The sequence below is a fragment of the Numenius arquata genome, chromosome 15, assembly GCF_964106895.1.
Source record: "Numenius arquata chromosome 15, bNumArq3.hap1.1, whole genome shotgun sequence".
Classification (NCBI taxonomy): domain Eukaryota; kingdom Metazoa; phylum Chordata; class Aves; order Charadriiformes; family Scolopacidae; genus Numenius; species Numenius arquata.
The window spans coordinates 2,849,692-2,919,278 of NC_133590.1; the positions used below are offsets into that span (position 1 = coordinate 2,849,692).

The 69,587-nt window shown below is 56.2% G+C and overlaps 2 protein-coding genes across 2 annotated transcripts; both read right to left on the reverse strand.

The window, feature by feature from the left end:
* Window positions 1-15,561: 15,561 nt before the first annotated feature.
* On the reverse strand, window positions 15,562-21,951 carry TLX1 (T cell leukemia homeobox 1). The gene is made up of 3 exons (XM_074159089.1): window positions 21,483-21,951; window positions 19,563-19,764; window positions 15,562-15,784 (listed from the first exon to the last, which is right to left on the reverse strand). Exons 1-3 carry the CDS (start codon window positions 21,949-21,951, stop codon window positions 15,562-15,564), a joined length of 894 nt encoding a protein of 297 aa, XP_074015190.1.
* Window positions 21,952-60,639: 38,688 nt separating this feature from the next.
* On the reverse strand, window positions 60,640-64,981 carry KAZALD1 (Kazal type serine peptidase inhibitor domain 1). The gene is made up of 4 exons (XM_074159094.1): window positions 64,381-64,981; window positions 63,010-63,170; window positions 61,516-61,663; window positions 60,640-61,302 (listed from the first exon to the last, which is right to left on the reverse strand). The coding sequence occupies exons 1-4, from the start codon at window positions 64,880-64,882 to the stop codon at window positions 61,217-61,219; spliced, it is 897 nt and encodes a 298-aa protein (XP_074015195.1). The 5' UTR covers window positions 64,883-64,981; the 3' UTR covers window positions 60,640-61,216.
* Between the last annotated feature and the right edge of the window lie 4,606 nt (window positions 64,982-69,587).

The window sequence follows — 69,587 nt, forward strand, 5'->3', positions numbered from 1 at the left end:
CACCCCGAGCTTGTGCTTGTGTGCCCTGCTGAGTCAGGGCCAGCGGTGGGGGGGGGGGGTTAGCTCGGCTTTCCCAAGGGAAGCGCTCACGCCGACACATCATCCACGGAAAATAAAGTGAGTACTAAGCTTCAAACCATGCTCATTGGGCTGGTGGGAAGGAGAGCGAGCGGTGGGCACCTGGGGTTCAAATGCCTCAGAGAGGCACAAGAAGCTGCAGGACGAGAGGAGGGCAGGAAGGGCTCGGCCACATGTCCATGGATGCTGGATGTGAGCACGAGCCTAATCCCGGCAAACCCAGCAAATCCCCAGCGCCCGGCAAAAAAAAGAGATGGGTTTTGCACATTCTGGAGTCTGGGACACATCTTGAGGAACATGAGGCTGACTGGATTTGGGGTGTTTCTTTCTAAATAGAAAATCCGGACCGTCTGGATTTCTGGATTTCTTCCCATGTTTTTTTTTTTCTTTTATTTCCACTGAAGTTTTCTTTCTTTCACTAAGGAGATGTGAGTTGCACCCAGACTGCACCTCTCCATTTTCCTCCTCAAAATAATAATAGCCTCATTTGCTAAAGGCACTATTAGGGTATTAAGTGAAAATGAATTAAGTTTAATTCAATTGTTATTTTAGGAGCTGTGCCTCGTCAGGGTTTTGCAAAGCTTCATTCTTCCACTCGCTGGAGACCGGCTTTAACACGCCCCTGCTGAGTTGTTGCTGCAAGCCACAAACCCATCACGCTGGGAGTGTTACTTAATGCTAAGGGTTGGATTTTATTTTGCTTAATGTCAGAGTCTGCCTGCCATGCTGCTGGGGGAGAGGGGAGAGACAGAGACTGGTTAGCTCAAGTCCATCATACTCGGCTTAGAAATACAAGTGACTGTCTGGCTGGTGATTTCTTAGGCAAAAACCCAGCCCTTTTTTGTCCAGAAAGCACCATGTCCCCGCTCCTCTGCTTCAACGAAGCTTCGCCTGCTCATTGCATTGGGTCTCAGTGTCTTGGACCTTCTCTATTCGCTGTGGTACACTTTGGACCACCAGCGCATGAAGAGTGGGGGCTGCCAGGGGTGGGAAGGGCTGGGGAGGGATTAGTCTTCATCTGCAGAGCACTCATCTTACCTGTGCTTTGCTCTTTGGATTGACTTTAAATGCAATAGAATAGACCTGGAGAGCATCAGGGTCTGCCCTGGTCGGGTACCGTTCCCCATCCCCAGGGAGGCATCAGCCCCACACAAGCCAAGGAGAAACTTTGGAAATCAGGAAACAAGGAGAGAAGAAGGAGAGAAAGCAATGACAGAGGGACCTGGACTGTCTTGGGACCGATGCCTGGGTAGGCAGGCTACTGGGTGCTCTTAACCACATGGGGTTTGATACGGCATTCGGAGAAAACTCACATTCCCGCACAGGGCAGCGGGATGAAGGAGAGCACGACCCAGAGGGGTGAGAAGAAGAGGGGCTCAGACTCTCCCAAAAGCCCAGTGAAAGGACATTTCAGATGAGCTGTCAGCTGCCACAGCTTGTAGAGTTGAGCTGTGAGATCCATCACATCCCTCCTCCTTTCCCCCTCCGGTTCCTATAGCAGAGAGGGAGAAGGGAGGACAAGACCCCGAAGATAAATGTCCACACACGGTGCCGGGACAGCTCGGTGTTGGCGGCAGCAAGCAGGAGGAAGGAGCACTCAGAGCAGGGCTCTCCCAGCCCCTAACCTTGCTGAGAGCCAGCACCCGGGATTTATGGAAGAAAAGCTTGGCAGTGACCTCTGATCCACTCCAGCACCGAGCGTGGACTCGGATGGCATTACAGCATGATGTACGGCCAGCGGGTCTGCCGGGCAGTCTCTTGTGAGCGATGGCTTGCGATATTTCTGGAGTTTATACCTAGCTCTCCAGCTCGACGGGCTTTCTGGGTATGATTTGTGCCGTATGTAGCTCTATAAATATTGAGCTCAGAGCATTATATATGGCGACAGCCCTCCAGCACTCCCGGTGATATATCCCTGCATTTGCGGTTGTAGGCGAATAATTTTAGTTTGAGCGGTGTGGCAATGAGAACAAGGAGGAAGTGAAATAAAAGGGTAATTCAAGCCCAAGCCAACAGCAGGGAGCGTGTACGAGGCTTGGCTGATCGTTCAAAGCCTCTCCCACCGAATCGCTCCACGATGCGATGGCCGGAGGCATTTCCCAAATTAGTCACCTTATCCCCGTGTGCTGCTGTCTGCAAAATAAAGAGATGTCACCAAGCCTTCTCCCCACCCCCTCGGGGTTTTGCTGAGAGGAGGTGCTGTAACATGGCAGGGAAGGAGCAGAGGACAAGGCTGGCATTCCGAGGACAGGGTCAGACCCTCCCTGCTAGGACATCCCTCAGGTTGGAGCATGGGAAAACCGAGGTTGCTACCACCAGCTTCTCACCGCCCGATCTCCTGGAAAGCTGCGGCAGCATTGCCCTGGGAACCTGGGATGACAAACCACTCACAGACCACGATGGAATTGTGGGGAAAAGGGCATTTTCCTGCTATAAATAGGCATGTTGCTTAGCCCACCCAAGATTGCTGCAGCCCAGGTGTCGCTTCCCCACCCGTAAATCCCATAGCATTCCCTGCCTCCATCCAGGAGATGAGCAAAGGGGGTTCAGATCCACATGGCCACTTGTCCTGTTCAGGCAGACACCGATGAAGCCTCGGGACAAACTCCTGAGCAGGATGCTGTAATGTAAAAAAAGCCCATCTCTAGTGGAAAAGAGAGGCCAGGTTTCATGCCATGTCCAATTCGCTGCAATACTTCAGGGCGTTCAGGTACTTGTGTCCACGCAGGGCTGGCCCAGGCTGACAGGTTCAGAGAACCCACCTTAGACCATTAAAATGATTCATTTCCAACTCAGCGTCAGAGCTCAGTGCTTCCATGGGACAGCGGGATGTCCCTTGGTGAGAAGTCTGAGGCGGAGCTGGGAATTCATCTTTAATTGTGAAGTAGGTGAGTGAACGAGAGCCCAAGCAATGGGATCATGAGGGAGGGAAAAGGACTGGATGGACCCAGGCTGGTAACACACTTTCCAACAGCAACCAGTCTGCGCTGATGCGTGTCAAGGGTGCCTCTTTCCAATACAAATGCTACGATGGGCCCGTTACACTTAACATTTCTGTCACTGTGCTGCCACAGATCTGAAGCCATGGTGCTGTCACTGGCAGGTCCCAAAAAGCTCCACGCTGTTCCCAGTTTCAGCATTGGTGTGTTTTCTTGAGATCCTTGGGTTCCTTCCCCCTGGGAAACCCACATCTTCCAGCTTACTTATAACCACCCAAGGGCACCAGGCAAGGACACGGTCCCATCAGAGCAACAGGCTAAGAGCAGAAGAGACCATTTACAAGGATCTGGAGCGGTTTGCTCTGATTTTGAAAAGAGATGGAAGGTCAACAGAGAGCAACAGCCCTTGTCGGTGGCTTTATGTCAGCACAGAGACTGCAGATGTTTGCAATCACAGCTACTACAGACACAAAGGATGTGAGAATTGATCTGATTTCTTCCTCCAGAAAAGATTTAAGCTACATGGGAACAAAACCGACGTCCACTGGAAGCTGCTATTTTAATCTTGAAGAGACACAAAAGGCTCACTGAGTTCAGGATTCGACACAAAGCAATTTGGGGTTAAAGGTGCAACTTTTAACATGGGAGAAGCCTTGTAGGACTGGGATGGGAGGGCAGGTTCTCCATCACAGGGGCCCTTTAATCTAACGCAGATGTGTCTCTAGGAGATTTGCTATAAGTCAAGAGAAAGGAGTGGCCTGAAGCACAAAGTCAGGGGCAAAACCATCATGCCTGGGAGATCCAGTAGAATCGTTAGAAGGATCCATTCTGATCACAATGCGCATTAATCTCTAACCCAAATGAGTCACTGAAACATTTCAGATTCCTACCCCCGTTTCTGGATTACTACCCTCCCTGGAGAGACCCAGCAATGCCAGGCCTGAATCTGTGTGGTCGCAGGAGGGAAGATCTGCAAACCAAAGCCAGTGGCCTGGCGCGGCTGAGTAGCCCAGACTTTCTCGATTGCAGCCCTGGATATTTCTTTGTAATGTGGGTGCCTGCTGGGGTGGAGTGACTCGGTCCTTCTGCCAGGGTAGCGTTCCCTGGGCTCCTTTTGCAAGTGAGGATTCTCTCATGAGCTGCAACTGCAGCCAGTGGAGCACCAGACGCGGCCAGTGGCCTTTATGCCAGCGTCCCATGGAGGACTTTGTCCTGCCGCTGCTGCTGGAGCCAGCTCAGCTCTGTCACCCTGTGGCCTGATGAAGGCTGTGGCTGCGTGAAGGTATGCTGTGGACACACTCGCTCATCCTCCTGCTTCCCAACTTGATGGTACCCACCTCTTCCCTCCTACCAGCAGCTGAGATTGGAGACATCCTGCTGAGACCATCTCTGTAGCCTGTTAATCAGATTTATGCCATGAACAGCCTGATTCTTTAACTGCTGAGCCCTTTTTCTCGCACCTCTCGTTGTCTGTGCTGGTGTTTTTTCTCTCCAAGAAATACAGACTGGTTGTGGCTGAGCTGTCACTATCCCGCTTGGTCCCCAGATCACTGTGATGACTTGTGTGTGACACTTCATTTTACCCTTACCTGAAGCAGCCAAATACACCTGTGAGGAGAAATTAGCTGCTTCAGTGACAGAGCTCAGCTGCTTGGGAGATTCCCAGTGCCTCCAGCACAACGGGTAAATGAAGCAGCTCACCCAGAAAGCGGCTTCCCAGAGGAGCGTGGCTTGGGGCAGATGTGCCCACAGCTCAGTGCTCTGCCTCCCCAGCCATCACCCCCCCCCCACAACTGAGGACTGCACCAAACAGGGCTTACCTGGAATTAATCCAACAGATTTCCCCTCCCTGCAGGAAATCCTGTGCTCCAGCGGGTTTGCTGAGCATCCCCCTGCCCTCCTTTCTGCCAAACCCAAACAGTTTCTGACTCTTCCCGTTGTGTACATTAGCAGGCAGCCTCAGCGTCACCCTGCACACTCAGCATCACCCTGCACACCCAGCATCACCCTGCACACCCTGCACCCACCACTCCTTGGCTGGCCCAGCTATGGCTAGGGGTGGGTAGAAATGCAGCCTGGATCCTGCTGCCCCCCTGCACGCTCACCTAGCCCCCCCCAAACAGCCCTTTCCTCCCCAACGCTGACCCCCAAGTTCTTTGTGGGACAAGGACAGCTCTCACATGGTGGAAAGCACGCAACCCACTCTCAGGTCCCCATCCCAGGCTGGCAAGGACTGCTGCCAGCGGTGCTCTGCCCCAGGGAAATCCCATGTTGAGCTGGGCAGTGGGGAGGACACAGGCGGGGAGGGCAGAACTTGGCCTGGGCTTTAGGGGAGCCCAGGGAGCAGCTCTAAGATCACCAAAATTTGGCCAAAACTGGGCCAGAGACAAGAATTATTAGATAAAGGTGGTAGTTACACACATCCACGGACTCATCTAAATGCACCCACACATACAAGCACACTCAAAAGTTTGGCTTTTATTTGGAAACCCAGTGAAAAAGAGGAAACAATATTTCAGCACATCCTTTCAGATCACATTTTGGCCTCTGTCCTCTGGGCACCATTTCATTACTGAATGCACCCTGGAATAAATGTCAAGTGATGGTGGAACACAAATAATCCCTTCTCAGAGAGGATTACTTTTCTAGCAAATAAATGCAGCTTTAAAAAGCAGTAACTTGTTAAACAGACGCAAACATGCACAAGCACACCCCAATAAACTCATTTGATGTGAGCCAGGGAAAAGTGTCTCTAAATCACATAATTATTTTAAGAGACAAAGACACATTTGCTTAAACCGGTTCAAATCACCTTTGGGAAGGGAGGAGAGAGGATTTGTGTCTGTACCATTAAATGCTTTGATTTCCTGCAGCTCACCCCAGACTCTTGTTTTAATAGCATTAAACATATGAATACGTGATAATAAAATACAGGTGGTTTCCTTGAGCTTTATTGACTTCCTATGCCACAAAGAGAAAATCATTACTTCCTTGTCTATCTGTTTAAGCATTTCTTGGGTTTCTATTTTTTCTCTCCTGGGAGAGCTGATTAATGCAATCAGCTTCTTGGCCATCCAGGAGAGCTGCTGCCGTTGCCTGCTTTGACCAACGATCAGCCTGGGGGTGTTGGTTGATTGTTGGCTGAACACGAGCCAGCAGTGTGCCCAGGTGGCCAAGAAGGCCAACAGCATCCTGGCCTGGATCAGGAGCAGCGTGGTGAGTAGGACTCGGGAGGTGATGGTCCCCCTGTAGTGGGCACTGGTGAGGCCCCACCTCGAGGGCTGGGTCCAGTTTTGGGCCCCTCACCACAAAAAAGACATTGAGGGGATGGAGCGGGTCCAGAGAAGGGCAACGGAGCTGGTGAGGGCTCTGGAGAATAAGTCTGATGAGGAGAGGCTGAGGGAGCTGGGGGGGTTCAGCCTGGAGAAAAGGAGGCTGAGGGGAGACCTTCTCGCTCTCTACAACTCCCTGAAAGGAGGCTGTAGCCAGGGGGGGTCGGTCTCTGCTCCCAAGTCACAGGCAATGGGACAAGAGGAAATGGCCTCAAGTGGTGCCACGGGAGGTTCAGATTGGAGATTAGGAACAATTTTTCCACAGAAAGGGTTCTTAAGCCTTGGAATGGGCTGCCCAGGGAAGTGGTTGAGGCACCATCCCTGGAGGTGTTTAAAAGACGGGTTGCCATAGTGCTTAGAGACATGGTTTAGTGATGGTTTTTATCAGAGTGAGGTTGATGGTTGGACTAGATGATCTGAAAGGTCCCTTCCAACCCAGACGATTCTATGATTCTATGATTCTGTGATCCTTATGTGCTTAAAAAATCTCAGCTGCTTGACCCCAGTACTTACTGCACTCTGCCAGCCAGGAGGTAGGTGTGCATGGCCAGAAGAAGGATGGAGCCAGACCCCTTTCTTGATACCTTGCTGGAGCTCAGGGAGTCGGGGGCTCACAGGGGTCTCAGCTTGGTGTCCTCTGTGTGGCTGCAGTCCCCGCTGTGTGGTCCTGCACACATTCACATACACCATCCTGACACTGCCCAGCTCACCCCAACATCCTTCACACCTACCCATCATATGAAGCACCAGAAGATGGGACATCCCATGGGAAGTCTCACTGCTAAATCCTGGTGGGGAACGCTGAATTCAGGAGAATCCATCCCCCTGAATTTCTCAGTGCTGCTTTTACCGGCCATCCCGAGGGCCACACTCGGGGCTGGGCTGCGCTTCTTCCTCAGCGGCCTCCCCAGTGCTCCCAGTCTGAGCCGCCCTCCGGTTAGCCCGGGCTCGGCTGCCCCTGAGCATCCCCATCCCCGTAGACGGGACGGGAAGGACCGCCGTGTCGCCAGTGCCGGGGTGGGACCTGTTGATGGGGCGGCACCAGGCGCTCTCTGGCCCCTAGATGGAGCTCGGCACCCACCGTTTGCTCCTGGGTGCCCCCGAAGAGCCGGCAGCCGGGCAGGCAGGGATGCTCGCCGGCAGCTCCCCCCCCCCGGCCCCAGCACAGGGGCGAACAGAGGGGCAGGGTGTCCCCCCCCTGGTCCTGAGTGTCTAACTCGCCCATGGGTGCTCACAGCTGGCCGGAGAGGTGGCCACCAGGACACTTTTTCACTCCAGCTAGTGGGCACCACCCTGCAGCTCTGGCCAGCCCACCACCATGTTCACCTGCGAAGGGGTGGTGCCATGCATTTTGGGGGGGGGGGGGAACACCGTCAGCTTTGGCCCCTATTTATCTCAAGGCACTTGTGTGAGGGGTTGTCTTGCCCTAGACCCCATCCTTTGGGGGAAATCAGACAGCCAAGCGCCCCTCTTTCCACCCACTGCAGAGAGGCCTGAGGTCCCCTGGCTCCCACCCTGAGAATGTCCACAGGCCCTTAAAAAAAAGGCAAATAAAGGGGGGGGGGGAGCTTGCTAAGACTGAAATGGGGGACGGGGGCACAAGGAAAGAAAGAAGGACCGTGGGGTCAGAGCCATGCAAGGCATCATCTGTAGCACTGCCAGGCAACACTCACCCAGTCCCCACCACCCCCTCTCTTGCATAGGGGGGGGTCTCCACTCCCCCCATCCCACCAAGGCCAGTTTGGGCTGAGCTATCAGCTGCAGACAGGGTTTCCCTCTGGGAAGGGGAGCGGAGGGGCTGGACTCAGGACCTACCTCCTGCAATCCCTCTTGCCGGCAGCAAAGGGAGAGAAACCAGCTCCTGAGACACAGGAGATGTCCAGCAACAGGAGACTGTTCCACGCTCCCCGCCTTTTCTGGCAGCGTCTGTGGCTACAAGCTCTCTCGGGAAACCCTTTCTGCCAGATAACCTTACAGGTGTGTCCCTGCCTGTCCCTGGGCTCCCTCTGCCTCGGCTGTGGGGTGTTTCCCCAGGGGCTGGCACACACGTGTGCATCCTGGGGGTCCCAGCGTGGGCTCTGTGCTCCCTCGCCCGACCGCTACGAGTCTTGCTTCCCCCCACGGTGTGTGGCAGAGCTCCGCTTGGGGCTATACGGTCCCTCAGACACTCAAAGGGCCAAGCCTGGAGGGAAACTGCATGGGAACTGTTGTGGGTCCGCCAACAGATCCCTCTCGCCTCGCTGCCCTGGAGAGCACACTCCGCTCTGCATCCCAGCTCCTGCCTCTGGATGTGGTGGCATGAGCCACGGCCGAGGTGGGTTTCAGACCTGTCACAACAACCGATAACGTTTCAAACGTTTGTTTTCACTCCATCCCAAAACGAAAGTCAGATCTCTTCAAGCATTTCCACGAGGATGGGGGGCAGTGGGGAATGCTCCCTTCGCAGATCCCTCATTTTCCTCTGCGAGCAGCAGTCTCGGTGGGCAGGGCACCTGGGACACGTCCCACCACGGGTGGTCGCAGGCGTCCCTCCAACGTCAGGAGAGCGCAGCCTGGCAGTGGCAGAGACCCAACAGTGTGGTGAATGTGAACAAAACTTCCCGGAGCTTAATCCTGGAAGGAGGGAGTGCCCTGGGTACGGCCCAGCAGCTAATGCCGTGCTCCACTCGTATGTCACCAGGGGATGCCGTAGCCAGGACCTGCGTTTCAGCAGCAGCCTCGTGATGTGACAACCCCAGCCCTCGCGAGCTCCTCCAGCACGTGCCACCTGCGGCGGTGCCAGGAGGGCTGGGTATAGTCCCTGCTGGGGGACAGCCTTCCTCTGCCCACCCCAGGCTCCCGCTGGACCAGGACCCCAAGTCCCAGGTGCCCCCCACCATTTGCCCCCACACCGCATGGGCCTGCAGAGATTTGGTGCCTTTTTTTTCTTTTTTTTTTTTCCTGCAGCTTTCAAAAGAGCATCTTTCCACTACATCATGGATCCCAGGGACCTGCTGGCATTTTTCCTCTTCTCCCCCAGCCTGGCCTGGGAGGACCCCCATCTTCTCCCCGAGGCTTTCAGGGCTCTCCTGTGAAAAGAGTCACATCAGCTGGGGACCCCTGGAGAGGGCGATCTGTGCAGAGGCCTGGCCACAACTCAGTGCACTTGTGCTCACCTCCTCACGGTGACCCCGAGCAAACCCCTCCTCTGCCTGTAATTCTTTTTTCCCCCCTTTCCTGCTTTACCTGGGGAGATCTTGGGGTCAAGCCCTGCCTCTCAGCACATTTACGTCCAAACTGATAGCCCAGGCTCAGTCTTGTTCCTGCTGACCACCAGCATCGCAGAACAAATGCTTTCTAGACGAAAACCCAGAAAAGAAGAGTCTGACCAGCCCTGACAGGTGCCCAAAAAGCCCAATATCAGCAACAGCAGGTACCAATCGCTGAACAAAGCGACTTTCAAAAAAATTCCTCTTGCTGAGGTAGGAAAGTCTCCGGGAAAAGGAGCTTTTCTCCATGTTTTCATCTATCCCTGTCTTTGTACTGCTTCCCAACTGTAGGTAAAAAAAAAAAAAAAATAAAAAAAAAAATTATGTATTGATTGATATTTTTTAATCACTTCTTTGTTGTTTTTAGGTGGCTGCAGTCTAGGAAAGACAGACAGTTAACCGCAGCGCTCAGACCAGCGGGTTTACATTCTTTGCAGGCAATGAGAAAACGAGTTTCCTCAAGTCTCGCTCCTTCCTGCTCGGGGATTAGAGCGGGGACTCCCCCATCTCTTTTCTGCTCCTTTTATTTTTGCTCCAGAAGCATAAAGGCAAAGGGCGGCTGAGCTGAGGGTAAGTACTGGATTTCCAGCCCCAAGGAAGCACAGGGCAGGGGTTTGCAGCTCTCTGCAGCAGGGGGTTCGCACACCTTCGGCACTCAGGGTTTCAGCTGGAGATTTTTGCTGTATAATTAGAATTTACACAGCTAAGAGCTGCCGGAGCCAGCCCCAGGTTTACCCAAACTAGCTGGGGGAAAAAAAAAAAAAAAGGAAACCAAAAATTAATTTCTAGACTTGGAAAAATCAAGATTTTTTCAGTGCCTTTAGAAATTTTTTTTTTTAATATAGTTTTAAATTTAACATGAATAAATGCAGAGAATCCATTTAAAACTACCAAGATAAACAGGAGTTTCTGATCTATGGAAAGGAATAGGGCAAAGAACCTCTGCCCTAATCTTGGGCAAGCACCAACGCATCAAACAGAAATTTCCTACTGTAACAAAGGCAAAAATAATACTAATTGAAATAAAAAAAAAAAATCAAAATCCCAGCTCGCTTCACAAACAAAAGATCTGCAAAAATGGGAACAATCTGGTTTGACTCCAGCAGAAGCTTGTTGTGATAATCTATAGCTTTGTGTGTTTTTCTTCTTCCCTTAATATTTGTTAAAAAAAAAAAAAAAATTTCTTCACGAATTAAGACCTTTTCGTTTAGAAAATTTCCACTTGGGATATTTTGATAATTCCAAATCTCATTTCACAAACGTTTTTTAAAACAAGCGGCCGCCAAAGCTCACTGTTGCACAAAGAAATCAGTGTCACTCAGCCAGTCAGGAAGAAAAAAAAAAAAAAAAGATTAATTCAAAAAGTTCCAGCTGTCCCAGAACCCCCAGACAGGGCTGGCTTTTTTACTGTAACCCAAACAGTTTTCAGCAAAGCCGTTTTCGGTTTTGTCAGTAAAACAGCTTGTGTTTTATACTCTCTTTAGCCCGTGGTTGCATGGAAGCTGTCCTGGGCGGCGAGGAGGGGGCTGCCTCCCGTGGGGGTGGGCTCTCGCTGATGCCGTGCCGGGTCAGCAGACCTGGTTTTAAGTCTTTTTTTTTTTTTTTTTTTTTTTTTCCGTGGGCTGGTTAATTAGGAGCACGTCCTATATACGGGTGTTCATGGGGTCAGAGCCTCTCTTTGTTTTCAATTATACAAACCCTATCAGAGGATACATACACCCGCCCGGGTCTTCCTCCAGCAAACGCCACGTACAGGTGACTCCCACAGATGCTACTACGGGAAAAATAACATTGAATGTACAACAAATGACCCGTAGATGGGACGATGCGGCCCGAGAAAACCTGCATGTGGTCTTTACAAGTACTCACACGGAAACTGGGGCACCCACCTACCCCCTCCGTGCCCAGGAGAAAGCTCAACAACAGGCTCCATTGGAGGCAGGAGGCTCCAGCAAAGACCCTTCAGCATTTCTCTGGGCCCATCCTTCCACAGAGATCAACCAACTGATACTCCTTTGGATGACTCATGTGCTTAACTAATTGGCTAAATGGGGGCCAGACCTCTGGCTCCCTCCTGCCCACATAGTTTGCTGAGCTGGGACCAAACCCAGACAACCGCAGCCCGTACAGCTGGCCTTTGTCTCTTCCAGCTCCGCACAGATGTTTCATACTCCCCTTCCTCATGCAAAAGACGGTGCTTTGTCCCCCCCTGCAACCCCCCTCAAATTTTGCCTTTAAAAACTCAGCACATCTATGGTCAACCCAACGCGATCGATAGCTCTTGGTCCCTGGCAGCGTTGCGGGCGATGGAAGCGTGTGGCCACCTTCTCCTGAGATGCCCCATGCCCTCGGCTGTGGGTTCCCCTCCTCCGGCCCAAGTTCTTCTTCTGCCTTGGTCTGCATTTCCTAGATACAGGCAAACAGTGAAAAAACATTGCTTCCCAACTCCCGTTTCACATTTGGGATCGGCTATATTTTGAGATGGAGGGAAGGGAGAAACGACTTTCAAGGGGTCTTAATGCAATTTTGTTCCTCTCCCCAAACAGGTATGATGGGGAAATTTAAATTAGCCTTCAACGTGGTATGGATGGCCCCAGGATATGGCTGCGGTGATGTCAGTCTACAAAACATATCATTACGTGTCATCGTTTCGTGTCATTGCTTATTGATTTAATTCCACCATATTTCAGGCAACTTTTATTGTCTAGGTACAGATCATCCTATCCATAACAGGAAGCACGTATGCAGGTATCAAAACCACCTCCTGTCACTAAATGAATTTTTAAAATTAATCCAGGAGAAATATTTTAAGAGAAACCCCTTCTAGAAGCAATTGTTCCAGGGACAAGAAAGATCAGACGACTATTTTTTCTGGTTCCAACATTCCATGTATTGTAATTTCATATCAAGATTTCTTTTTTTTTTTTTTTTCCCTTTGGTCTTTTTTTTTTTTAACAGGGAGATTGATAAGAAAAGGAGGAAGTCAACAGTTTTGAGAACAAGGTGTAGTTAAATATTCTATCTAAACACGTGCCCTGGAATGTGCATTATCATACACTCAACTTCGCTGGGGAACGTTTTGGAATATGAACTGAATAATGTGGATATTATAAAATGGCTGTCTTGGAATTAAATTTTAAGATATTGATGTGTCATAATAATAAAATAGAAAACACTTTAATATCAACAGTGAGCTCCGTCATCCTTTTTTTTTTTATTATTATTATTATTTTGTGGTTGGTGCTTTTTCCTACACAGAAACCTTGAACCTTGAAAACAAAAATGTACACTGCAACAAACTGCAAACCATTAAAGATTTGTAAACAGCGATGTCTCCTGAAGGAGTAAGCCCTGACCCCAGTATTATCTTTGTAGCCAAAGTTGGGCAGCTATTAAATAATTAGCTTAATCAACTCCTAAAAATCTGCCAGGGGTATGAAACAGAATTCAAACAAAAGACTTCTGTGAAATTTATCTGGAGAAAAAAATACAAGGTATTTTATTTTAGCAGTTTTGGGGGATATCTTTTAAGCATATCTCAAAAAACGTGTGCTTTCTGTATTTACTTATTTTCCTGTCGGGTTTTGGTTGGGGTTTTTTTTGGTGGGTTTTTTTTTTTTTTTTGGTGGGGGGGGAAGGGTTATCAGGTGTTTTTTTTTCTTTTCTGGCTTCTCTATCGCTGCAGTTGTTTCTCTGTGTCCCCTCGAGTGTCGGACTGCAGGACGGGAAAATCCTGCAGCACCATAAATTTCCATAAAAATCCTGCAATAATAGATTTAGGATAAAGCGGGCTATTCATACGCTCTCCTAACAAGCTCCCAGCATCGCTGCACCCAGAGGACCCAGCTTCCAGGAGCACTATCAGCCACCGGCTATCAAAATCTCAGGGTATTTTGTCACACGCATCCCATGGGCAGCCTGGCTCCCAGGGCCACGTCTGGGGGTCCCTGCCAGCAGCTCGGGGCTGCCCACCCATTTCAATTCTCTCCTCCAACATCTTTTACCAGGCAATTCCCAGTGCTGGAAGGAAATGCCAGGCTGAAGCCAACGCAGCTTCCCTGGCCGTAAGGCTGGGAATCTCCCCCAAGGAAGCCGATGGGTGTTTTCCCACCGGTTTGATTTTCCTCGGAGAAAGGCTTGCCTGGCTGGGGACAATGTCCCCGAGCAAGGCTGAGCATGAACGGAAAACGGGATCCCTGGAATAATTCCCTGTAAGGTTGTCTCTAAAAATGTCCTCTTGTAGATTTCTTTATACCCAAACGCTGCTTCTGTATAAAGTTTCAGATGCAAATATCTCAAGACTCCCCCAGCCCAGGGGAGACCTCGCTCCACGGTCTTAATTCAAGAAATTATTCAACATGTGATTAAGGCGAAGCCCCTGCGCAATTCCTGCCACCCCCGGAACGCCCCCAGAAGGGCTTCGATGGAAGCAGATGCCAAATACACTGCTGGGTCGAAGCCTGAAAATGTTTACAAGGATTAAAATACAGCAAATTAACCTCTGGATCTTCCAAAGCAAAGTGGACCTGAGCAAAGTCAAGCGGAAACACTAACTCTATTTTCATTTTAAAAAAATGGGGGGGGGGGGGGAGGCTTCAGCATTAGCCGTGATATGCTGTCTCCTCTCGGGGAACTAATAGACGGGGAAGAGCAAGGCTTTAAATGATTTATTCAGTACCCTGGAGATTTTTCTTTTTATTTTCTTTTTCGTTTCCACATAAATTACACAAGCACTTTATAAAATGAATACACATAAAACACCTTATAAGTGCATAACTTAAAAAAAAAAAAAAAAAAAAAGAAACCAAACGAACGAATGCCTTTAAAAATCTCACTGAAAATAGGTTTTCTGATTGCTTGTTTGTACTAGCTGCTTAAATTGGCAGTGCTGTTTTAGATTATAAGTAACTGAAAAATATATACTGTATATATATAATATCTATATATTCCTGGCATTTGCTATAAGAAGTGCTTCGTTTAGTTGTGTCTCATTCCCTCAGTACAATTAAAGAAACAACTAAGTTAAATGGTTGAGAGTGAAATCGGTATTTTGCCATCAGGAATTGCCTTCTAAAGGGAAACAGATAAAATAAAACATTGGACAACATTTTGCAAATGATATGGAAATAATCCACAGAAAGAAACTGCATTACCCCCGCAAACTGCCACCAAGGTCTTCTCGTTATTAAAATACACGCTGATGGGCACGGAGTCCGTGGCAGCCGGGGACAGTTTGGGCTCTTCATACAATTGAGATATCATATTTACCGTCCTCAGGAGTCTGTCAGATCCTTCTCTTATTCCCCCCTCGCAAGAAAAAATTAATGAAAAAGGGGAGGAGAGATGGCGAGGTGAGATCCGAAGGGTTCCCATCTGGCGCAAGCAGAAATTGCTGCTGTTTCCTCCATTTGTTGCATCCCCGAACGTCTCCGGCGCAGACGACCCGAGGAGGCTCACGGCAGAGACGCGCTTTCCAGGGAACCTCCTCCTTTTGTTTCAAGCCGTCAGTCCAAAGTATACACATATATATATATGCACACATTTTTTTATATATATATATATATGGATATATATATATAGGGGTGACCCCATGCTTTCCACTGCCACCAGCGGGATCTGAAGGAAGTTTTCTCTCCCCTGGCTGGGTGAACGCCGGCGGCCGTGTCTGTCGGGGCTGGGCTTTTTGTCTGGCAGCACGTCAGCAAGTTCACGGGCTGCACCGGAGACTTTCAAGAGAACAAAAGGGCTGGGGCAGGGCGGGGGGGGGGGTGAGACACCACCGCTGCTCCAGCAACCCCACGGGCGGGGAGAGTTTTTGGGGTGGTTTCCCTTCCTTTTGATCCTCGTGGAGGGTTTCCCCGGTTGGACGTGTGGCCGGAGGACCGTGGGGTGCCAGCCTTCCCCAGGGACAAACAGGGATGCCACGTGTTCCACCAGGGACAGCCCCACCAGCGGGTGCCAGCCTTATTCACAAGCGGAGGCGACGGTGGTGACGCTGGTGATCTTAGTGGAGTCGTCAGACCAAGGCTGGAGGTTCTGGAGGGCGAAGAGAGAGGAGTTGTGGACACAGATGGGGTCGGCTTGGATGGGCTGGTTGATGGTTTTTTGGAAGGCCTCCTGCTGCAGCTGCATGAGGATGCGGTTCGCTTGCTGCCGCTCGGCCTCCCGCTCCTCCGCCGTCTGCCTCCTAGGAGAGAGGGAGCCGTTAGGGGGGTCTGGGGGAGCAAAGGAGGGGCATCTCTGGAGAGAAAAATGAGGTACTGGGTGCTTAGGGTCGGGTGGGATAGGAAAAGAGGGAGCCCAGCCACTGCGTGGTCCCATATTCCCTGCCCAAACTGCCATGAAGTTCCATAAACCGGGAGCTGGGGCTGTCTATCTTACTGGCCCCAGTGAAAATGGCTCCAATCAAAGAGAGCTGGGAGCAGCCCACAGCTCTGGGTTTTTTTTTTCCGACCATGGGAGAAATCCAAGCAGAGCCAGGACGCCCAAAGGGGCGCACGGCAGGGCTGCAAAAGGTGTGATTCCCTGCAGCCATGCCCCAGGGAGAACCAAGCACACAATGTCCCAGCGAGGAGCACGGAGCAGGAGCAGAGCAAGACATCATCGACTGGCAGTGCCACCGGCTGGGAGACGGGCAACGTCCCAGCAGGGATGCCACGTCACCCCAGGCATCCCCTTCCCTGCACCCAGGCATGCCATCCCCCTCCACCGGGCTGCGGTGGCCAGCTGACGAGAGTCTGGATGAAGGTGACAACATGCCCAGGGCAGGCAGGCCAAAAAAAAAAAAAAAAAAAAAAAAATCAGCAAAATAATCAGCTAAACACTAGAAACACATTTTTAGCAGTGAGACGAATCAAAGCCCAAAATAAACTGTCTGGGCAGGGTGGAGGAGGACATTTTTAAGAACAGGTTGGACACGTGTCTGTCTGGAATGACACCGGCAGAGCTGATCCTGCCAAGGGGGAGATTAGGGGGCCTGCAGGGGTCCTCTCCAGCACTGGTAGGGTTCCAGCTCTGGGCTGTCTGGGAGGAGGGGATGGCAGATGTAGCAATGTCCTGAACACACTTAAATTCGCAATGAAAATCCCCTTCTCCACACCTTGCTCGGAGGGTGGGTCAGTCTGGAGGCTGCAGCCTGCGGTCACCACTGCTTTTACTGGTGACCATCATCTGGCACCTTCAGCGATGCTGCTGGGAAAGCCTGGGGGCAGCTGACAGTGCCCATCCCAGGATGATCCCCAAAGCACCCCCTCTCCCTCGCTCACAGGGATGCTCCCCCGGCAGCTTCAGTGGATCGGTGACGGGAAACGGCAGCTTTTTAATTTAGCAACTCAGGGGGACGTGAGATGTCTCATCTCCTTTGGCTGCAGTGGGATTGGAAGTGGCAGCTCCGAGCTCCGCAGTGACATCTTGGAGCACAGGGCAGGGGGTCCCCGGCTCCCCATCGCGGAAGCGGGAGAGGGCTGGATGCAGGCAATGGGCCTCCAGGGCACCCGAGCCTCCCGGCACGCGGGTAGGACTCCCGCCCGGGAGCAGGTAGCTTGGGGCTCGGTCCCTGCTCTAATCACTGTGTCAACATCTCACGTCAGACATCCCGGGGACAGGGGGTTCGGAGCAGCACCAGCCCCCCCCAGGCAGCCCGGGAGCGGCTCCGACTCTGCTTCGATGAATATTTAATGACTCCCTGCACAATGAAGAGATGCTCCGGGAGGAGGGAGGGAGCCCCGCATCCCCAGCGGTCAGGAGCGCAGTGGCTCTGAGCACCCGGCTCCCAAATATCTCACTGGCCCGTTCATGCGTTCACGTCAGGCTGGGATTTGCAGGTTTAAATCTGCCTGAAAGGACCTAAACCTCGATGTCCGTGTCTCAAGCGAGAGTCCAAATCCGGGAAGGGGATCACACGGCCACTTCAACTCCAGCAGAGAGACACTCCATCGAGGGGTAGCAGCCAGACTCTCCCCCCAGCCTGCCTTTATTTAAGCAGTTAAATCCCTCAAAGGGCTTAAAGTAACTCTCTTCTTGGATATTCCCTGCTGCCTGGCTCACGCCGCGCCTGGGATCAGCTCCTTCCAACGCCCAGTGCTCCCAGTTCGCAGCCCACCACCGCTGCACCGGGACCTGGGGCACCCAACCACCTCCGCAACGCCCAACGTGCACAGATGCTACCAAGCAGTGTTTCCAAGCCCGAGTCCTTCTGTCTCAGGCTGGTGGGGATTCTCCCATGTCTAATACTACGGCTGAGGGCAGGCTGCAGCCTTTCCCTTAGACAGAAGCCGGATTTTGTTTCTCTTTACCCAGCCATTTTTTTGTGAAACACATGAATAGGTTTGTATCCTCTGCTCCTCTGCCAGAGGGGGCTGAACTTCGCCAACAGACGCAAAGAGTATTGACAGACACATGGAGAGCTAGCCAAGCCGCATTTGCCTCACTTCCTTAGGAAACCAGGTTAGAAGACATCGCTGACCCCGTTTCGCAGGCCACGCAGGACTGTCCCTCCTCCAGGACTCTGCTCCTGGCTAACTCCAGCTGGAGACTTCCTGACGCTTGGGGAGCTGCTCTTCCATGGGCTCTTTAGCAAAGGACTTGCTGTGGGGGGACTCACCCACACCCTTAGAGTTCCTTGTCCCCTACTTCTTATCCATCTTCTGCATGCCCAGGCAATCACTGTCCCGTTCAGCCTTGGGGAGACACCAGGGAAGCCCCTGAAGAAGCTACTGCCAGCGCTCAGCACCCAGCAACACCCTCAGTCTCTGACCTGCCAGGGGAGCTGCTCCTCGCCCAGGTCCCACCTTGCCGGGTGCCCATCCCCAGCCCGGGACAGAGCAGGGGATACTTCCAGGACAGCCAGGAAGCTGCAAGCCTGGGAGAAGCAAGGTCACCCTCCGTGTGAGCTCAGTCTCCTGTTCCTCTCCTGCCCGGCTTTACCGGCACGCCCGGCAGGAGGAGAAGAGAAGGTTAAAGAAAAAAAAAAAAGAAAAAAGAAAAAAAAAGAAAAAAGGCATCTAGGCATTTTGGCAAGGAGGTGCCGTCAACCCTGCGGGGGTGAAAATTTGCGCGTTTTTCCAGGCCCAATATCCCGGCAGCCCCGGTTGCAGGATCCGGCCCGGGCCGTGCACCCACGGGTCCGGCCCCGGCTCCTGCCCGCTCCCGCAACAATGCGGCTCCCGACGGGGCTCGCTGCCGCCCCAGGCGTACCCTCGGGCCGGGCTGGGGGCTCCCGCACACTGCTGCTGGGGAAAGAGCCCCCGGTGACACTGACTGCACCCATCGCCCCCGCACAGCGCACAGCACACACACCTCACACACGTGTGTGTACACACGCGTGCCTCCACGTTACGTACGTACACACCGACTCACACGCGGATGCAGTGTGCTCATACAGCGTACACACACGGAACGCACACTGCCTCCCTGCACACGCATCCACACACAGACACCTGGCTTGCACGCACACCCCCATGCACGCTCACACACGCATACACCCACTGCATACGGGCACACGGCCTTCACACAAAAGCGTTCACGTGCACTCGGCATGTGCACACGCACGCCCCGCTTGCACATCCACCCACAAGCGTGCACAAACTCACACACGCCGCAGACATGCACGTGTGCAGGCATGTGTGCACGTGGCCTACACACACAAAACACAGGCACATTCGTATCTACAGGCATTGCATACACACACATTCACACACGTGTACACACATTCACACACGCGTGTACACACACACATTCCCACGCGTGTGTACACACACGTACACATTCCCACGCGTGTGTACACACTCCCACGCGTGTGTACACACACATTCACACACACACATGTGACCCCCCCTCACACATGCAGGCATGCACTCGCAGGGCTCACACCCCCACGCGCAGCCACCCATGTCCCCCGGGCCTGCTCCCCCAGGGCTGCCCCAGCTCCTGTCCCCCCGAGTGTGCCGAGCCCCCCAGCCCCTCACCTCCACTTGGTGCGCCGGTTCTGGAACCAGGTCTTCACCTGGGCGTCCGTCATCTTGAGAGCCTTGGCCAGGGCAGCGCGCTCAGCCGAGGCCAGGTACTTCTGCCGGTGGAAGCGCTTCTCCAGCTCGCAGATCTGCAGGCGGGTGAAAGAGGTGCGCGGCTTCTTCTTCTTGGGGGGCGTGCGGTTCTGGTAGGGGTGACCTATACGGCGTGTTACAGTGAAGGGTGAGAGGGCCACTGGGGGGGACACGGGAGGACGGGGGGGGGGAAAGGGGGATGAGAGGCAAAGAAGCAAGCAGCGACACATCAGCAGAGGGGCTCCGGCTCCCCGAGGGGCGCTGGGCTGGGGACACCCCCCTCACCCCCCCCCTCCCCGCGCTGCGAAGCCGCCGCTTCCCCGCCGACACCCCGCTCAACGGGTGGCAAAAGCGCGGCGGCCCCGGGGCTGCGGGCACCCGCCGGGCTCCGCTGGGTCTCGGCGGCGGGGACGGCGGCCTCTTGCCCGGCAAAGTGCCCTGGGGCGGCTCGGTAGCGGCAGCCGGTCCCGGCGCCGGGCGGCGGTTCCGCGCTCCGTGCCAACGGGACTCGGTGGGATTTCGTTTGGGCACAGCGGGAACCGCCGCCCCTCTTCGGCCCCGGCGTTTCGTATCCGGGAAATAACTTCCCGGGTTGGAAACGGGAGTTGAGATTCGGTTTTAGTTTTGGGGTTTTTTTAAAAAAAAAAAAAAAATAAATTTTTTTTTTCCTTTATTTCCCTCCACAAAAAAAAAAAAAAAAAAAAAAAATTCGGGGAAAACTGGCGGCGTGTCTCAACCGGGCCGGGAAGCGGCTCCATGAAAAATCAGCCCGGTGCCTGCCAGGGGAACGGCCCGTTCCTTCGCCCGCGGCCCTGCCCGAGCCGAGCGCCATCGGGGCGAAATTAAACATGAACTTGCAAAAATCGGGCCTGGGTTTGCGCCGCCGGGGAGAGGGGCCAGTGCGGGGGCTGCGGGAACGGGGGGCTGGTTTTTTCCCCGTTGCAATTTCCTCGCTTTTTTTCTTTGTTTTTTTCTTTTCGTTGTTCCCAGTTTTTGCTTTGGTAGCGCCCAAAGACGAAGCCCGGATACACCTGGAAACGGCGGCAGGTCGGGAAAGCGGCTCCAACCCGAACCCGGCTCGGTTCGGCTCAGGGCTGCAAAAAAAAAAAAGTCCCTTTTGACGGGAAAAAGGCTGAACCGAAACCCGCAGCCGAAGAAAAACCAGCCCGGTTACGGTACGCACGGGAAAAAGAGCCGTACGAGCGGCCAGCAACGGGCCGGCCTTCCCGGGAGGGCGAGGGCCGGGGCCACCGGGGCCACCGGGGCTCCATTCCCGCCGGCCCGGGATGTGCCTCCCAAATTATCATCTATTTTAAAGCAAAATTACCCTGGATGTCGGGGCAGGGCGGCGGGGAGCGGGGTTTTGCGGGAGGTGCGCGGAGTTTGCCGCCGTCCCGTTTTGTCCCTGCCGCCTTTCCCGGGAAAAACAAAATAAAACAAAACCAAACAAAACCAACCAAACAAAAAACCCCAAACAAACAAAAAAAAAAAAAAAAAGAAAAAACCCCAAACCCACAAAAAAGACACCCCCCCCAACATAAACCAAAGGGGGGGGAAAAATCAAACAAACAAAAAACAAACCAAAAAAACCAAACCGAACGCAGTTAAGGGGGGCTGATTGCGCCTGGTTTTCCGCCCCTTCTTGCTCTTGGCCTCCTCCGGGACCGACTTCCCAGGGCGATCCGTGCCGCTCTCGCCACCCCGGGGCCGGATCCCGCTTTCCCCGGCGGGTACCGGGTGCCGCGCCGAGGTTGGGCGGCGGAGAAGGGAGCGGGGCGGCGGGAGCAGGGAGGAAAAGGAGTTGGGGGGGGGGGGGGAAGACGTCCCGGTGGCCCGACTCACCTGTGAACCTGTCTTTTGTGTACCGCCTGTTGCTCTCCATCCAAGGGAAGGTGAGCCCCGTGAGACTGTTCATGCCGTTCACCGCTGGCACGGCGGCGGAGAGGGGCTGGTGGACGCCGCCGGTCACCGGGCGATGGGCCGGGACGCGGATCACCCCCCCGGCCGAGCTCAAGGTGTTGCCGTTCATGCTCACCGCCATGTTCACGTTGTAGGAGCCGGGCAGGCCTCCCATGCTGCAGGAGGTGCCGGTGTAGGGGCCGCTCGCCCCGCCGCTCGCCCCGTAGCCACCCGTGACCGTGTTATAGGCGCTGCCCACGATGCAGCCCAGCCCGTAGTCCGCCGAGTCCTGCAGCCGCGGGTGCGAGACCATGCAACTGCCCGGCTCCGAGGTGTTGAGGATCTGGTCGATGCCGAAGCTGATGGGTTCGGCTTGCCCTTGGTGCAGGTGGTGAGCCCCGAGGTGCTCCATGCCGCCGCTCGCGGAGCCGCGCACAACGAAACCAACCCCCCCCCACCCACCCCCCACCACCCCGTGGGGCACCGGGACCGGACCTCCGCCCCGGGCAGGGTAAGGCAAGCCCCCCCCCCGCACCGCCCCGAAACACGGCAACGGAGCCGCGCACAGCCGGGACGCTCCGGCTACACCTTCCGTCCCATCGCACGGCACTCGCCAACCCCAAGAGGACGCGGCAGCAGAGCCAGGCACAGCCGGGACACGGCAGTTACACGCTCAGCCCGGAGACACGGCAGCAGAGCCATGCGCCACCGGGAGCTGAAACAACCCCGCAGCCCAGGACACGGCAAGCCGTGTCACCAGCCGAGGCACAGGAGCTACCCACTCGAGGCACAACCGCGCCACACACCCACACCCACCCACACACACACACACACCCCCCACACGCACACACTGCACAAACAGTCAGCCCCGTGAGCCCCAACAACCGAGTCGCCACCCTCCCACACCCACGCACACCGGTCCCACGCCACCGAGACCCACGCACACCGGTCCCACGCCACCGAGGCACAACCACCCCCAAGGCAGGAGCCACTCACCCAAGACCCATACACACACACACACACACACACACACACACACAAGATGCCCGGGTGGGGTGGGGGGTATGGGGGGGGGAACCGCCGCGGGCGGTGGGGAGCCGAGAGCCCCGCGGAGCTGCGCGGAGCCTAGCGCGGCCGCGGAGTGCGAGTGCGAGCGCCCCGCTTGCCCATCAATCACGCTACCCCAGGCCTGCTGCTCCCGGGCCCTCACTCTCCATTGGCTGGATGCTGGAAGGAGCCGAGTGAATGACAGCAGGGAAGAGCAGGCGAGAAAAGGAGTTTCTTCTTCCCCGGCTCCCCCCCAATAACCTCCTACCTCCCCCCCCCCCCCCAATCCAAAAAAAAAAAAAAAAAAAAAAAATTAAAAAAAAAATCACCACCCAGCTAGGGCTTATAAAGTGCGCCCAGGGCATCAGGGCAGGGAACGGAGTCGTGGGTCCCCGGTGCTTCAGCAGCGGCAGGTACCGGGCAGCAGAGGGGGACGTTTTATCCCGCAGTTTGTAGCCATGGGCTTTTGGGGAGGGGGGTCCCGGCTGCAACCCCCGTGGGCGGCCAGTTGATCCTGGGTTGAAGCCGGGGGACCCCTTCCTGGAGGGGTCCCAGACCCACTGTGCCCCTTTTCTTCGGAGGGGTGTTGTCAATTTTAAAAGTCAGCACCTCTCAAAAGGCCGTGGAGAAGGAGAGGGCTCCCCCATCTTCCCCCCCCATCCTCCATCTCTCCCAGCTCCAGAACGGGAACATGGGGGCAGTCAGGAAGGCCCCCACGGGTGCCCAGACCCGTGGAGAGGATGTCATGGCAGGAGGCAATGGGCACCTGGGGCACATTCCCCACCCCCCCTTCCCCAGAGAAGCAGGGGGGCTCGTTCCCCGGGATGAGGGCCGGCCCCAGCTGCTCCCCCCGGGGCAGTGGCACAGACCACAGCGGGACGAGGACTGAATGGGGCACTCGCTGCTGCCGGCCCCACCACTGCCCCCTCCCGCGCCTGCCCACGGGAAGATGGGTGTTTTTGTTAAAAAAAAATTTAAAAAAGAATAAAAAATTAAAAGCCGCTGCCGTAATTTGCTGCAAAACTTGTTTTGGCCCTGGCCCGTGGGTGCTCCCACTCTGTGCAGGTGGAGGGGGCAGAAGCCAGCTGTGGCCCTGCCTCACGGGCGGCTCTGAGCCACCATTGAAGCGGGGGCACAACGGGCTCCTGGCCCCCCACCCCGCCACTGCTGCCATCTCCCGGCTCTGCCAAGTGCTGCCCGCAACTCCTGCCGTGGAGGGTCCTGCGAGACAGCCCACTCTGGGGCATCTCCCACGCAGTTCAAATGCACTGGCAGAGAAACTCATGCCCATGCAGTCAGGCACACCTCCTCGCTCACCGCCACCCATATCGCTCCCTCCACATCCTCGCACACCCCCCCACGCTCACGCAGCCTCACCCTCCCAAAGATGCACACACGCTCACAAAGGAGCTCGCAGGCACCCGTGCTGCCACGCAGTCCCACGCATCTGCTTGCACACGCACCTGCGTTTGTGCACACTTGTTCACCCACCCCCCGTTCTCCCAGACACCCCCCTGCACCCACACAAATGCACACACACACAGTCTCGCTCGCACCTTCACAACGGTACGCATTCACACACGCATGCATTCACGCCCGCAGCATGTGTGAACACACACACACACACTCACAAACCACTGCTGGCGGATTCCTGCCACCCTCGCCCCAGCCACACCCCTGCTGCGACCCCCCAAGACCCCCCACTGGGGACCCACCGCTATCGCTGTACCCACCACCACGGCCCCACACCGGGGAGGCTGTGGGGACACAGCAGGCAGCAGCAGCTCATGACCACCCCTCAGCCCCATGCCCAGCTTGTGCCCGGCCAGCCTGCTCCCCCCGCCCCTGCCCCCCGGTCCTGCCTGCCCGCCGGGGTCGGGTTTCCCCCCCCCTCCCCATACCTGCCTCAGTTCTTGACTTCTGAACTCTTCAGGGAACTCGCTGGCGCCAGCTCCATCAACCAAAGTCCTTGTGGTTAGGAGGAGCTGGGAGGGGAGGGAAGGAAGGAGGGAGAGAGGGCTGGGGCCAGCTGGGGCTGGGGGGTTGCCCTCCAGCAGTGGGTATTCTCATTCCCGAGGGCCACAGCTGCCTTTGCCCTTCTCCAGGACCAGCCTGGGCCTCTCCTCCAACCCCTTCTCACACGAGGAACGTGGAGCAGAGCCCGCTCACCAGCCCTGAGCGTGTCAGGTTGTCCCCGCAAGGAAGAACACTGTGCCAGCCCCACACAGTGCCACAGAGTCCCCTGCCAGTGAGTTCTGACATCCAGAGGGACCCGGCTCTGCTGCCAAGACCCAGGAGATGCCCTCTCTCCAGTAAATAACACAGCCGTCTGCTGCTGCTTGCGCATCCCAAACGCCCCAGTCGATGCCCGGCAAAGCCTTCGGCCTTCCCTGCGCCAGAGATCCCTCAGGCTGAGCAGATGCCCAGGGCCCCAGAGGGACCGGCCCCAAGAAATCACAAGGTCACCACCAGTGAGGCAGGCTGGCTAATGAGGGTCACAGCCCCCAGCCGCTGAGCCCAAGGTAGGGGCTTTCAGGCTGTAAAACCTGCCCAGAGAGAGACTAAAGGTAAGTCAGGTCTTTCTCTGCCCAGTGAGGACACAGCAGAAGGGCAGGCAGGGCTAGGTCCCAAGTGGGATTCAAGACTCCTGGAAGTCAACGGGAATTACTGATGGGTTTTGGGATGATGCACAGCCCCAGCATTTAATTCCTGCGCAAGCCACAGACCTCACCTTGGAAAAGCCAGGCAGCTCCCGGCATTGGAAATTTGGGCTCTGCATGTCCAAGCCCTAGGACAACACCTGGTTCAGATGCTTCAGTTCAGATTGCTCCTGGCCTCAGTTTCCCCTTGGGCTCTCCGTGGCTGGGGATTAAGCAGGGCTGTAGAGCACGAGGCTCTGGAAATGCCCTGTCTCGTGGGGGCTGGCAACTCATTGACAGCTTTTGCACCCAACTCCCTAATTCTGGGGCTAAAGAGGACTTTAGTCCCCTAACGACATGCCGTGCTGCAAGTTTACACACCAGGACACGGCAGGGCCAGCCTTAGCGCATCCAGGTTCACATCCCAATGGGAGAGTTGACAAGGTCAGCGCCTGCTTTGAGGTGCATCCAATGATCCCACAAATGGATCCCTGGTATGGGGGGCAGAGGCATCCCACCGCCTGGCAGGTGCTCGGAGGCAGATCCCCAGCCAGCATCCTCCCACCCTGCTGAGGGCTGGGTTTGTCTGCCTTTGCCAGGGCTCTGGGTATCAGGTCCTGTGAAAAATAATTCAGAGATCATACTCTAGGCAGTAGTCTGGGAAGACAGGCATTCTCAGATGTTTGCCCAAAGAGTTTAGGGCAGTGGCGTTTCTTTTCTGGAAATTGTTTTTCTGCAGGAGAAATCCTTTTCTGCAGGAATCATCAACCAGCTGGACCAGTCCTCTTTGGAGGTGGAACAAAACCTCCAACGCAGGAGCTGACACATCACTAAGTTGCTGTAAAATCAGTGCATTGAGGAGCCCAATGCCCTTGGTCTCTACTTCTCCAGAGTGTCTCGCCCCCTTCGAGCACCCGTGGCTACTTACATATTCCAGCCACTCTTGAGACTTCCGTCCCCCCCTCACCCACCCCGAGCAGCTGCTGGGACAGGCTCATTTCCAAAGCGGTGGTTCAATCCTGCGCCAGCTGAGGGTTGGGGGCTTAGTACATCCGTGCAAGGAGACAGCAATGGAGATGAGGGCCTTTCCTGCTCTGCCTTCCTCTCCCTCCCCGCGAAGGCCTGGGGACCCTTTCTCAGGTTCTCTCATTGATCGGGTGCATCTGCCTCCTGCTAGCGGAGAAGGGCAGCCCCGCCAGGGCCTGACCTCCACCCTCCATTCCCATTTTCTTCTGCCTTGCTGGCTTTCTCCCCTTGGTCACTGAGCTCCTTTACAGCTCGGGGCTCCCGGGAGCTCAGCATCACAAGCTGCCTCTCAGCCTCGCAGCTGCCGGCCGGGACACTGCTGTGAAATACAAGCCCTCCTGCAGGGACCAAGGGACAAAAGTGGCATGTCTGGGACCTTGGCAGGGTCCCAGCAAAAAATGCACCGGGGCTCGCTCCGAAACCTGCGCTTCGAGCGGCGCTTCTGGAACCTGTAAAAATCCTCCCATTTTCCCAAAAAGAGAGTGAGAGACTCTGCCCCGGGGAAGGTGCACAGCCACAAACACACCCGCACCCCAGCAGCGGGAGGGTGTACCCCGACTCCTTCCCTTCCTCGCTCCGTCATTCGTTTAATTCGTTGGGCTGGGGGTTCCCCGGGTGATTATTTACCAACACGCACCCACCCCTCCCGCACATCCACCACCTCCCGCAGCTCTTTCTCTCCCGCCCCGACCCCTGTGAAATCAATTACGGCGGAGGAGCCGGTACCCGTGCGGGGCGGTGTGGGCCGGGGGGAGAGCTCCGCCGGGCAGCCCCCGCCGCTCCCCGGAGCTTGGGGACGCGGTCCCCGTTGCCGTCAGGGCTCTGCCTCCCAGCGCTGCCACCCACACCGAGTCACGTCGCAAATGTCGCGACAGCCGTCGATAGCGAAGCACGGCGGCCCCCCGCCACCATCACCACCACCGCCAACCGGCCGGCCTCCCGCGGCGGTGCGGGCTTCCCAGAGCGGAATCTCGTTTCCCGCAATTCCCACCCCGTGCGGACGATTCCCAGGAGGACATCCCCCCCAACCCCACCGGCAGCGGCTTTTCCCCGGCTCCGCGTCCGCGGGAAGGGCGGGCCGTGCGCCCCGCGCATTAAAAGCAATTAACACCATTTGGGGAATTTTTAATTGCTCTATAAAGCACGCTGTAAATAATTACTCCCAGCTCTGTTGATCCCTCGAATACGCACTGACAGTTGTAATTTATGGCTTTGGAAACGTGGCCCCTTGTATTCAGCATAACTCCTTATTACAGTAATGACTTAGCGCCGCTACACTTAATGAGTATAAAGTGCCCGGCGCAGCGGGAGCGGGCGGGAGACGCAGCATCGCACGAACTTCGCCCGTAACAATATTTCTCCCCTTTATGGTTACAAACGACCGAGGGGCTAGTAGTTAATACGGCGGAGAAGGAGCGGAGGGACCCGCGGAGCGCGGAAGGGCCCGGGCGGGCAGCGCGGCCGGCTCCGCGCTCCGTTCAACATCTCCGGGGGCAGCGGTTATCTACCAAAAAATAAGCCTTTAGAGCAGTCCGCCAACTCCCCTCTCGCTTCCTTGTAGCCGCTGGCTGCCTGGAGAAAACGGGTTCAGGGGAGGGACGAGAACGGTCACAACTCATCGCACCCACAGGCGCACGCAATGCGGGGGCCGCGGAGCCCCGAAGGGCGGGTCGGCCTGCACCCACCGACCCCCCCGGCTGCCTCGGGGATGACTGGCTCCGTGCAACAGGCCGGGGGGGGTCTCTCATCCCTGTCGCCCCCCCCCCATACCCCCCCCGGCTGGGGGTACCCGCGGGAGAGGAGGGAGCGGGGTGGTGGTCGAGGGGGGCTGAAGTGCCCGGCGGCGCTCTATGAATATTCAACGTCGCCGGTTGCCGGAGGAGCATCTGCCAAGAAGTTATTGGTCCTGCGGCACCAGCCCCTCTCTGCACCGCGCAGAAATGCGTGTAATCCCATTAGCCCCCTCCCCTCGGCCACCCGCCCCGCACCACCCCCGCTAATGAACGGCGTCTGGCCGCCACCCCCGAGGGCACCGACGGCAGCGGGGGACACCAGGGGCTCTGCCCCGTTATTAACTCCCAGCTTAATTACACCTCGCGTGCCAGTTAATACAGCAGTGCGGTAAGGGAGCAGACGCGGGGCTGGACACAAGAGCCCCCCCCCCCGCAAGCTCCCCTCGGGTCTCCCCCGCTCGGAGAAGCGCTGGCCCCTGCGACGGCGCGGCCTGTCGCGACACAGAGGGTGGCACTCGTCATTTCGCCCCGATTTCTGTCTCCTCCCCCGCGCCCATGGGGGCTCCTCGCCGCCCCCGGGGCCGGCTGTCGGCAGCTGCCCGGTTTGTTTGCTTACCGGGGGAGCGGCGGCTGCTTTTGTCTCCCGCCCGCCCCGAGCCCCAGGCCGTTCCCCCGTCAGACAAAGTCCTGTTTTGCCACCAGATTCGTGTTCTCTCTCCTCCCCGTTCCCTCCCACCCCCCCCCATTTTAAAAGCAGCCCCCGGGGGCAGGGGCGCAGGCAGCTCCGCAAACCCCCCTGCACGCCCCGCTGGCTCCGCTAACAAAGTAGCTTTCACTAATGAACAAGAAGACCCAGTAATAATGGGCTTAATTATTGCAAACATTGTTACGGGCTTAGCTATAAAAACCTTAAAACGCTCCTCGCTAAATCCTCGCGTTTATTTATTCCTTCCCCCTCCCTCCCCGAGGTTAATTAGAGCGCAAAAGCAAATACAAATTATGGCAGAACCAATGGGTAAAGTTAATCTAAATTGCTACTGTTTGTATTAGCCTTCGGAAAGGGGGGGCCGGGTAGCTCTTGTCCCCCACCCACCCCCCCCGCAGGCAGCTGCCGTACAGGTGGGCGGCTGCGGGGACGAGTCCTTGCCCTGCCCCGGGGGTCCCCTCGGTCCCCGAAGGGAGAGGGACTCCGGCGGGTTTAGACGCTTTTCCTTGGTCGGTAGAAATACTCCCAAATTCTGGCCGGGCACTTGGAAAACTCGCCGCACGTCGTTTGCAGCGCGGAGCGTGCGCGGGAACAGAGCGTGTTTGGGAATAATCACGACAAAATTAAAGTAAAATAAAGTAAAATAAAAAGTAAAGTAAAAAAAAAAGTAAAATAAAAAGTAAAGTAAAAAAAAAGTAAAATAAAAAGTAAAGTAAAAAAAAAGTAAAATAAAAAGTAAAGTAAAAAAAAGTAAAATAAAGTAAAGTAAAATAAAGTAAAATAAAGTAAAATAAAGTAAAATAAAGTAAAAAATAAAAAAAATAAAAAAAATAAAAATAAAAATCTAGAAACAGAAAATAATCGAGGTTTCCAATCCCTAATCTTCCCCCTCCTCCCCCCCCCCCCCCGGCACAACCCCCCCGTCTCACTTCTCCCGCTCCCCGCGGGGTAAAACACCAAGCGAGCTGTGCCCGGGGGACCGATGCTGCCCCGGGGATGGGGAGAGCAAGGGATTATCCAGGTTTAAACGCGTTCGGCCGTTTATGCAAAATAGCATTCTCCACACTTGTAAATTTAATTAATTATTTGCACTTTCCACTATTGGATTAATTGTATTTTCCACCTGTAATTAGGTGTAATTTCCAGTGCTACAGTCTCCCGCTTCACCGAGCAAGCCCGGGGAGAAGGCAGAGCCATCTGCATCCCAAAGGCTTTGCGGATGTTGTTTGTCAGCGCCCAGGTGGGATCCCGAAAACCAGCTTAAAGAGGGAGCACGACGGAAAATAAACAAATTAAACACGGAGTGTAAACAGAAGTCGAGGAGAAGAATAGGCGACACCGGTTTTTCAGTCCCGTGCGCATCACCGGAGGCTTGGAATGGCCAGTTCCAGTACAAGAGGGTCGGGGTTTTGTGTAAATTCGATGTTTCGTGGTTCTTCCGCGACCGTTGCGGAGCGGGAGCTTGCGGGACCCCCTCAGTGCCCAGCTGGCCGGTGAGGGTCACCCGTGGGCACCAGGGGCACGAAGGGATGTGGGTGGTTGCGGGTGGGGAAATGAGCTTTAATTTCTGGGGACAAATACTTGAGGGTTCCGAGGTAATAGCCCTGTCCGAGGCGCTAAAATAATATTCCGAGACATCCCTCTCCGTATCGCTGCTGCAGCTGAGCTCTGAGAAACAGGGACAACTTCCAGCAGCTTTATACCCCGCTGCAAACGGCTCCCAAAACTGGAAGTGACAGGAGCCGGGGCTTCAAAGTTTCGGGGGGGGGGGGGGGGGGAAGGTGCACACCCAGATCTGAGCTCCAGGGTCGGGGACGCTGGGTCCGGGATAAAACTGTTCTCTTCAGCCCCTGCTATCGGTCTGTGAGGTCCCACGGAGAAAGGCAGGGCTGGTTGGGTGGATTGGGAGAAATCCTAATCGGTCACGGCTCTTAGCGGGCAGCATCCTGGGAGCCGAGCCCCGAGGTGCAACGAGAAGGGGGAGCTAACGCAAGGCAGGGAGTGAGATCCCCCCGGTATTTATCGGCAGAGAGAAGCCGGGAGGGCGCTGGGGTCCGACACTGTCCGACCCTCGCAAAACCCGGGTCCAGACCCCAGCCTCGCTCAGCTCCAGGAGCAGCTCAGTGGCAAAGCTCGAGTTTGGATGAGGAGAGGCTGAGGGAGCTGGGGGGGTTCAGCCTGGAGAAAAGGAGGCTGAGGGGAGACCTTCTCGCTCTCTACAACTCCCTGAAAGGAGGCTGTAGCCAGGGGGGGGTCGGTCTCTGCTCCCAAGTCACAGGCGATGGGACAAGAGGAAATGGCCTCAGGTTGCCCCAGGGGAGGTTCAGATTGGAGATTAGGAACAATTTTGACACGGAAAGGGTTCTTAAGCCTTGGAATGGGCTGCCCAGGGAAGGGGTTGAGGCACCATCCCTGGAGGGATTGAAAAGCCGGGTTGCCATAGTGCTTAGAGACATGGGTTAGTGATGGTTTTTATCAGTGAGGTTGATGGTTGGACTAGATGATCTGAAAGGTCCCTTCCAACCCAGACAATTCTGTGATTCTATGATTCCATCAAACACTGAACTCACTGTGAGCAAAGCGGCTGCTCTGACATCCCTTTCCCAGGCTCCCACAATCCCCCCAGCACCTTTTTTTTTTTTCCTTTTTTTTTTTTTCTCCAGGACTTTTACTGCTCAGAGGAGATGAGCCAAGACATTTCCTTCTCCCCTTTCATAAATATTGCATCTCCCAAATGCAATTACCAAGGGCGAAGCGACACAAGTGTTTGCTAAATAAGATTATGTGATAATGTTAATGTATTTTATGCCTGCGCTGTGACACCAGACAATCCCCCTATTAATAACAGCTCAATGAGATGTGGAAGTTCTTAACAGGGTGCTTTGGGGGATTGGGGATGGGGTTTTTTTTTGTACTGGGGGAAGGCAAGCCCGGTACCGTGGCACCAGTTGTAAGGGAGGAAGAGCCGTTCCCAGGGATCAACTGAAATGGGAAGCGGAGCCGTAAGTAGCCCAGAGGGTCTGGTTGTGCTGTAGGTACCACACAGATGGGTGAGCTGCTAGCAGGGTGTGAGTCACTCACAGCACTTCATAATGCAGCAGACCTAGGGAGGTTTGGGCACATTATCATGATCCCGTGACTGAATTATCCAGCATTTGGGGGGGCCCTGTGGGCTTATTGGAAGCGCTCCGTGCCAGCCCATGTGTCCCCAGCTATTAATAACGGGCAGAGCTGCACCCCTCTCTCTCTCTCTAGCCAACATGAGACCAAGAACAGCAACAACAAAAAGCATCCATCGGTCCAACTTCCCTCAGTCAGAACAGAACACTCCCATCAAATTTTAGTTCTCCTCTGGTCATCTCCAGCCCCCCAAGCTTTTCCCTCTTGTCTTTCCTTCTCTCCAGTGGCAGTGTCCATCTGCCACCACCTAATGATTCATCCATCCCTCGTGGTCTTCTGCCTCTATCGTATGACTGTCAACCACGTGCCCATTTGCGTGTGGCCAAAAGTAACTGGGCATGCTGGTTGCCCAGACTGAGACAGTTAGATGTGGCCCCTTTTTAGAAAGTTCTTTGACAACTCTGTACTGCACAGCCCAGGCTTTTCCAGCAAGCCATGCTCCCGGTGCCCACAGGGTTAACAGAGAAGCACCAGCTCCCAGGTTCCATCCATCTTCAGGGCACACAGCAGCCCCAAGATGGCTTTGCAGGACCTTGTGGGAAACACAGCAACTTGCTTGTGCTGAAGCAGCCCCAGCCTCCGAGTCAGGGATTTCCCTGTCTCCCTTTCCTGGAGACCTGCTTCAGCCCTCAAGTGGAGGGTGTCCTTCCCAGAGCTGCTGGTCAGAGCTTCCTCCTCTGGGTGGCAGGGCCATCACCCCCATGTTGATGCAAACTGAGCGATACACAAGTCTTTTGCTTTCTTTGATGCTTCCAGGGCAAATTCCTCCAGAGCCTGCAAAGTTTGCCTCTCTATTTCACATTAGCACTAGTTTGTGGCTGCCCTCTGCCCCCCAGGGTGGAAGGTCAATCCTTTATTTACTTAGTCCCTCACTTAGTCCATCTGCAGCCCTTTCAGTGCTTTGGATAACAGACACAAAGCGGGCTGCTAACCTGCTCTCCAGCCAGGACCCTGTTCTCCTCAACTCCTGTGCTCTGGTGAAGAGCATCGTGTCCTCCAGGTGATACCAGTGCAACCCAGCAAAGCAGACTGGGTGGGCAGCAGCTCTTTCCTACCCAGGGGCAAAGTCTGATTCAGCATGGAGCAAAATGAGGGATGCAAAGGCTTCCAAGCACTGACATGCTCGTGTTAAAAGTTATGAATGGTAGGGGAGAATTATAATCCTCACATCACCTGGCAGGTCCTGCTTGTTGGTGCCTCTGAAGCTGGTTGCAGTCCTTCACTGCCCTTCAACATTGCAGCATCCTTGTGCCATTGCCCTCCCCGGAGTGACCCAGGGCCTGTCTTGGACCCATCGGATGCTGCTGCACCTGCGAGAGCCTCAGGAAGCAAAGGTAGAGCCCCACGTTGAGAAGGGGAATGTGCCACCTCTGGGCTCCATGCCCAGCACAAGTGGCTGCCCCCCCAGCGCCCTCTCTGCAGTTAGAGCGTTCCCAGGACGTGGGAACCCAGTGGGTTCCAGCTGAGCCCTGGACCCCCTGGGGTGACTGATGGGTGGGCTTGGAGGCAGAAAGTCTCCTAAAAGCAGAGAAGTGCAGCACAGTAGGGCAGCTACAGCCCCCGCCAGCAGGTTTCAAACCTCATCCACTTGCATGAGCCTGGGGAATGGCTTTTTTCCAGTCCTGTCCCACCTGGGGACAGCCGCTGTGGAGCATCTCCCACCTTGTTCAGGATGCTGCAGCTTGCTGTGGGGCAGCTGAGCCTGTCCTCAGTGCCCTCCCCCCCCCCCCCCCCCCCATTATCTGCAAGTAACATCAAACCAAAGCAATCAAGAGTAGCAAACAAGCAGTATTAAGAACTAAATAATTATCAAATCCTTACAACTGAATAATACTCACATGAAAAGGATAAATTAAAGTACTTCTCAAGCACCCCCACAAGGTTTAGGCTCTGAAGAAGCAGATGAAGGATCCCAGCTCCCTCAGAGGAGACCGTGTCTGTGCAGGAGCCGGGGGACAGCCCCGTCCCACCCTCTCCTAAGAGCAGGGACCTCCAGTCCCGCTGCAGGCACCGCTGGCTGCGGGGAGCGGAGGTGGTTTCCGAGGGTCAGCCAAAGGCAGACACAAAAGGGGTTTCCTTGAAGGCTCTGGGCGGGAAACACGCTCTTCATCTGGGTGCCCTGGGCCCCGGCTGTTTATTCAGGTCCCACAGAACAATGCCGCAGCCGGAAAAACTGGCCTCCCCCCCTCCATAGGCCTGGCCAGAGGGGCCATGCGTGTCCCCCCCCCCAGGCTTGTCCCCAGGGTGGGTGAGCGGTGCCTTGGCTCACAGCCATGCTGCTCGTGTTTGTCACCACACGGGTTTGCTTTTTTTTTTTTAAAAAAAAAAAAAATAAAAAAAATCTTTTTGTTGCTGTGCGCTCCTATTCCTTCAGAGGAGGGGAAGTGGCAGTTTCTTGGAGAGGAGGTTGGGGATTTGGGGAGTTTCAGGCTGGGAGGGAGCATGAGCTCATCCGCCCTGGTCCCCCACCGCAGCCCTGTCCCACGGCATCCTCCGGCTGCAGCGGTGCCGGCTGTAACCCAGCACACGCTCCAGGGAGCCTGGCTGTGCCCAGTCTACCTCTGGCCCAGGGAGATCCCCTCTGCTGAACAACCAAGCCCCTGCTCCAGGGATTCAAGCAAACCCCAAACCTGGCTGTAGCCGAGCTCAGGGGAGGGAATGCTGTTGTCCAGCCCACCCAAACTTCCATGCTTGAGGGAAGAGGCTTCCCAGGAGACCTACACCCCAGGGATGGTGGGGTTTCAAGGCAGCACTAAGCTGGGCTCGAGCATCCTCTGCACAGCCACCTTTCCCTGGGCAGCCTGGAGAAATCAGCCAGACAGGAGCAGTGCCCCTGCTGAGGGTTATAGGGCCAAGGCTGAGCAGTGCCCCAGGTGCTCAGCATTTAGCCAGACTAAACTCTCACACTGGTGGGGAGCTTTTAAACCAGCTGGAGGATGTTGCAAGGCGGTGCTCTGCCTCCCAGTTGAGAGCTCCCGGTGTTCCCTGAGTGAGATGTGTTCCCACTTTGATTGCATTATAGGATGTGACAAGCCAATCTCTGCCAGGAAATTAATGAGCCCCAAACACCATGCCCATCCATCACCACCCCAATCAGTTACCTAGAGCTCTGCCCACCCTGGCCACACACCCAGCGCTGCTGGGCACTGAAGGTCAAGGACAACCTGGAAACTTCATTTTCCAAGGACCTGGTGCTGCTGCCAGGCTGGCAAGGGGCTCAGTTCACCGGTGAACCAGCACATCCTCAGCCCTGCCCATGTCACAGCAAAGTTTGGCCAGCAAGGGCTGGTTCTCCTGCTGGTTCTCAAGGCAGCTGTGTCTCACCCAGTGCCTGTCTTCTTCCTTCCTGTTGCCCACAGGAGCCTCTAAAGCCAGCACAGTCCCAGGTGTCAGGGCCACAGCAAAATGCCCCGTGACTACCAGCAAACTCGGACCTCGAGTCTAGGGACGGCCAGGGCAGATTAACATAGAGCTGAAAATGAAAGCAGAAAGCCTGGGAGGTTGGAGAAGTGTCTCCTCACTGAAGCAGAGCTGGGATTTGGGGAAAAAAAAATGAAGAAAAATAAATGAGAGTGGTTCTAGGATGCATCAGTGGGGAGAGCATCATCCCAGGGCTGCATTTCCTGGACCAAGTGTGCAAAGGGGCACCTGCAAAATGCCAGCAAGTGGCAACAGTTTGCAGAAACCATGATAAAAAGAGCTGGGAGGTCAAATGGGTGAAGGCACTTCCAGCTCCTGAGGGCTGGCTGTGCTTCCCAGGGTCTGGCCCCTGTGTGCTGCCATAACGAGACGGGTACTTAACGTGCTCACAGCCTTGCAGAAGTTTTTATGAAACACCGTGACACATTTGCTCATGCTTGTAGCTTGCAAGGTGGATCCCCTGAAGCTGCTGATGGGTTTTGGGGCACTGATGCTGAATGCCTGATGCTTAGCGGCACCATGGTGGCAAGATGACAGCTCCCTGGGCTTGTGCCAGGCGAGCAGCCATCCCGCCTGGCACCGCAGCATCCTGCTTACGTGCCCCACTGCATGCACATCTGGGGCTGGCGAGGGGCAGAGGGGTGCTGGAAGGTGGGTGAGATGGGGGTCCCCACCTCCCCAGGAGAAGGTGCCCTGGAGGGGAGGTCCCTGCTGAGAGCCCTGGTGCCTGGATATGGCCCTGGGGGAAGAGGAGGAGGCTGGTAGTCACATCTCCTGCAGCGATGGTACTGGGGGAACTGGGGGGCACTGAAACCCCAAAACCTGACCAGCAAGGACAGGTAACAGCCGACGCAGGGGGTGAAGCAGTTTGTGCAGCAGCCGTGGCCAAGCAAAGTCCCCTGCATGTCTTCAGAGGGCGAGGGCATTCGCAATATCCTTTTGCACCTCCCCAGCACGGGGAAAGAGTCCGGGCAGGAGGCAGAGAGTCAGCTCCCGGGGATGGGGTTGGGTCCCAGGGATGGGGCATGTCTGCAAATGCTTTCCAACGAGCTGCTTCTTTCCCTGAAAAATGGAATTTCATTAAATCAGCACTGAAGTGGGGGGGGGGGGAAATTCCCACGTTGTGTTTGCACTTCGCTTTGTCTCCATTGGATAATTATGAAAAATACAGCTTTCCAAGCGTGTCACTTGTATTTCTTCCATTTAAAAATTTATCTTCCACCTCATTCTCCAGGCAGTATTTTTTACCTCATCTCAATTGTGGAAAAAAATATTAAAATCTTCTATTTTCTGGTACTAAAAGAAAATGGAGACAAAAACTTTCCAATTTAAAACTTTCTCACCAACAAAAAAAAGGACCAAGGAAAACATTTTTTTCCCCAACCATCTTTGTTCCTCTTGAAAAATTTCAAAAGGGAAAAAGCCACCAAAACACAAAAATTCAGTAGTTTCCTCCCCGAGCTGATGGAGATCTCTCTGGAGGAAATGTGCCCGATAAGCTGAAGTAAAAGCCGCCTCCCCTGCTTTATCTCAAGCAGCATGTCAGATGGGTATTTCTAGCAGGATCTCTTCTGGACACTCAGAGCGTCGGATTACTCTCCCATCCTGTACTCCGCTGAACTGTTTCGGAGCTCCCAGTTCTCCAGTTCTCCCAGGAGATGCAAGGTAGCCACACTGCAGTGGGATGTGGTCCGTGGCCGGAGGGAAGGGCCCTCACCGATGGCAGGGGGTACATCTCCATCCTTCGACCCAGCTGCTTCGCTGGAGAGGGCTGGGGATGCCCCAGGAGCCACACGGTGTGGCTGGGGGAGCCGTTTCATCAAGGGGTTCTTTGGTCTTTGGAAAGCTGCTTCGGTGCCTCAGTTTCCCCACTAAGTGTACAAGCAGCCGCCTCACTATTGCCCTTCCTAAAGCAAGCAGGGACAAGAATCACTTGCGCGTCCCAGCATTAGAGGCTTCTTGATTCACCCCTCAATCCAAAGCCAGCAGCTCTTGCTTCTGCCTCCACACAGGGCCATGCAGGGAACTGAACCCCTGAAAGCATCCATCCCCAAAACACCCCATGGCTCGGGCTGGACACCTGGGGCTCAGATGGCAGTGGTGAGCTCCAGGCTGGTCACCTCCCCACTCCAGCTGGGTCCATATTCCCCATCTCGGTGTGTGCTGCTAATGTCCCCGCTTGCCCAGGGAAATAACCTCATCCGCTGCCATCGCTGGGGGGATCAACCTCCAGTCCACCAGCTCCCTCGGGGCTTTGGATCCAGGCACTGCGATGGGGATTTCCATCCCTGCAGCAGAGAGAGGGCCAAAAGGAGCCCAGCCTGGAGACCCTGACCTAAAATGAGGCCAATTACCCATTAATTGATGCCGCCCGCTCCCCAGTGATTAATTGTCAAGAGAAGCCATGTCACATCTTGCAAGCCCAGACTCCAGCGCAGCGACACGGTGGGTCCTTTATCAGCCCCGGGGCCAGCCGCGGCACCAGCCTGTCTGAGCCAGCCAGGTACCTCCGCGGCCCAGGGCTTGTTTGTTTTGGTGTAAGCCTGAGCGTAATTGGGGCTAAAGAAAAATACCCACAGCAAAACAAACGCGGCGCCAATGATGGACACAGCCCTGCAGCCGGCACGAAGACAGATGGGAGGAGAGCCTGTCCCCAGAAGCCCAGGTGGGGATGCTCGAAGAGTTCAGTGCGTGGCTGTCGACCACGCAATTAATTTCCAGCAGCCCCTGTGAAGGTGAAGACCCTTGGCCGAGCACTTCCCACAGCCTGGATGTGCCCAGAGCCGGAGGGAGAGCCCCACTGCATCCCGCTCTGCCCTCCTAGACCTGGTCTGTGCCAGCCACGGGAATTTCTCGTGGCTTTCCTTGCCCCAGCTTCCCCCAGTACCAACCTGAATAATTCATGTACAAGACAGAGAAGAGGATAAATCACAAGCAATGATTAACATGAGTTATTTTACGTGTTGGGAAGATCTATCGGCCCGGCTCCGCCAGGTTGCAGTGATTAATGCAGCGCCGCTGCCCTGGACAGAAGCCCTTACATTCAATTACAGATGCTGGTGGGCTCCTGGGCAGCAAGAAATCAAACGGAGACGAGCCTGACGGAGGAAACCCCAGTCCACTGTAAGAGATTTTGAGTGGATCCACCCCATAATAGCCTCAGTCAGGTTTAAGGGGGTTCAGACAGGTTAGGAAACCAAACACACAGGAAAAGCAGGCACGCTCTGACCTCCCTGTGCATTTGTGATTTAGTGTAAAGCCATCAAAGCCAGTTCTTAGGTCACGTCCATCACACGAGTCTGCAGATTGATCGGGCCAGCCCTCCGATGCCCCAGGAGCAGACTAGCCTGGGGTGTGGAGACTACTTTAAAAATAAAAAATATGCAACATACTGGCTTGATGAACATTAATTAACTAACAATTCATTAACATTAATTAGTTAACAAACTGAGTGTTATTCTAATTCCTTGGTAACAGCTGACTCCAAGTGCCCTTTCTCACCCAGTCCAGGGCTTCCCTCTTGTAATACCTGGGAGCTTTGCTCTTTTGGGGCAGGATCCCTCCTGTGCCCCGTAGGTACCACCGGGTTTGTTTCTGACAACCAGCAGCCTTACAGAAACGTTTCTGCATCTGCTGGAGGGCCCAAAGTGGGGAAGCTCTGGGGTTTTTTTTATAGCTGAGCCCTTACCAAGCTCACAGGTGTCAGATGCGATGGGATGTGGTTTGAATCCAGCTCCTGGGCTGGCTCTGCACAGTGGTTATTTTTTTGCTGTTTGATCTCTCCATTCTAGCTAATACCTGACTCCTTCCTTTTGTATCCTTGGCCTCAATAACAAAATGCCTGTTTATTCAGATTTAGATCTTGCTCACCAGCGCAACACCAAATTTAGGACCAGGAGAGCCACCACTGAGCTGTCTCCGAGCAGTAAGCCTATAACTACCTCTTTTAGAGCCTCAATCATGTCAGACCTGCAGCACTCATTGAAAAAACAAAGGGGAAAGGCTGTGGTCACAGCACTTTTGGTGCCAAAGCCCTGCTCTGTGGCACATGTGGCTCCAGCTCCCCCCGCAGCCTGGCCGGGCTCTGACTCCCCACCGCACGGCACGGTGATCTGCCAGGGAGGAGTTGTATTAGCCCAAGCCATTAACACAGAAAGTTATTAGCAGGCTCTTGGGCAGAGTCTATTTTCATATTCATTCGGCTAATTAAATGTAAATCATTGCTCAGGATTACCACAAAGCATCCCAAGCCCCATTAGCTAGCCCGTATTCGCAGGGGAGAAAGGGTGTCCCCCCTCTGCAGAGGTGATTCAGGGGCACACAGGACACGCCTGGTGTGCTGTGGCAATGAGTGGCTCCGTCACCCATGGGTGATGAGAGACACAAGAGATGAGGGGGGTTATTTGGGCTCTGAGGAGCAGGCGCCACTTCTTTCCACCTGCGGGGTGTTTAGAGCGGTGACATCTGGCTGTGGGTCTCCGCAACGGTGGGGCTTGGAAGATGCTCTAAGTGTCCCAGCCATGATCAATATTTGGAGCCTGCTGGCCCTGGCTGCCCTCCCCAGGGCCCAGTGGAGCATATGGGTGTTCCCAAACCACCGGGTAGTGTTGCAGCAGCTTTTAAGATGTCACCGACCTCCTCGCGGGGACCCTCTGCCAGTCACATAGGCTGAAGTGGTGGGAGAATCCAGGGGGGTCTCCAGGAAGACACCACCAGCCTGGCCACCATGCCCATGTTGGTTTGGTACCTGGCACATCACACAGTAATGCTACAAAATCACCAGAAAATGGGATTTTCTGCTCCAGACAGGACACAGGAGGGCTGCGGGTGGGGTGGTGGATGCCCTGGGAAGCGTCGCTTCCCTGTGGCCAAGGCACTTGCAGGAGGGACACAGTCTCTCCGGTGAGCGCTGGCCTCCTGCCTCTGTTTACTGTGTCTCCTGCCTTTGGGTCGGGGCCTCGCCGCAAACAGCAGCACGGCTGGATCTGGTTTCACTCCCTTTCTCAAAGCAAACAAACACAGAGAGCATCGCCCGCTGCGTCATCCTGGGGGGCACCAGGGCGGGCGAGCAGGCTTCATCCTCCCATGGACACAGCGCGCAGCTGGCCCCTCGGTGCTCCAGGCTGCATCTGCCTTGTCCCCCACCTCAGCCCAGGCACTGGCCCTTGCATCCTGCTGATGGGAGAAGCCAGACCATCTCTCCCCATGGTAGGGGAGTCATACAACAAAGAAGCCATCCTTTGAGTGGTAAGGGCACGACAGAAGTCCATGCCATGCAGGGGTTCAGTGAGCAGGGCTCCACGGGCACGGCACTGCATCCCCAGGGTGCTTGAGGGGTGGGCAGTAAGGGTCAGAGCCAAGCTGCAAAGCCAAGGGCAGGGGGATGTGGAGGGGTCCGGGATGGGGATAGCGTGAGGCAGAGCTGGTCCAGCCCCCCTGCCTGGGGTCTCCATTTCGGTGCCTGCGGTAAAATCCACCTACCACTCACAGCAACCCTGCATCCGCCTGCCCCACAGCCCGACTCTGGCTGTGTGTCCTGCCTGGTTGCAGATGGATGGGCTGGGAGCCAGCCAGGAGCAGGCAGAAGAGCTGGGAGCCAGGGAGTGTTCTTCACCCCTCTTTGGGACAGCTCGCAGACAGCAGCCAGGACCAGCTCTACCAAGGGTCCCCGGGTTCAAGGGTCCCCGGGTTCAAGGGTCCCCGGGTACTCGTGAGAGCCCTGGTGGCTGGGACATGGCTGTTTGCTGTAGACGGAGCTGCAGCTCATCCTCTGAACTCCTTGTTTATTTGGAATATGCTGCCTGGCTCTCTGGAACCCGGTGCTGGTAGCTGGCAGCATCGGCCAAGCTGGGCACACGCCTACAACGAGCCCTGCGAGGTGGGGACAGCAGGGGATGGCATCTCCCGGAGATCGGGGAGGACATATTATGGGCAGCCCATGCCACGCTGCCTGCAGTCCTGTGGGCAGGGAAGGACTGGGGGCTTACTCTCCACTGCCCCCAGGTACACGGCTGCCTCCTGCCCCACGGCCAGGCTGGTCCTGCCTCTGTGCTGGCTCGCAGCCTCACTGTACGCTGGTCCCCATTACCTTCTCTTATCAGCCGCTGAAATCCCACCTGTTTTCCCTGCTGTTTGTAGTAGTAGCCCTGTCCGTATTAACCCCTGACCCCGCTGAGCTGCTCTTTTCTTCTTTTGACAATTGTGTTTACCAAGTGCTTGGAGGTTGGCTTTTTTCTCCGTGCCAGAGCTCAGCCATCATGTCTCCAGCCTGGGATGCATCCTGGCCCTTCCCAGCTTGGAAGGTTCCACAGTGGCCGCAGCCCTGAACAGGGATGCTGCTCTTGCCAAGCCAGCCAGTGAACAAGAGCAGTCCCAGCATCCCAGGAAAGCCTGGCAAAAACTGGTGCTCACTTTTTGCAGCGAGATCTTTGGAAGAAGTCCCCCAGTTCCCCACCCTCTCTGGTCCCTGACTTCCCACAGGACCCCAGCCTTGCCTGGATACCAATGGGGGGACTCCCAGGTCTGGGCTGATCTCTGCTCCCAGCTCCCCCAGTCCCAGCTGGAGAAATTGGACCTGCCTGGGACCTCGGGAGCAGGGACAGAAGAGGGGTGAAGGCCAAAGCCAGAGGGTGTGGGGTAGAAGAGCTTCTGCAAACCCTCACCAAGCCAGACTGCCCCAGCCTCAGCGGACTTCCCTTCACCCTCCTCCCCTCACTCACCCTTCCTTAATTATTCTTAATGGGCAAGCTCATAAGAGCTTCTATTAACTTTATTACCAGATCAATTAGTGCTTTCTTTTCCCCCTCCTCCTCCCGCCGTGCTAATAATCCCATCAAATATGAAGACAGCATCCGCACCGGTACCCAGCAACCTGGAGAAGGTGCTGGGAAACGCAGCGTTGTCTGAGCTCCAGATGCTCTGTTGGGCGCTTCGGAGATCGATGGATCCTTCCCAAGATGTGGCCCAGCGAGGAGGGGAAGGGAGCAAAGGAGGGGGGAGATTAATTGGAGGAGGCTTTGGCACCGAACGGCTCCAAAACCTACCGGCGTGGGCTGAGCGGGAGTGGCTTGGCACTGGGATGCAGCCCTCTTGCCTGCAGCCCTGCGAGCTGGCGGGGTCGGTGCAGCCGGCAGAGGATACAGGTGTTTGTCGGCGGGTCCGGGGGAAGGAGCCACAGCATCAATCAGAGCTCCGCAGGACAGCGGGGATGGGGCCGTGGGGACAGAAGATGGGGGAATGGCAGCAGCCATGTACTCTGAAGAGAGGGGAGAGGACACCTGCCCGGCACGGGGGCGAGAGCAGTCCCAGCACCTCTGCTCCGCTCTATGGGAGGCGTGAGGGAGGATGGGGACACCCCTGGGACACACACCAGCTGTCACAAGAAGGCTTCGGGGAGCGCTGCATCCCCTTCGGAGAGGGAGAGACGCAGAGGACGAGTGCTTGAGCTGAGCACTTCATCCAGCAACCCTTCCCCAGCCTCTGTCCCCTTTGGGGACCCACCCCAAGCACCCCAAAGGCGAGTGCCCTCTCCCTCCCCCCAGCCCTTGGCACAGCCCTTGCACGCATGCAAGCGCTGCATGCACGGATACAGGAGCTGGCAGCAAGATGCAGCCATTCAGGATGCCCTGGCTTGCAGCGGGGCCATCGCAGCCTGACTGACAGTCCCTGAAGGGGACAGGCAGGGAAACTGTGGGAGCGAAAGGATTTTGAAATGTTTGACCGGGGGACCTTGCTTGGAAAGCTACTCCTCTCACAGGGACGCCAGCTCCCACCCCAGAGCATTCCTCAGAGATCCCTCGGCTGCCCACGCAGTTTGTTCCAGCCTGAAAGAACCCACTTGAGCATCCTGGAAAGGACACGGCGTTCCCAGCAGCCTGAGCCATGTGTCCCACTGGTGTCACGCTGATGGCTTGCAGCTTTGGCACTGGAAAGGACTCAAGGGCTACTGCAAAACTTCAGCCTGCCCAGACTGTGGGGCAGCACAACTCTTATCCCAGGAGCTCAGCATGGGCTTCTGGCCCCTCATCCAGCTGGGACAACCAGAAGAGCTGTGTTACAAGGAGGACTCGTGCCAGTGAAGCACCCACAGCCTTTTCATTAAACCAGCATTCACACTCAGATGGGGTCCCCGTGGCCACCAGCCACCAGGAGTAGGACCCTGGTGAGCCAGCCCCCAGTCCCTGTGCATTTGGGCCGTGCTCAGCCCTTGGGTTCAATGCTCAGCCCTTGGGACCGATACAAGCTGGTTCAGCTGGCCACATCCCCTCCCAGCTCCTGGAGGGTGTCAGATGGGGCACTGTGCATTTGGTCTGGCAAAAAAAAAAAAACCACAACAGCTTTTGGTGGCTGCTCGCAGTGACCTCTGCATGGAGACATTTCTCCTTGACTACATCCACTGAGAAGATGCCCCAAGCGAGAGAGGAGTTAGCAGGGTACAGTATCCCACCCTTCTCCCATAAGGAGGTCCCACTGCCTCCTAATGTTATGGGTGATTTGCTGTGAACAGCCAGCAGCTGGGTGCGCATTTATAGCCAACGATTCCACAGGGCGCTGGGGGTTTCCCAGACCCACAGCAGTGCAGGCTGCTGGCTGAGCACCCCAAACTCCTGCTCATTCCGTTGTCTTTCCAAGTGGCCCAAGTTCATGTCCCTCCTGAAACAGCCAGTTCCCGTGCCCCAGCTGGACTTGCCCCTGCTCTTGCCTTCAAGTCTTCTTCACTCTGTGGAGTCAACCTGAGACTCTTTAGACTCTCAACCCTGAGCCTGTAGGACCTGCCCCATCCACCTCTGAGGCTGGACCAGCCAAGATCTCTGCACAGCACCAGCCAACACAGGGAGTCTCCATCCCGTGCAGGTAGAGCCCTCCTCTGCTGCTTGTGGGGTTGTAACTCCCAAGGCAGAGCCAAGAGGAAGCTGCCCAGCTCTCACTGCTTTTAAGCTGCTCCGTTTGCATGCCATTCCCAAGGAAGACCTCCAAAGAGAGGTCCTGGCCTTCATCAGCTATGGGCCGTGCAGACTCAGCTCCAAGAAGCTCCATTTTTCAGCTGACCTGGAGCATCTCAGTTTTGTGGCCCTCCAGGGATGCATGGGGACAGTGCCTGCCCGGAGGGGTGTCCTGGGCTGAGCACTACAGGTCTGGGGCCAGTCTCAGCCCGGGGGCTGGCAGGGAGAAGCAGTGCCACTGCCACAGGTCTGGGAAGAGGAGGAGACCCAGCCTGAGCCTTCTCATATTGTCCCTTGTAAAACTGACCTTAAAGGCTTCCAACTTCATGGCCAAGGGCTTCCCCTTCGCACATGGAGGTGTCTAGCACATGAGTGCTATCGCTGCTGGGGATGGAGGAGGAGGGAGAAAAGCTCCGCTGCCCCCCGCCTCCCCCCAGCCCTTCCAAAATAATCAGGCCTGGGAAATAATAGTCAATGTGAAAAGAATTAAAAAGGCTTCTCTGTGTGTGTGTGTGTGAGTCCTGCCAGGTTAATACTGCTGCCGATTTCCCTGACAGCTCCAAGATTGATTACCCGCCTCAGCGCTCTTTATAACTTGATCAGTCGAATTAATCTCTGGCTGCGGGCCCATCTGATGCCAGGCATCACAAATTTAATTTGGAGGTGTACGGGATCTTTTATTCCTCCCTCTCTTCACCCCTCCCACCCCTGTCCCTGTCCCTTTCTTCTCGGCTCGCCGGCACGCGTGATGCTTCCGCCGCCGTAGGGATGACCTGGGTTGTCAAAGCTTCCTCAGGGCTGCAGGGAATAACATCAGCAGGTAAACCTGTGCTACCCACAGAAAAAAAAAACACAACAAAACAAAAAACAAAACAAAAAAAAAAAAAAAAAAAGGAAAAAACCAACAACAAAAAAAAAACCCAAACAGAGGCCAAACCAGACACTAAGTAAGACGTATTAATGTACTAAAGACTTAATGAAGTTTGGGGGGGGAGTGGTGGGGATGGAGGGGAAAGTGCTTACTTTATTAGTTTATGGCCGATTAATGGGAACGGTCATTACAATGATGGAGATGGATTGCTCCCATCAAACACAACCACCAGCCCCTTTCGGAAGGTAGAGGGGTGCCGGCATTAGTGCCTCACTGCTCGGCCGGGGCCAGGGAAGCAGGGTGCTTGGGGAGAGATGGAAGAGGGGAGGGTGGTGGGCTGCGAGCATGCCAGTGGGGTTTTGGAGGACGTCATGAGCTGGAGACTGAATAAATGAGGGGTTCAGGTGGTGGGACCAAGGTGTCAGTGCTTTGGAGGAGACGTCCTGCAGAGGAGAGGAAAGAAAAAGCAGAAGTGGGGAGGCAAAGGAGAGCCCACGCCAGCAGGCAGCCTGGAGGCTATTTCAGGGCCCCAAAGGTGTGTTCAGCTTCCAGATCCAGAGGAAGGGCATCTAGGATGCGTTAGTACCCAGCTCCCAGCCATGGAGGACACAGGATGGACTGGGCAGGAGCTATGGAGCTCAGCTCCATGAGTGGTAAGCAGCTCTCACTGCCTGCCCCTCCTGGGCTCGATGCTGGGACTATCCCAAGTGGGGTCTGCAGGACAAACCCTGCCCAGGATGTGGAAATCACTTCGGTTCACTCCAGAACACAGTTAAATACCTGCTCACAGCTTAGGTGCCCCATGGTGATGACCCGGAGGTCCTCGGACACCTCATGATAATCTGAATTATCCGATAACTCTCCAGCTGCTAATTGGTAGTTACCCTTCAGCTCCCTGGGGCAGGGCAGTAATTCTCATCCCCTGGAGTCATGCTGCTGACTGCCATTTACTGAGGCTGGGAGAACAAATGCAGGGAAACACACTTGCTTCTGCTCAACAGCCTTTGATTCCTTCTGTACAGTGTTTCCAGTCCCTTTCCTTCACCTCACACTAAAATTTACACCAAACATGGAGGGTAATTTACTTTTTTTTGTCCTTAATGGCCAGAATATTTGCATTGGAGACAGGAGTTGGGAGACAGGAGGGAGCATCTTAAATATTTGCTCTGCCTGGAAAGCTAATGTCTGTTGATGTCCACGTACAGGTGAAAGGAACAGCGGGAGACACATCTCTTGTCTTTTTTTTTTGGATGGCAGCATCCCAGGGCACAGCCAGGACCTACTCTGGCAGCCTCCTGACCCATCTGCCCAGGCACTGGGTGGCAGAGGTGGGAGTGCACCTGCCAACGAGCACCCAAAGCAGCTCCCTTCCCCGTGCAGCCTCACCCATGGCTGCTCCATCTGATGCTATACTCGAGCTCTGCTCCAGCCTGGGGCATCTGCCGTGCCTTCACCCAGTCCCCGTAGCTCTGCTCTCACAGACCAAGGACTTTCTCCATAGTGTTTGGTCCAGCTTGTTGAACACGGTGGCTGGTGGGCTCACAGAGCAGCGGGAGGCTGGCTTTGCCCTGAAACCTTCATCATATAATTAACCCTCAGGAGCGGCGCAAAGATCTGATGGAGAAGAGCAAGGCTACGGATTTCCATTCCTCAACCATTGATAGGAGGAGGGGTAGTGGTTTTAAACTGAAAGAGAAAAATTCTTTACTGTGGGGGTGATGAGACACTGGAACAGGTCGCCCAGAGAAGCTGTGAATGCCCCATCCCTGGAAATGTTCAAGACCAGGCTGGATGGGGCTTTGAGTGACCTGGTCTGTTGGGAGGTGTCCCTGCCCATGGGAGGGGGTTAAGGTTCCTCCCAACCCAAACCATTCTATGATTCGTTCAGGTCCTTTCCCAACCCAGCAGCTCTCCATCCGTATGCATTACCTGTCTGTTCAGCCAGTTTCCCATCCAATTACTGGACAAGCCTAGGATGACTTGGTCTCCAGAGCTTGGCGGAGCAAGCCTGGCTGGCAGTATGGTGTTGTGAAGGGGTTGGGATCATCCAGCAGCTCACTTGCCATCCCCACTGGCGGCCAGGCTCAGTGGCGAGGGAAGTGCCGCTGGCCGGCATGGAGCAGCACCGCTCTCCAGCATCCACGTGGAGTTGCAGCCTTTCATCATTCCCAGAGTGATGAATAACCACCCTAATGAATGGAGGGAAATTGGATTAGCGCTGAACACCCATGTGCTTGAACTGTGCCTGATTAAAACCCCATCTGTGCAGGGAAAGGCCGTGTCTCCCTGCCGCTCAAAAGCCAGGGAGCTGGCAGCACTCATCCATGGCCTCATCTGCAGCCTGTTCGGACGTTTCAGGTGCTCAGGAGCCTTTTTCCCCCCCTCTGCCCCTGGCAAGCTATCCCTTGAAAGCTGAACTGGAAAGTTTGGAGCTGGTTTTCCTCAGTCTGCTGACCTGTTCTCCATGGATGCTTTTGCAGCTAGAAGAGGGAAGCTGTACTAGACTTTGTGTCATCTCTGGGCTTGCTACCAGGTCCCTGTCTCAGCTGGGAAAAATCAGTGTCATCCTCCATGCCTCAGTTTCTCTATCTCCAATTGATATGAGCAACAGCTTCTTACATGCAGACACTGTGTTTTCTTTAAAGCAGAGACTGTCTCCTGCTAGGAGTTTGCCCCAAATTCTGCCCTGTGCAGAAGCCACCTCTGCTTTCCTTGGTGGCTTTTCACAGACCCCTTAGAAACAGCCTGGGGACACCGATGGGGCTGACACTTCACAAGAACTTGGGTGCTAGGCCATGGAGTAAGAAACCTACCAAGACTGAGACTGCAAGTAGAGAATTCAAGGCTAGGAGAGATGCAAGAATCCTCCGCAGTTTCCTCTGGAACTACCCAGGCCAGGTTGTATCAACCTGCCTCCAAACAGCTGTAGCTCAGGTTTACTTCAAGCATCTCTAGGACAAAAATACACGGAAAAGGATCCCAGTTTGCTCTGCAGACAGCAAGAGCAGGCTAAGCCACCTCCGTTCCGGGTGGATGGGCTTATGCCGGCCCTACTCACTGCTAAAACAACTGGAAAACAAAATGAATCTTATTTTTAAGGTTTTTTTTTTTCTTGGTTTGAACTTAGGTCCAGATTCATGTTTCCCATTTCTTAGTTTCATGAGCCAATCCTTCAGCACCTGGCCATTCCTTCTCATAGTGACCAGGGGCCCTCATGCTCATTATGATAAGCTCAGTCCACCAGAACCTACAAGGCAGTTTCTCTGAGCCTGAAATCCCACCGTGGCTCTTCCCTGTGCCTGTTCCAGTGGCACATCCATCCTCCCACCTGAGAGATGGCACTGACCCACCAACCCTCCATCGCAGGAAGATTACAGCCCTTGGATGGCTGCTCCTTGCTGCGGAACCCGGGGACAGCTGTGGGACCTCATGCTGGGTTCCTACCTTCTCACAGTCCTGATTTCCTGGGACCATTTTTTGGGGAGGAACAGCTGCTGCAATCCATTTCATGGGCAACAGGCTTGTTGCAATCCACAACATGCTGGTGCTATCCCAAAGATACATCCCGAGGAGCCCTTTCTGCTCTCCTCTCCAGACATAACACCTTCCGTGTCCAGTGCAAGACACTGCACAACAGCACATCCCACACCAGGATCTGGGCCCTTCACTTTGGCCCAGCTCTGACAAGTGATGCCCCATCCTTCCCCAGCCTCCGCACACCCGCACGGAGGATGTGGAGTTTGATGCATCACCAGCCTGACTACGAGCTGCTTTGGATCAGCACAACTCAGGGTTTGGCTGCCAAGTGCTTTTGGCATTGATTTTCCCTCACGCTCGTACGAGAGGAGGCTGCAACATCTGCTGAACGGGCATCGGCATGTAATGAAACGCAGTCGCTGCTCTGATTGACGGCCCAGCAACCCTGCAGAAGTAGTGAGGAGCTGACAACCCAGCCAGACATCAACCCCCGGATGGCTTTTCCCAGTTTCCACGTAGGGTCAGCCTGTGTTTGTCCCTTGGCTCCGTTGGGTTTGGAAGAACAACTGCTGTCGTTGCATGTCATGGAGCTTGGCCACTAATGCTGCTTTAATTGCCGGGCTCCTTTGCTACCAGGCAGCTGTGTAGATGACTTTGTCAGCTGTACAGCATCACTGTTGTCCCAGCCTTGCTGGGAGGTGGCTGTGGGGCCACCCCACCCCAAGGGCACCAGCACAGGGACCCAGAGTTCACCCAGGGCAGGGAGCTGCAGGGACCCAAGGAGATGTTCAGCTCTGTCCTTTGCCAAGGTGGCATTAAGGTCCAGCGTAGCATCACAAGACAGCCCCAAGTCCCCCAACCTCTCTCCCCACTTCACATCATCCCCATTGAGGGAAATTTCCAGTCCAGGACAAGGTTGCCACCCAGGATCTATCACAGGTAATGGGAGCTCAGGCTCCCTAACACCCAGGCTCCTGCCCTAGACCTCAGGCACATCCCAGAGGCTCACCCTGGGGCTGGAACAACCCATCCTGGACCACTCTGCCAGCTCGACTCTTACACACCCGTATTCCACCCACACCAGGGACAACTCCAACACCTAAATCTAACACACACACCCACCCACCCACCAAGGACTCCACCATGAAAACCTCGACCCAGCCTGCCTGCAAACACCCCAAATGAGCTTTGCCCCCCAGCTCTGCAAGCGAGGGTGGTGGGGAGCCCTCACTAATGCACCCGGCAGGGAAAGGCTGCGGGTGCCAGCAGCTCTTCAACCGTAATGAAAGTCTCAGGTATCCCAGCCCGGCCAAATCACCTCCTACAGACACAGCACGGCGCTGGAGTAGCAATAAAAGTGTCAGGGATGTCTCCTCGTGCATCACCAGACTGCAGCATTTCGGGAGCGGCCTGTGCAGAGGTTAATTATTGCTTCCCTCTCTTCCCCTCTCGCTCCCAGTTTAAGATGGATCTGACTGTCAGGAGGGGTGACAGATGAAGACAAAGCACAGGTACGGCTCCCATGAACTCTGCGCCCGCCTGTATCATCCTAGAGCAGCTGGGAGAGTGTGGAGCAGAGCCGGGGGGAGGCAGAAGAGGGGGCGAGGAAGGGGGAGAGTGGAGGAAGCAGCAACCCTACCAGTGCTGGAACGGATCTGCTGCAGAGGACACGGCCTTGCTGGACTGGGAGAAGAGAAATTACAGCTCCTTTCACCCCACTCTTATGGGAGATGGATTTTTTTGCCTCCTTGCCTCTTCATGCAGCTTCAGGACTTCATGTAATACTGGCAGAGACCTTTCCCCAAACATCAAGCATTTAGATTGAGCATGAGAAAGAGGAAACGTTCAGATGTCGTCTGCTCCATGGAGCCCCCATCACTGCAAGCACAAACAGCTTGCGTAAGAAAACCTGGGCTCAGTGTCCCAGCTCTGCCACCATCACAACACTCGAGTCTTTTGGGTGGAAGGAGGTTTGGAGTTGCTGTTAGGAGCAGTCCCCAGCAGACAGACAGCTCTGAGCATTCCTCCGTGTGCAGTGCCAATGACTTGTCATTCGCCTGCCTTCCTGGCCAGTGGCTTTAGTGCCAGCATCATTACTGCCATTAGGACCTTTCTTTGATCACTGGAGGTGGAAGGGATGACCGTGACCTTCTCTCTGTTTCCCAGGACATGTCCCTCTCTCCAGAGAAGCTTTCAGATTTGCTGGCCTGTTTTGACCACCTTTGTCCTCCCAGTGACCAGACCCACTGCCCAGGAGGCACCCAAGCCCTTCTATCCCCAGCAGGGGCAGGACACAGCTGCCTTCAGAGTAGCTTCTCTTCATTTTCCAGCCAGATGGGTAAAATCAGTTCCTATGCAGCAGACAGGAGCACATTGTGATCTCCCAGGAAAAGCCAGCTGCTTTGCCTCCCAGGCAGTTTTTTAGTAGTTAAGGGATGCTGTGACAGGGGAGCACGCGCTGCTTTTCCCCCCACTGCCCCCGCACAGGAATTCCCCGGGTAGCGGGAGCAGGGGCTGGCCCTTTCTGCTCCAGGAGGGTTTAGAGGGATTCATCAAGAAGATGGATTCGTACCCCTTCTGCTGGCACTCACTGCAGTCTGTTTTAGCTCTCGCCTGTGCAGAAGGGCTGCCAAAGCAGCACCCATCATCTATCTGGCTTCAGGAGGGTTGCAGGCTGGGAACTGCAAACCTGGGAGATGCACCAGCTCCTCAGGGCAGAGCAGCATCCACGTCTCCACCTCCTGCCTTCCCCTTGCTCATGGGCACAGACACTGCAGCCGGTTCAGAGGGGCAGAGCCACCCCCAGGTACCCAGAATGGGAAATAACCCCCGTTCCCACTTCCCAAAAGGGTTTGGATTTCATCCCATGCCATGAGCTGAGGGATGAGAAGTGCCAGCATTGGCAGTTTTCACCTCCACAGAAAGGCCTTCACGAATGACCCTAATGAGAAGGTCTATTTCAAGCCGTTCCGAAACAGTGCCTTTCCTTTCCAGGCTTTCCAGCAGTTTCAGCCTCGTTTGATGCCATTTAGCTGCAGTTGCTGAAGGAAACATCACTTCAAATTAAACCAGAGGGGAGCACTTCAGCTGGACAACTTTGAAGTAGGAGGTTTTGATAAAAGCCTGTATTTCCTCCCCCTCTTGATCTTTTTTTTTTCCTTCTCCCCCTCCAAACGGTGAGCTTTGGCATGGCTGCTCCTGCACAGCCAAGGGAAAGGCTGTGAGGCACAGAGCCCAGAAGATGTTTCCAAGGACTTAAGTTCCTAGAGGAGAAAAGCAGCACAGTTATCCTAACCCGCTGCCAGCCTGCCCCGTGGCTTATGCACTGACGTTGCCGCATTGCAATCGGGGTAGGATGGCCCCTTCAGAGCCAGAAGTGTTCTGCCTCATTTATACCATGGGAATAAATGACAAAGATACTTTTAAGCTGCCACTTATTTACCCTTGCCTTCCAGACAGCTGCCATGACCCCAGGAGGCTCCCATCTCCCCAGCTGCTTTCCCAAGCCCTTTCCAACCCCGGTGCTCAGGCAGGGGAAGGCTGGGCCATCAGTGCACCAAGCAAACCAGGGCTCTGCCCAGTCCCAGGCAAGCCCCCAGTGCTGTCCTTGGGTGGAAGCTCATCTCCCACCTCCTCCTCACCAGCCCTCCTGGAGGGCAGCAGGAGGACCCGGGATGCAGGCAGCGTGTGTGCCTGCCAGGGAGGACTTCTAGGGAAGGCTGAAGAGCTCAGAGCGTGTTCCTCCCCATGCGACAGCTAAACGAGCCGAGACAATTAAATGTGCCATTTGATGGCTGCCTGGCAGAGCTGGAGCCTCTCTCTCTTTTAATAAAAGGCCTCTTTCCCGAAGTCGCTCAGGCTGCGGCGAGGGCTGCAGCTTGTGAAGCGCGAGAGCCCTTCACATTTAATTAAACAGCCCATCCAAGCCTGCCTCGTGTCGGCAGAGCTCGCTGTGCTGCTGGAGGTGCCCTGGCACCTCACGACACGCTACAACCCTCGCCAGGTGAAACAACCCTACCTCTTGAGACCCCCTCCAACCCACACCCCTGGCACAGGCAGAGCTGATCCCCAGCTTGCCTGGGCTGCATGATGCCACCCCAAACCAGGCTGCCGTGCCCTCAGATGTCAGCGCCCAGAGGGTACATAGACCTTGCAGAGCTGCCAACCCCTGTGATATGAGCCCTGCTCTCCAGATAGGAGCTGAGATCCATCAACTCATTACATGCAGGACACAGAAATGAGATTCCTCTGGAGGATGAAACAGCCTGTATGGGACAGCCAGGGACAGGGGACCCCTTCAGTGGGTCCAGTCCCATGGTGGACCATATTGTCCCTCCACATCTCTGACCTGCCACCCCGCAGCCGGGACACCATGGCCATGGCCTCCCCGAGCCCTGCGTGCAGTCAGCTCCGGCTTCCGCCTGTCGCCAGCTCTGGTCCTTGTCAGCCCGAGGACGGGAAATGCCCTGCTCTTGCCCAGGGCAGATAAGAGAGATGGATAAGGGTGGGGGCAGAGGGGAGGCCAGCATTTGGGTAGCTTGGCTGGCTTTTTGGAGAGCACTTGCTTTGTTGAGACCTGCAGTTTAACCCTTCCTTCCCCAAGGCAAGGGCAAGCTGGTGGTGGGAGAGCACTGGAGTTTGGGACGACTGCTGAGGACACCATCCTAATGTGCTCGGTGCTTTCATCCCTCTCCCCATGTTTAAAGAGAGCCCTGTGAGATGGAATCACCAACACTTGTTCCTGGCTCCTCCATCCTCGGGCACGACAGGCAGCATCCTCCCTCCCAAAACGCTTGCGAGGGAGCTGCTGCTCCCATCCTGCGACTGCAGCAACCCAGTGGCTGTTATCTACAGACGTGGGGGCTTCAATCCACTGTCTACAGCTGTACGCACAGCACATCCCAGATCAGGGCTCCCAAGACCCTCTTGGTCCCACTCACCCCAGCTAGGATGAAATAATACGGTTTTTTTGGTTGGTTGGGGTTTTTTTTGTTTGTTTGTTGGTTTGGTTTTTTCCCCTTCTTACCTGAGCTCTCCTGGCAGGCAAGGACTGGCTCCAGCAGATGCCCTGGAGAGATGCTGAGCAACCATCCCAGCCTTCCACTGCCTACAGCAACACCCGGCTGCAAAGCAAGAAGGGTGGATGGGAACGGGAGATACGAGTCTCCCACTGCTTCTGCCTCTCCTCCCAGCTGTGGCTGGGAGAGGAAGGTTATTGAAGGGAAGGGGTCAGGCTGTGCTTTGGACGTGGATATCCAGCCAGGTGAATTTTGGGGGTTCTCACCCCAAAGTTGCTGTCCCACGCTCCCCTCCCGCATTCCCAAACCGGCTCGGCCCAGACAGCTGGGGAGGCTGCTGGTGGGTCCGAGCACTCCCCAACCCACTGGGGCTCAGGGGCTGCTCTGCAGAGACCCCATCACTCACACTTTCGGGCCTGCCAAGCCAAAGGCACAGTAATTGCAAGCCAGATACCCCCCTACTTCCGAAACAGTGCGCTCCAGCAGGGACCAGGCACAGGGGCTCCCATTTCCGCCTGCCTCCGGCTGTTACGGAGTAGAGAAGTGACAGAGAGCAGCCCTGGGGCAGAAAGGGCTGCGAGGAGAGACAGCAACCAGCACTCAGATAAGGCAGGTCCCTGCTGAGCATCTCCTTGCTTCTGAGATAACCCGCCCCAGGCACTCTCCGAAGGATACCTGTGCTCTCCACAGGTTGTAAGCAGGCATGGGTTATTTCCCCACTCCGGTTCATACCCCCCTCTCTCCATGGGGTCAAACCCTTGTCCCACACTCCAGCCTCACACCAAGGGGAGAGCCCAGATCGAGGGGAGTGGTTCTGGGCCTGGGGAGCAGACCTGGGACATCAGAGAAGCACACAAGCTGAGATATAACCAGGACCATCTCCACACACCACCAAGGGCAGGTCCTTCCCCTGGCTTAACATGGGTGAAGGCCAAAAAACATCTCTGTGCCAAAAGGAGACCCCCACCACTATTCCTTCACGTAGAGAGCTGGGGGGGCCCTCCAGCCCTCCTTGAGCTGGTGCCACCCCTGATGGTCCTGCCTAAGGATAGCAACCTCAAGGGGACAGGCAAGACACCATGTCCTTTCGCTGGATCCAGGTTCAACGCGCCACTTGCAGCCTCGGCAGTGGACATGCAGAGAGTCACATCAGCAGCCCTTGGGCTTTTAAAGCCAGAGGTAGTGGAGCTTTCAGCAAACACAGCCGAGGGAAAAAAAAAAAAACCAAAAAAAAACCAGTATCAAGTTAAAGCCTTTTACAGGCTCCACCAAGCACCGGTGCTGGCAGAAGCAGGAGGGTGTTAGCATCAATCCCAGCATGAACCCTCTGCTGTCAACACCAGCTAAAGAGCCCACGAAAGCTGCCCCATGCACAGCCCTGCCAGCGTTCCAGCCAGGCTGCAGGAAGGAGGCTGCTCGCATGGCTTTATCTGGCTGGAAAGCCCTCCTTGAGATAGGAGGCTGCTTGCTCTGCTGGAAGGAGCTGCAGGTGCCCCAGAGGCCCTGGCCCAGCCCCAGGCTGTTCGGCTGAACTGGGACAAAGCCCCCCATCGCCTTGGTGGGGAAGGGACTCTGTTGTCTAATATAGCAAGAGCAAAGCTTGCACCCAGAGAAGTTCCTCTCCTTGAGGCCATTCCCCCAAGCTAGAGTGCAAGGACAGTCATATAAACCCCATTTCCATAGGGCACCAGCATAGGCAGTCCCCGCGCTATGTCTCACTCCTCTTCCAGCTGCTGTGCTGGTCTCTGTGGGATTAGGTACTGGAGTTTGCCAGAACCTTTCACAAAAAGAAAGGGTGCTTCTAGGATACAAGACCGAAGGAAAAGAGGCAAAAAAAAAATACACCTCTGGGGGAAGTGTCAGCATTCGAGTGTCCAGGGAAGCCCATAGGAGGGACAACAAGAAAGCAGTGCCAGGCTCCTCCTAGACGATGGTCGTGGGATGCTGCCACCTCCTTCACCCCTCATCTCTGCACAGAGGCACCTCCAGATGTTGCTGGACCAGCTACCTCACACCCAGCTCCATCCCCGAGATGAGCCACCTCCCCACAGAGCAACTGCTCATCACCACCCCTTGAGAAGACCCAGGGCTTGAAGGGACACATCATACAGCCCAGCAGGCAGCGCACACCCTTGCTGCAGTGCCAGCCACCAGCTCCTGCCACCAGACCTTGCAGCTCCTCACCTTGCACAGCCACTCTGTCCCCAGGAGCTCAGCTGTCCCCTCTGCCTGCTTTTAAAAGCAGCCCCTGGGAGTGGAGCAGGGCAGGGCTGCCCAGGTGGAGCTGAGGAGGAAAGGACGTGGGTGAGAAAATCTTGGGGGAGAGGGAGAGGAGCTAAACCCAAAGCTTTATTCTGCCCTCACAAGCACACTGTGGTGCCAGGGCAGAGCTCTGCCAAGGTGCCCTTGGTGGCTGGGCAGCTGGAGGGGGTGCAGCAGGCAGGGTGCAGGCAGGAGCAGGCAGCGTTTCACACCTTACCCCTCTCCATGCAATAATCCCTATTTCCCCGTGGTCTGGCTCACATCTCCGTGTCCTGCCCGGGGTCCCTGTGGTCCCAGCTCAGGCAAAGCAATCCCTCCTCGGTGTGCCCCTACAGCCAGCTCGGCCAGCCTTCCCCCCCAGCCTCCCCCCGCCTCCCCGGCTTGCCGTGACTGATACGGGGAACCTGGTGCTTTTATTAAACTCTTTGCTTCCTGTTTTAAGCTTAATAATAAATTGCATGTCACATTACGGCTGTGTTTATTAAAACCCATTGGCGTGGGCTCTGCTCTGCAACGGCATTTGAATTATTGAAAGCAACCCCCCGTGGAGACCTATTTGCTGCAAATGCAGGAGGATTTATTTCCATTTTGTTTATCAGATGGCGTAAGTGCTGAGCGGAGGCAGGGAAGCGGTCTTGCTTTTTTTTTTTTTTTATTTTCTCCCTGAATCAGCACAGCGGGGCGAAGAGGTGCCATGCAGAGGATCCAAGGGAAAATGCCACCCCACCTCTCCCGGGGACGGGGACAGTTTGAGGACAGAAGTCCTGGGTGTAGCTGGCTGCTCTGCCCGGTTTGTCTCCTTGGCTCTGGTTGAGTTCCCCATGCCTGCTTGCTCTGTGCCTCAGTTTACCCGTTAGCAGAGCGAGGTTACAGCGCTGCCAGTTTCCACCCAGGCATGACCAGCATTCAGCTCAGGCTCGCTGAGACCCCTGCCAGAAGCCATCCACCTCCCATGGGAGATGATACCCACAGCGCAGGGGGACCAGCAGAGCAGCCAAGAGGTGTTTTGACCCTTTTGCAGACCTGGTTTAAAGCACATGTCCCAGCACAGCAGCTGAACATCTCCAGGCTCTGCCCCACCCCAAGCTGTGCCTGCTGCAGCCACCAAAAGCCAGCGTCAAGAGGATGCTCTGGCTCCCGCGAGCATCCCGAGGGACAGTTTATCACCCGCATCCCTCGGGATGGCATCGCCCAGCAAGGCAGAGCTGCTGCCAGGGGGCAAGGGGAGGGCATGGAGCAAGCAGGGTTGGATTTTAGGTGGGGGGGGGTGTGTCAAAGTGCTGAAGTGGTGCCCAAGGCCCTGTGTCGTGCCTTTGCTGGCTGCCCTTCACGGTGGCAGGGCTCAGCATGGCCGGTGGCTTTGCCAGAAGATGGCACTATTTAGCGGCTAATCACGCCGGTGGCCCAAATCTGGACTCTGGGATGGAGGCGCACATGTGCCTTCTGCCCGGGCCCGGGCTGGGGGCAGGTCCTGGCACCCCCGAGGGCAGGGAAGAATGAGGATAACGTGTTTTTTTTTGCTGTGGGCTCGTATTTACCTGCCAAACTTGGCGGTTTCCCTGCAGACCACAAAACCCTGTGGCTTGGTGGCTGCTCCAGGTCCCTGTGCCAGGCGAGCTCTGGGCATCACTGGGGGAGTGTAAGGATGGGGAAGGTTACCAGGGGTGTCAGATCAGTTGTTTGGGGAGCAGGGCACTCTGGTGTCATCTCTGGGTCAGCCGCTGACCATCTTGGTGGCCTCCTGGCCCACAGTGGTCCCTGGGGCAGGCTGGGGTCTTGCACGGTGCCCCCGCACCGGAGGCTGGAGAGGTGGGAAGAGCCGAGGTCCCACCGGCAGCCTGCAGCAGGGTGTGAGAATTGCGGGTTTGGGGCAGAAAGCAGCTGGTTTGGAGGCTGGAGGTGGGCGTTTACCTGAATTTCCCCCCTTAGCACCCAGAGCTGAGAGTACACAACAGGGGTGGCCGAAATGCTTGATAGTGGCAGGGCAGTGCCAGCCCTGTGCGTGTCCTCCCACGGGCTGGGGTCCAGTGGGTTTTTAACCACACAGTTTGGACTCTGTTAGTACGTGTCTTCAGAGCCTTTCAGATGCCAGCAACACAAACCCTGCTTTCTTTGTCCCCAGCCTCGCGGTGACCTCCAGTGCCCAGGGAGATGCCCGCACCCCACTCAGCCTGGGTGGCCAGGAGGTGCCAGGGCTGGTGCGTGCCCAGGGCCAGCAGCCACGTTAGCGCTTCCCAGTCCAGCTGATCCCGTGCCTGATGTCAGCCCGACATCTGGGCTGAGCTGCTGCTCTGAGCGCCGGCAGCTGGGCTGGCAGGAGCCACTGGGGCCCCTCCGCCTCCACCGCCCCCGGAAAGCAACCGCCCCAAAAATCAGTTGGCGAATGGATTTTGTGCTGCACGCTGCTCTGACACAATCACTGTCCCCACAGTCACACCAGGTGAAGTTTGGCTGGGTCCCCAGGATCCCCCAAGTGCCCAGACCCGAGCAGAGCATCTGCTGCTTGGCAGAGCCTGGGGGGAGCCCCTCCTCGGGGTGGGGGCTGCAGGAAACAGCTAAGCAGCCAGCAGTAGAGCTGACCAAATGTTTGTAGAGCCAACAAATAACCTCAATTAAGCTCTGTGGCAGTGACCGATTCCAGCTGTGCAGCGATATTGGCTCCTTTAATTTTTAAGTGGCTGGAAATGGCAAGGCTGGGAGCCGGGGCGCGGGGACACCATCCCCCTCCGTGTCCCTGGGACCACTCTGCTGCCCTTCATCTTGCAACTCAGACAGTCCTTTCATGCACTGGGATCTGTGCAAACTGGGATACACAGCCTCCAGTTGGGTTAATTTTGGCCAAGGGCTCTTGCTCAAGTTTCCCCCTCTCACAGACACCACGTCCCCTCTGCCTTCCCTGCAGGGCAGGAGCGGGAGCCAACAGCATCCCATCCCAGGGGGTACCACAGGGACCGGGTACAGCGCTGAGGAGGGCAAGGACTGGGACCAGACTGCGGATGCCCATCCGTGCCCAAGCAGGGCATCACCCTACAGAGCACAGGGAGAGCCAGGGGTGGGGGTCTGACCCATCTGCACCCCCCGGCCAGCCCAGCGCTGCACCCACACCCAGCGTGACCTGGATTCGTGCCGGCGCGGGCAGGGGGAGCCTAGCCCTGGGGAGGGTTGGCATGGCAGCCCTGGCCGGGGGCCAGCCCCGGGCACCGGCGGGGAGCCCAGCGAGCAGCTCTCGACTGCTGAAGCGCCGAGACGCTCTCAGGTTTCTCCATGGCAGCCTCAGCCTGAGCGTGGCCCAGTTCCACCAGCCGATTCGTGTGTGAAACAAGGAAGGGATCAGGATGGGTGAAAGCACCCTAGCCTCTCCAAAAGCAGCTTTTGCACTCAAAAAAAAAAAAAACCCAAAACAAACCAAAAAACAAAATAAAAGCAAACGGCACGTTTCTGTCTGTGGCCTCTCCCAACACCCTCTGACTCCGAGGTAGCAGTCCCAGCAGGATGCTATTAAATGGAAGGAGAAACTAAAGGGTGGCTTTTGCAGTTCCCCAGCCGAGCAGGGGTTTGGAGGAGAGGCAGCCCCGCAGACAGGCAGGACGGCAGCGCTGCCGGCTGTGCCCCGTCGGGCTGCGGCGCAGGGGCCAGGGCTGGCCCAGCCTCACCGGCTGCAGGAATTTGGTTCTGCTGCCAACTACAGACAAATCCCTTTTATTTGCTTGTTCAGGTTTCGATGCCATAATTGCATCGTCTGAGCCAGCTCTCGAGAGAAAGAGGAAGAAAAGAACAGGAAAAAAGAAAAAGGGGGGGAAGGAGAGCAGAGCGGTGCCTAAGCCACCAGCCTCGTCGCATCCTGCCCGCTCCTGCCTGGGGACAAGCCAGCTCCTTCCTCCCGGGGTCTGGACTTCCTCTGCAGCTCTGGACCTCCCTGGAGCTGGGACTGAGCGACCAGGAGCAGTTTGGTCCACAGGGAGGTTTCGAGTCTCAAAAGTCCTGTAAATGCTGCTAGTTTGGGGGGGCAAAGCTCCCCTTGAGTGTGAGCTCAGCCCTGCGATGCCCATGGGAAGGGGTCCTGCCAGCCCTCTCTGGGTATGGAGCAGCATACCACAGCTCTGGGCTTCTTTCCCACCTTCTCCTAAAATGAATTTGCTCTAAATCACCAGCTCTTGGAGGCAGGTGGGTTTTCTTTAAAAATTCAGCATTTCCAGGGGAAATGGGAGCCTCCTTGTCCTTCCCCAGCCAGGCGCCAAGCTGCTCTGCCCTCTCTGTGACGGCAGGGCTTATGGTCACCAGGGTGGAGATGCCTGATGCCCCCCATGGGGCAGAGGACCCCAGGATGAGGATAGGCAGAGGTGGGATATGACCCGAACCAACAGAGGTGCAAAGATCCAGCTTGATGCATCCTCACTGCACAGGGGATGGTCTGCTGGGTACCCCCATCCCCATGGCAGGGTTGAGAGGGGCAGGACCCACACCAGGACCAGCTGTGAGCCCCAGGATGGGCAGGAGGGCTCCCCAACCCAAGCATCACTGCAAAGGACAAAGTAGCATCCATAGTGTTTGTATCCTCTCTCGCCCCAAGAATAATCACTGTGGACAGAGGACAGTTGCCTGCTCTGTGTCACTTTTGACCTACGTGTATATTTTAACCATCAGTAACTGAAATGGCAAAGTAAAGGGCTGCACGGAAGGGAAAGCACAAAGTCAGTCAAAAAAGGCCAAAAGTGTTTCTGACCACGAGTGGTTGGGCTGGAGAAAAAGACAGCACTGAAAACCACAAGCATCTGGTTTCCTCAAATCACTACTTTTCTGGTTAAAAACTAAATGGGAGAAAAAGGATGTTTTTGCAGCAGGTTCCCCAGGTCCCAGGGAGAAGCCTGACTGTCCCTGCGCTCAGGGAACGCAGATCAGCCCCAGAGGTGACACACTGGGTGTCATGGCTAGGTCCCAGCCCACTGCTCTGGCTTCCCCAATATGCTTTGCACAGGGCAGAGACATCCCTGTCCTGGTGTCCCTCTCCCGGGGAGGGCTGCCTGCACCCCCAGCACCAAGTCCTTGTCACACACAGCATGGCTCTCCCTGCAGTGTCCCATCTGCCAACGCATTCCCGCTCGGTGCCTGGAGGACAGAGCCATGCCGCTTTCAGTCCCAGCCCTGCACCACCAACCAGCCAGTGTCCCCTCCCCGAGCACCCCCAGCAGAGGGATGTGTCACCCTTTCCCCCACCCCAAAAAAGAGGCTGTTGTGCCAGGACTGCTCAGAGAAGGAGTTCTGGGCTGGAGGGTGCTTGCTCTGGAGATGTCCCCAAACCTCGGGAACAGCCACCGTGGGTAAGGTGATTTCTGCAGCTGGACATCCCATCTCCGGGCTAGTAATAGTCCTCCTCGCTCTCCCCGTAGTCCTCAGGCGTCGTGTGGGGCTTCGGCAGGGAAAAGCTTGTCAGGTTGAGCTGGTCTGAAACAGCAGCACGGGGACAATGTGACATTGTCCCTCTTGGTGCCTTCCCCTTACCCACCAGGACCAAAGCCAAACAGTGCATGGCAGCTTGCTGGGGCATCCCCAGCACAGCCCTGTGCACAGGCAGCTCCCACCATACCAGTGCACCCTGCCCAAATGTCCCTTCCCTTGTCCCCATGAGAGCATGGGGACAAAGGACATGGTGCTCACCTGGCGTGAAGACGGTCAGGCTGGCTAACGCCACCACCTCCCCGACCCTGTTCCTGGCGAAGCAGCGGTAGGTGCCTTCATCCGTCACCCGCACACCCTGGATCTGGAGCCAGCCCGTCACTTCATATTTCTGGGGGCCACCTCTGAACTGCAAGGTGGGGTGGATTTTGGTTAGCACTGGGGCCAGGAAAGCCCCACCTGGGGCTGGGTTGGATGGGAAGGGGGACACAAGCCCAGGAAACCTCTTTCCCCCCCTATGAAGTACCACCCTGGGGGCAGGCATCAACCCCTGGATGCAGGTGGCCCCTTTTCCCACTAACCAGGAGAGGTGGGAAGAACGGGCATCTTCTTGCCCCGAGAAGGGTCTGGGAGCCCTACTTTAGGCAGTAGCCTGCAGACGTGCCCTGGACTCCCAACGGTGCCCCCAGTGCCACTGTGATCCCCAAACAGCGGGAGGATGCTGGGGTTGGTGCTTTGCAGCATGGTAGAAGCAAGGGGCTATGAGTGCCATGGGCACGGCCAGCCTGGGATGGTTCAGATGAGCCCCCGGTCCCCTGTTTCGGCAGGCAGTGAGGTCCCAGGACTGCTCTGGCGCCAACCATGCTATTTTCTGTTTGTCCCCAGCAATAAATAGCTTTTTCCTGACCCAGCTGGGCTGCAGCTGTGTTTGCAAGCTGCTATTATGGTGCAGTGGCCAGGGGCGGAGGACGGCTGAGTCTCCTCCAGCCAGGCAGGGTGAAGGTCCTTGGCTGGACACTGTGACAGGGAATGGGGTGCCATGAAGGATAGAAAGATTGAGGTGCTGTTACCCCTCCATCTGCAAAGGTGCCAGGTTCCACCTGCTCCTTTGCCTTCCCTCATCCATCCCACACCAGTGTTCTCCCAGCCGGTTCCTGACTGTAGTGCAGTGTGTGGCCCCCATGCCTGTGCCCACAACCTCTAATAGCTGGGTACGCCCAGCTGGGCACTATATTTGGGGCTGGCTGTGGGCAAGATGCTGACCCCTGGGCCTGCCAGTGCTGGGAGGGGAGTCCTGCTCGAAGCAACAGGCAGAAAAAGGCAGGGACTGCCTGAGTCTGCTGGTGGGAGCGGAGAATAACCCAGGCTGGAAGGCACCGTGGGAGGTCATCTCCTCCAGCCCTGCCGGTGGGACTGCCGGAGTGCAGCCAAGAGGCAGATCAAACTTAAGACAGGGAGGGGGAAAACCCCTGCTGCAGGACTCCGCAGGTCCTAAAAAAAAAATATTCATGCATTCAAAAACTACTAAAGAAAATTGCAAAGAGAGCGATGCTGATGGCTTCTACCACCAAGACACCAGCCCTGGCTCAGCCAGTCCTCATAGTGTGCAGGCTCCAGTCACCCCTTCTCATCCCCAGGCAGCCAGGCTTGGCCACCCCCAGAGGATGGCCACCCCCAGAGGATGACCACCCTCAGGTCTGGTTGACCACAAGCTCTGGGAAGGGCTGGGTCCAACGTCCCAGGTGCACTGCTCACCTGGACAGAGATGTGGGGGTCATCTCCAGGCAGTAGCATCTCCATACCATCCTTCCTCCACTCGATGGATGCCATGGGATAGGCAAAGACCTCACAGCCAAAGATGACATCCTGCCCAGTGATGTTCCACGTGTCGTAGGGAGGAGAGGTGATTTGGGGCTCTGGGGAGGGAGGACAGGAGAGTAGGGTGGGCTCAGAAGAAGTCCTACCCTCGGCAGGTCCCATGGACTCTCATGGGCTGGTCCCCTCCAGAGTGGGAGCATTTGGCTTGCATAGAGATGCTGGGTCCCTTCCCATGCTCCTCTCCTTTCCCACCCATGGCAGACCCTCACCTTGCCCCAGGACATGGTCCCTATTTGCAGCCGGGACTCCAGACACCCTGGCCCATGGGGGGTTTCCATCCCTCCTGACTTCCCTTTCCCCACCTGCACAGTGATGCTCAGAGCATGGGCAGCAGGAACAGCTCAATAACAGCAATGACACAAAGCACAGCTCTCCTGCGCAATCGGAGCATGCTCCTCCTGTGAGGCAAAGGCCGAGGGGCTCTCCTCCAGCCCAAGCCTGGTGGGGATGGATGGGGTGGATGAGCTTCCAGCCAAATGAGGCCTCTGCTCTGGCACCAGGCTCATGCCAGCAATTAAGGGAGTAAGCAGGTCCCCAAATGCTGTATGAAGCCAATACCTCCAGGTCCCACATCCCTTCCCTAGAGGGATGGAGCGAGGACCACCCTTCCCACCCATATCTGCTCCAGGATCTGGCCCATCAGCACGAGCCGGAGGTCAAGGGAAGGCTTCCACCTCCAAATATACCTGGGCAAAATACTCAAGGACATGATGATCTACCGAAAATAAAGTCAACCTTGATGACCCTCAAGCTGTGGTGACAGCACTGAGTGACCTGTGTGGACTGGGCAGGCTGGGGCACGATCTCCCCACCACTGCCTGCCCCCCAACCCCCACTGGGTTTTAAAGGGGAGATGGAAATCATGCAGGCAAGTCAAATTGACCCAGGTTTCCATTTGCAGGAAGCAGACACATTTCTTGGGAGTGCCGGGCCAGCGTGAACCCGGCGCCGCCGCCAAGAATTCATTAACAATTCCCTGGAACTTCCCCATCTGCTCCAGCAGGATTTGCTGCTTCCCGTAAATCCTGCTCCCATTTGGCAAAGCTGCTCTGAGACCTCTCCAGGTGCTGGATCCACAAGGGTTGCCCCAGAGCAGCAGGGTGGGGGGGCCAGGGGGGACCTGCCACTCTGGGGTGCAGCTTCCAGGGCTGCCGTGCCCCTACGGATGCTGCGGCTTTGCTGCCAGACCCTTCCCAAAAGGTACAAGCCTCTGTCCCGCTCCCCACACAGCTGCTCCCAGGACACTACCTGACTCGCAGGGACCCTCGTGGGCCACGGTGAGGTTGGCATCAGGATGGGCACGGGCAACCTCCAGGAACCTGCAGATCTGGGCATAGGTTTTGCCATCGGAGCCGCAGAGGGCCAGGTGGGAGAGGCAGGCGCACTGAGGCTCGGGCACCTCTCCGTGACGCAGGTCCCCGGCATCCAGCCGGCACTCCAGGTGTTCCCCGCACTTGCCGTAGAAGTGGTTGGTGTTGTCCAGGTCGCAGATCTGTCCCTCCAGGTTGGCACACTCCCAGCAGCAGTCGCAGGCATCCCGCACCATGCCAGCCAGGCACCCGCGTGGCGCCGGGCACTCCTCCGGCCGGCACTCGGCACAGCCCTCTCCTTCCTCCAGCAGCCGCTGCCAGCCCCGCTGGAGGTAGTCGGAGGTGCTGGGAAAAGCCTGGCCCAGCTGGAGTGAAGCCCAGTGCAAGGAGAGCAAGGAAAGCACGAGGCAAGAGGAGCTCAGGGTCTTGGCTTCAGACATCCTCACGGCAGCTCCTCTATCCCGGTTCCACCATCACTTGGACATGGACCTCCGGCGCTGCTCTGGTCTCCCTGGCTAGATTTGAGGAGCCATCGTGGCCTGCAAGGAGGAAGGATGTGTGTTACCAGTGCAGGGAGCGTTTTGCACCCCTCTGGGTCCCAGCACAGAGCACAGGGAAGGGTCAGTCCCAGCCCCTCTCACCCCCAGCCCTGCAGCCACATCCTTCCCATCCTGGGGCTCCCTAATCCTGCCAGGCTCCTCAACCAACTCCCACCCCGAGATGCTGAACATCCTCCGGTGGGACAGGGCTGCTGCCCCAGACCCACCAGGTTTCATCCTTCTTCCCTGGCAGCCCAGCAGGCAGAACCTAGCCTGCTGTGACCCCACCACAGCCCAGGGAGCCGTGGGGCTGGTGGGGGGGCTGGACAGGCTGCTTCACACCATTGTGGCTCAGATGATTTGTACTCTGTTTCTCTTGGAAAGCCATTCTTGAGCCAGGCACCCCCCTTTCCTTTCCCCATTGCTTTGTGAGAGTCATGAGCCCTTTTTTCCTCTGTCACCATCCAGACAAGCGCAGTGGAGCGGCTGATCCCACAGACAAGGGGCTTTTTCCGCACCGGCGGCAGCCAGCCGAGAGAAGCCGAGCCAGCAGGATGCTCCCAGTCATGCCTGGCTTTTGTCCTCCTCCCCTCCCTATGCTGTAACCCCTCTTTTTAGGCACCTCCCACCCAAGCAGGGGCTGAAACACCCCCTAGGAAAGCTTTGTGAACCCCTCCGTTATCACACAGCCATTGGGCTGAGCACAGGGGAACTCAGCGCACAAGTGGGCAGCCAGCAGACTGGCAGCAGGCCCAGCGAGGTCAGCTTGTCCTGGCACAGAGGGGTCCCTGTCCCCAAACCCCAAGCTTGCATTACCCCTCAGGTAAGCAGAGAAGCTGATCTGCCCCTGGGCTTCCCAACCCTGTTGCGGGGGGATATGTGGGGTCCTGGAGCCCATCCCCAGAGGGGGTGACGATGAACTGAACCCCTCTACGGGCATGCTCTGATTCCCGGTTACACTCTGCCTGCCTTCCCTGAGATGGAGTGAAATCCCTGTCCCCCGCCCCTGGGCTACCCAACACCAGTAAGCAAAGCTGAGGAGGGGTCCCAGGCAGCCGGGCTGCCCCTTCCCCTCCTGCTGGGAACAGCACCGAAGGGCAGGCTGCAGCCCCCTCAGCTGCACCCCACAGAATCCCCCCCTCTCCAGGACTAACGCAACCCAGAGCTGGGGTGATGGGGGTGGCCAGGTCAGGGGGTTTGCACGATTACACCCACATGCACCCTCCCGGTAACAGACTGGGAAGCTTTGGCCCGTTTAGCAAAGATCACTGAACTCCCCAGGGGTGGAAAGGGTCAGAGGGTCCCAGTGTCCCCCCCAGCTCTCCCTAGCCCGGGCTTTAAGGAGCAAGGCTCCAGCCCCACTGGATGGGGCAGGGCCGGGGGAGGGGGGGGACAGAGAAGGGGGGATAACTGCAAAGTTTGTCACAGGCTCCCCAAGTCCAAGGTGCTGGCTCTGGGGGTCCCGGCTGAGTCCTGGGTAGGGGCACAGCATCCCCTGGTGTCCCCCGAAAGCCCCCAGTGGGAGCCACCCTGCTGTCGGCCGCCACTTACCGGAGGTGCCGGGGAGCGGTGGTTTTGGGGGGGCCGCAGGCGGGCAGGCGCGGGTGCGCAGTGGCCGTGGCGGTGGGGCTGCTGGCCCCCGGCTGCTCCGACACCCGCCGTGATGTCAGAGAAACGTGAGTCCCCCCGCCCCTCTCCGGGCCCGAGGCCCATCCCTGGACCGGGACCCGGGTGCCCGGCACCCCTTCCCTGCCGGGGTCCCACCACCCATCACATCCCAGCCCTGGGACTCTGCCCCTCCAGCCCCCCAACACCAGCACCATCCTGCAGACCCTGACACTGCGGTCACCCCAAGCCGTGCACTGGGACTTGGGCTGATGCCCCGGGGTGGGAGGGTACCAGGGTGGGGGGTACTTTATAGGGGTCCATGGGGAAAGGTGAATGGGAGGGAAAAAGCCGGGGGTGGGCACGGCTGGGGAAGTGGGCAAAGGCATCTCTCAACCTGGAATTTGGGTGGGGAAACACAGGCTGAAACACTGAGAAGCTGCTGTAATTAAAAGGGGAGGTGGTGGCGTAATTCCTAGGAGATGCCTGCGCTCACCCCACCCCAGGAGCCAGGTACAAAGCGGGTCTTGGGGTGCAAGCAATGGCATTACCTTGGCTGGAACGGAGCTGTCAGCACCGGTGGTGGGGTCGCTCCACGCCACAGCAGCGCAAAACCCACGTGCGTGGAACTGGGGCTCCAGAGCCCCCCAGCAAGCTGCCTCGCTGCTCCCTGCCTCAGTTTCCCTGGCTCCGAGGAGCAGGGGACCCAGCGTACCTTTGCAGCACAAACACGCCGTGCATTTGCTTCACGCTCCTGCTACTCTGCCGGGGGGGGGACCCACAGGCCACTTCCCTCCTCCAGGCGAGGAATTTGTGGGATTTGCTTCCCCGGTGAAGCTCAGGCGAAGCAAAGCTGTTGCAGGACCTCTCGGAGGATCTGGTTTCCTTCACCACGCTGCAAAAATCTGCTTTTGCTTTCCAACACCCTCCTGCAAATTCGTTCCGGGCTCCGGAGCTTTCCCTCGGTCACGTTGTGAATCCGGCCACAGCTAACGATGGAAAATGCACCAGGCTTCGCCCCCCTCCCTAAATCCGCCTTTGCCAGCCAACCCCCCCCCCAACCTCCCCCTCCAGCCCCTCTCCACAGAGGGGGGTTTCCTGCCGGCTCTGCCTTCGGCCTCGCCTCTCGCTCCCCCCTCTGCGGCCCCCAGCCCCTTGGCTCAGGGCTGCCTCCCTCCCTGGCTCCCCTCGCCTGGCCCATCCAGCGCAGTCCCAGCGTGCCGCAGGTTTTCAGGCCCTGCATCCACGAGCAGCTGAGGTTGCAGCTGCTTTGGGAGAGGGGAAAAAGTCAGGGAGTAGGGTGTGTGTGTGTGTGGGGGGGGTGAGGTTTCCTTACACGCTCCCCCAGAGCTGGCTCAGAGCCTGAGCAGAGAGGGGACAGGCTGTAGGTGACACAGACGGGGGTGCTGAGCCCCCCAGGCTGCCCCTGCTGTGCCCTGCTTCCCCACCTTGGGGCGAAGCATCACCTGCACCTTTGGGCACTCCCGAGCCACGTGCATCCTGGCCTGCCCCTGCCCCACACAGTGGGCAAAGCAGTGGGGCAAGCCTGGCCCTAGATGCCACCTTCAGCCCACACAGCTCCCGGCGGGCACAGAAATAGAGCCAGCGCTTAAATCCCAGGCACTGATGAAAAGTGGGGCCAGCAATAGCCTCTGGTTATTTGCTTCTCTTGCCCTTGGCAGGAGGGCAAGGTGGGACAGGCTCCGATGCTTCCCCACGCAGGAGGACCTCAGCCCAGGCTCCTTCTCCCATGGCCTGGCTGCTTGGCATGTCCATGTCCCTGTCCCCATGGGGTTACCACGGGCTCTGGGTGGCTGGATTTATCCGAGTATCGCTACAGCATCTGCCACCTGCGAGGCAGGGGGAGGCCACATCTCCGGATGGACATCCCCTGGCCAGAGGTGAAATCCAACCATAGATCTGAGGAGGGAAAGCTCCAGCCGTGGCGCAACACAACCCGGCACCTGGAAGCCACCGGAAGGTCAGGAAAAAAAGACGGAGCTCAAACCTGGCAGGTAATTAAACCTCCTGCTTAATGAGCCTGTTGAATGTGTTAATAACTAGTAGCAGCTATAAATGAGGGGTGGAAGATCTAACCTGAGCTCAACAAGGAGCTGCGCTCAGTCACACCTTCATTCAATCCGTGCGGCACCCAGCTGCACCCAGGGCTGCGGCTCCGCTTGCTGGGAGCAGATTTGGGGCAAAAAGGGTGGTTGCAGCCCTGGATGTCCTGGTACTGAGGTACTGAATCCCATTCCCAGCTCCCTGCCCATACTGCCCAGATTTTCCTCCTTTCTCCTCACTTGGCCCTAGTCCAGCAAAGCTCCTGAAATTGGGCTTTGAAGATGCACCAAATCCCCCTCCTCTCTCCCCAGCGGGTTGCTCCCCATCACCATTCCTCCCCCCGCCCTGTGATGGTCCCATTGAAGCAAGGAGTCTATGGATGCTTCTGGCAGACCCACAACCATGGCATCTCTCCAGAGCTCTGTCATCAGGACATACCCCTGGTGGCAGAGCCACCATGGCTGGTCTGGGGTGTCTCAGTGCTCCTGGCCCCATCCCTGGGCTGATCTCCTGGACCACCCCACAGGGATCTGGGGCTTACAGCAGACAAAGCCAAGGGAAAAACCCACCCTGGAAAAAAAAGCCCTGGGCCAAGTGACTCAACGCACGTCACTTCAGGAAGGGCTGGCGAGTGGCGTCAGGGCTGGCGGGGATGGGAATGCGGGTTGTGTCACGGCAGAAGCAAATGTCACTGGGACATGCTGGGGCAGGGGGTGCTGCTGACACACTGCCTGGGACCACGGGGGTCTCATTCTGATGATAAACCAAATCTCCCTTGTTTCAGCTCAAACCTGCTGCCCCTCTCTGTTTCCTGCCATTCGGAGCAGCCTGACACAGCCAGGATCTAGGCAGCCCACCCCACAGCCACACAGCTCTCGGGGGTACTAACCACATCCCAGGGGTCCTCTGTGGGGTCGAGGGATGGCCAGCAGGAAGG

Excerpts from the sequence above, each read along its gene's own strand:
- TLX1 (XM_074159089.1), bottom strand. The coding sequence starts at position 21,951 with ATGGAGCACCTCGGGGCTCACCACCTGCACCAAGGGCAAGCCGAACCC. Across the intron at positions 19,765-21,482 it reads CACAAAAGACAGGTTCACAG|GTCACCCCTACCAGAACCGC; the intron begins GTGAGTCGGGCC and ends CACGCCGTATAG. Across the intron at positions 15,785-19,562 it reads AACCGGCGCACCAAGTGGAG|GAGGCAGACGGCGGAGGAGC; the intron begins GTGAGGGGCTGG and ends CCTCTCTCCTAG.
- KAZALD1 (XM_074159094.1), bottom strand. The coding sequence starts at position 64,882 with ATGTCTGAAGCCAAGACCCTGAGCTCCTCTTGCCTCGTGCTTTCCTTG. Across the intron at positions 61,664-63,009 it reads ACCCCCACATCTCTGTCCAG|TTCAGAGGTGGCCCCCAGAA; the intron begins GTGAGCAGTGCA and ends CCCACCTTGCAG. Across the intron at positions 61,303-61,515 it reads CCTGACCGTCTTCACGCCAG|ACCAGCTCAACCTGACAAGC; the intron begins GTGAGCACCATG and ends CTGCTGTTTCAG.